The sequence below is a fragment of the Nicotiana tabacum genome, chromosome 22 (assembly GCF_000715075.1).
Source record: "Nicotiana tabacum cultivar K326 chromosome 22, ASM71507v2, whole genome shotgun sequence".
In the NCBI taxonomy this organism is placed as follows: domain Eukaryota; kingdom Viridiplantae; phylum Streptophyta; class Magnoliopsida; order Solanales; family Solanaceae; genus Nicotiana; species Nicotiana tabacum.
The window spans coordinates 99,845,383-99,910,325 of record NC_134101.1 but is presented as its reverse complement, the minus strand read 5'-3'; the positions used below and the strand labels follow the sequence as shown (position 1 = coordinate 99,910,325).

General features: G+C 40.0%; 2 protein-coding genes across 8 annotated transcripts; one reads left to right on the top strand and one right to left on the bottom strand.

The window, feature by feature from the left end:
• Window positions 1–18,407: 18,407 nt before the first annotated feature.
• On the bottom strand, window positions 18,408–26,999 carry LOC107761593 (DEAD-box ATP-dependent RNA helicase 40-like). 2 transcript variants are annotated; one of them, XM_016579829.2, is made up of 8 exons: window positions 26,856–26,999; window positions 24,767–25,980; window positions 24,189–24,419; window positions 22,334–22,402; window positions 21,515–21,784; window positions 21,085–21,435; window positions 20,143–20,420; window positions 18,408–19,969 (listed from the first exon to the last, which is right to left on the bottom strand). In XM_016579829.2, exons 2-8 carry the CDS (start codon window positions 25,967–25,969, stop codon window positions 18,931–18,933), a joined length of 3,441 nt encoding a protein of 1,146 aa, XP_016435315.1. In that variant the 5' UTR covers window positions 25,970–25,980; window positions 26,856–26,999; the 3' UTR covers window positions 18,408–18,930. The 2 variants fall into 2 exon arrangements, with proteins under 2 accessions (XP_016435315.1, XP_016435316.1); XM_016579830.2 differs by having other exon boundaries at window positions 24,767–25,976; window positions 26,856–26,981.
• A 22,884-nt stretch (window positions 27,000–49,883) lies between these two features.
• LOC142176634 (uncharacterized) lies at window positions 49,884–62,828 on the top strand. Of its 6 annotated transcripts, none has more exons than XM_075244693.1 (10): window positions 49,950–50,098; window positions 50,663–51,069; window positions 52,543–53,103; window positions 53,884–54,189; window positions 54,936–55,135; window positions 55,266–55,616; window positions 55,727–55,927; window positions 57,698–57,768; window positions 61,808–61,947; window positions 62,139–62,828. In XM_075244693.1, the coding sequence occupies exons 3-10, from the start codon at window positions 53,028–53,030 to the stop codon at window positions 62,468–62,470; spliced, it is 1,677 nt and encodes a 558-aa protein (XP_075100794.1). In that variant the 5' UTR covers window positions 49,950–50,098; window positions 50,663–51,069; window positions 52,543–53,027; the 3' UTR covers window positions 62,471–62,828. The 6 variants fall into 6 exon arrangements, with proteins under 6 accessions (XP_075100798.1, XP_075100794.1, XP_075100796.1 ...); XM_075244696.1 differs by lacking the exon at window positions 50,663–51,069 and having other exon boundaries at window positions 49,955–50,098; window positions 52,543–52,582; window positions 52,932–53,103; XM_075244695.1 differs by lacking the exon at window positions 50,663–51,069 and having other exon boundaries at window positions 49,951–50,098.
• Window positions 62,829–64,943: the final 2,115 nt, after the last annotated feature.

The following is a 64,943-nucleotide window of genomic DNA, read 5'->3' as shown; positions in this document are numbered from 1 at the left end:
TGGGCTATGGCGTTTTGTCATCCTTTTTTGCCTCTTCACTTTCCTCTTCTTCATATTTCCACTTTCCTTTTCTTCATCTTCTCCCTTGGAGATACCATCTTGGGGGGCCGAGATGAGATCCCCGAGGAGGTGGCGGTCGAAGACACTGCCGCGAGGATGCATACCCGAGGGGATGGCGCTCCAAGATACTGCCGCCGAGGATGAACCCTCAAGAATAGATTAGACTCTAGGCTTTTCTTGCATATGTACCTTTTTTGCTTCTTTGTTTCTGTGTAAGGACCCCTCGTGAGCTTTTGTAATCATATGTAAGGACCCCTCGTGGGCTTTTGTAATCGAATGTTTATGAATGAAAAATGTTTCTTTAATTTGTCTCTGGTGCGTACTATTTTCCCTTTATCTATGCTTGTGTAGAATCTGAGTGCATGACCTCATCAGTTGGTGCAAGTATCGAGCTCAGGTTGGACTGATAAACTCGGGTCGTCGGGACCCTGACTCTGAGTTGAATGAGAGTAGGGCTTCGAACCCCCAAATCGAGACTTAGCCTCTAGACCCTTTAATAATCTTCGAGGGGGATATGCTCAGAAACTCAAGAATGGAGACTTCCTTTAGGCTTTCGAGAAAAATCCCCAAGTGGGGGTTTGCTCGGGCCGTCTAGAGACTTGTCTTGAACTTAGTGTAGATAGCCTTAAGGCGTTGTAGATAGATCCTGGCTGAGGTACTGCCAGGGTTTAGATGGTACCCTGAGGCCAAGCCCATACGAGTTGAGTTTTAAGTGCTTATTTTCTCTTTGAGAGGAGCCTTCGAAACCGGGTACCATCTCGAGTCTTGTAATGACATCGATGGCTCCTTGGAGAGATCCTTGACATCGGGTCCCATCTCGGTACTGGCGATGATGCCAAAGGCTTCCTGGAGCCTAACTTCTTTTTGATAGAGGTCCTTTGTCACAACCCAAACCGATGGGCCGGGACGGGCACCCGGTACCTTACTCAACCGAGTATCAATGTAGCGTATCTTTCATATCATTCTATCATAGGTAAATGAACTAGAGTAAAGCATGATGGAATACAAACTTATACATATGAAGTACGGGCTTATAAGACCAAAATAATCACTCGTGTACTGAACATAGGTCGACAATGTCATACAATCTTTTACGTACATGACATCTGTCTACAAGCCTCTAAGAATACATAATTTTCATAAAGGTCGGGATAGAGTCCCGCCACACCAAACAATACACGTCTAAATCATACTAACCAAACAAGCAACTCCAAAGCAAATGGAGTGCACCAACATCTTCCGCTGAGCTGATAGCCTACTTGGAGGGCTCTCGTACTGTCTATCGAGACCTGCGGGCATGAAACGCAGCATCCCCAAGCAAAAGGGATGTCAGTATGAATAATGTACCGAGTATGTAAGGCACATAAATAAGTACATAACAGACATGGAAGAAATAAAGACTAAATGACTCAACTTGTAAGTTTGGATAACTCTGTAAATCATGAAATACTTATAGTTTCATTCATATGCGTATGAATGTCATGTCGTGCATAGGTACATGTGTTCATAGCATCATCAAGACTCTAAGGGTATCCCATCATATCATCTCAGCCACTGTGGGCAAATCATCAACGTATACCAGTTGATCAGGTGGTGGTGCGTATATAATATCGTAACCTTTTCCCATATCCCATATACATATATATACATATATACGCGTATACAACATCATCTGATCATGGGTCAATGTACATGTATAAATGAATGCGATGCATGAGAAGTATGTCAATAAAATCTCTCGGAACGTCATAAGACCATTATACCTCTGATTAATATCATGAAACAACTTTATCAACATACATATTTTCTGAGACCCATGAACATGCGATAGAATAATACGACATATGGGAATTCAAGAACATAGGCACCTCTAATACTTCTATGAATAGAGACATTTATTGAAGTTGTGCATTTATTCGTTTCGTTTGTATCGTATGGATCATGTCAAAAGGAAAGGAGGGATAGCCTTAACATACTTGTATGATCTCTTCCTTATTACTCAACCAAGCTCAACACAACTTCTTGCATCTACAACAAGTGAAATGATATTATCGTTAGCATATAATGTCGTACCATCAGATTTGGTTAGTCGCATGACTTAAGGAAAATCGGGCAGCAGCTCCCCTATTTTTAATACATTCCAAAGACCACTAATGGTCATTAACAACCCAACAACAACAACTATAACCAACACTAGCAACAACAACAATGTAATCCTATATGAGTTTTTCCGATTATCTTAACAATCATATTGAGCGGCAAGCTCGTTTCTTTTACTCATAACAAGATATAAATTGAATCCAACTCTTATTACATAAATTGGTTTACAACCTTCAGAGAATCATACTTATATGTACCATATTATTTCTAGTTTAAAACCTCCACAAAATGCCTTCCAAAACAGCCCCATACGTCTAGCACCTTAATTTTTATCGTCAATCACTTGTTTTTCATATTTTCTTCTTCAATAAACTTAATTAACACCTAGGAAAGCTTAACAAAAGAAGCCACAACATTATTAAATTATTTCTCATAATTGTCAGCCACCACAAACCATATTTTTAACCGCAAAACTGTCCAACCAAAAAGACAATCGTATCCCAGGTTCCTTCAAGTGCATCTTATGATTTTTCACTCAAACAACACAAACAACACAATATTAACCTTAGGCACAATCAAGAAGATGTTATACATACCTTGGACAGAAGCTACAACTCAAAACCCCATCTCAACTTAGCTCACAACAGCCATCAATCACATCACAATATCATAGAAGTATTCTCTTGTAGTCTTTAACACCTTTGATGAGGATTTGTGTTGATTTCTCTTGAGTTTAGTTCTTGGAACCTTGGACAAGTTCTTGGAGAGTTTGAGGGTGTTTTGAAATAATTGATCTCTAGATATTGACGAAATATAATGGATAAAGACAACTTATAAGCCCACCACCTCAATTCTCCAAGCAGGTGGGTAAGCTGCCTGTTTGGCAACTTGAGCAGTGCCACTTCGGGCAGTTGTATCTCTCTACTCCGATATCGTATTGACAAACTATTTGCAGAGTTGGAAACTAGACACATAGGGTTTTAATTCCATATAAATATCTCCATTTAACTCTCAATATAGTAGAAGAAAACTGTGTCGCAACTTGGCCTATAAACCTGTCAGTTTCTCCGGAGTACGGCAACGTGACTTGGTGACCCTAGTTTAAAAATCCATATTTCTCTACTCCGATATCGTATGAATAAATGGTTTGGACCATTGGAAACTAGCTTCCAAGACCTTCATTTTGGTATGATATATGTCCCAAAATGACACCATAAAGCATTCAAATTTAATTTCTCAAAACGGCTCGTTACAAGGCAAATCTTAACTCGATTTTTCCGTAACTTAAATCCAATTTTTCCCAAACTTTATATTTTATGTCCAAACATCATATATAGTCATATTATGACTTTGCAGTCATTAAATCATGATTAAAAAGTCTCATATTCATTATACGTCACTTTAGGACGCATAGGGTGTAACACCAAACTTGTCGACTTTCAACAAAACTTTTCTCTTTCAATTCGTTTAGTTTTTAAGCCTTCCAACCATCTTGGTACTTATTATTCATGATCTTAAATATTATTAACTTCCACATTAACATGAATAACTTACTTTATAAATTTTTCAAAGATGATTTCATTACTGAGCTTACATCAATTGACTTACGACGTACTCTTAAGTATGAAAACATGGAGTGTAACATCCTCGAGATCGGGTACCATCTCGAATGGCTTTTTGGAGCCTTTCTTCTTTTTGGTGGAGGTCCTCGAGATCGGGTACCATCTCAGGATTTATAGTGATATTAATGGCTTCTTGGAGCCTTTCTTCTTTTTGGTGGAGGTCTTCGAGATCGGGTACCATCTTAGGACTTGTTTGGTGCGGGGGTCTCCGACCCCAAAACGTCATACGGCGTTCGTCATATGGACGACATAGCTGCAAAGTGACCGAGGAAATCCCTGCCAACACATCTTTCCAAAGTGATTTAGATCAGCATTTTAATTGGCCTCTAAGGTAGGCGGATTGTCGTCGCCTTTTCCATATATAGGGCTACTTCCTCCCTTTTGGAGATTCCACCATTCTAAGAAGTTACCCTTTTTTCCTGCGTTAGGCCTTTCATTATTTCAATATTGATGCTCAGGCCTAAATTCTTGCTCCAGCTCCCTAATTTTGATGTAGTCATGACTGCTACACCGGGATCCGTTCAGCAAGGAGGAGAGAGTTCCGCCTTCGTTTCTCGCCTTGTTGTCTCGGGGCGTTTTACTTTTAGAGGGGACTTTTCGTCAGAAAAGTGCCCCGATGCTCAGGACCAACGGGAGCATACCTTGAAGTTTACTTCTTCGATAGGAGAGGGGCACCTTGAGTTGGTGAGGAAAGACTGTGGATGGAGGGGAAAAGGTAGTACTGCAGGTACCTTCCCCGGATGAGAGTATTACGGACCGTGTTGAGGGGTTTCTGAATGTGTTTACGTATCCTTTCACACTGGGCCCCCTTGATAGGGTTGTGCTTGACTTCTGTCGAAAGTATCAGGTTACCTTGGCCCAAATTCACCCGTCATTTTGGCGGATAGTGTTGATGGTGAGGTTCTTTGCGGAGAAGGCAGGGCTTGAATTTACGCTTAGCCATCTTATTAGTCTATACCGGCCCTTTCATTATCGAGGTCTTCTAACCTTACGATGTCGGTCGACCATGCCTTTTGTTTTTGATGATGAAGAAGATGGTGGTCGGGAGTGGATGAGTCGATTTGTCCGAGCACGAACAGTCAATATTATCCCCGTGGAGTTTATTCCATTCCCTGAGGAATGGAATTATACATGTAAGTGGCACACTCGTGCCTTCGTAGTTTTTCAATTATGGCGAAGGGGTGTTCCGTAAATGTGCCTTCTTTTCTTTTTCTACAGCGATTTTGTGGATGCCGGGCGAGGTTCCCGATCTGCTAGATTGGGTTCGGAAGTTGGCGACCCACTCGACTTGCAACGAGCATAAGTGGCGAGCTTTATCTAAGGATAGGTGGGAGGCAAAATACCACGGTATATGTTGTGCGATCTGTTCCCTTCCCTTCTTTTAGTTGGAAAAGCACTTTCTCTTTCTGCGTACTAACCCTGTTATTGTAGGCATCAGAGAGCCTTCCGAGGCGAGGCTATGCCCCCCTTAGGGGGAAAAAGGATCACTAGTTTCTGGGCTAAAGAATGATAACATTAAGCAAGAGATACCTTTGCAGGGCGATGGTGCTCGAAGTAAGGCGAACCTAGGCTGAGGGTCCGGAGTGGAAGTATTGATTGAGCCTGTCGCGCCTGTGATTTCTGGTTTTGGATAGGTGGTTTATCCTCTGCTATCGTCTTCTTTTTTCGTTGGAGGTACTTCGAGGGATACTTGAAACCCGGGATCATATGCACCAAGCAACCGTGCCTCGGTGGGGGTCGACTCTTTCGGAGCTGAGGGAACTTGGTTAGCAGATATGCACTCGACCTTCAAGGAAGCACAGCGGCTTCACTCTGTGGTGTGTTTTGGCACAGGTCTTTCGAGTTTCATGCCTTCCCTTCCTTACTGAGTTTTCTTTTGCAGGCCCTCGACAAGCTTAAGTCCGAGCTGCTTCGCCATGAGGCCAGGCTGCGGAAAGCTATGGATTAGGAGAAATCCCTTAGGCTCCTTTGCGATGAAAGGGAATTCAAGTTGGCATGCTTACAGTATGAGGCGAGTCGGAGCTCGAATTACGAGAGCTACTTAAAAGAGCTGGCAGTTTTTGTTCCGAGCGAGTGTGCATTCCTCCTTCTAGCTCCTGAGGCTAATGTTTTGTTTATTTTAGTTGCAGAAGAAGGCGGAGGGCTTGGAGCACCTTCAGGACGAGATTGACCGAGCCAATCGCAAGTATGATGAGTTAAAGGCTTAGGTGAATGCTCAGGCTTCGACAGAGAAAGGTCTCTGGCTAAAGCTTCCTCTCTTGAGGCTCAACTTTGCTTATCTCATGATAATAGCTTGGTTCGAACAGATATGATTACGAAGCTCGATACTGAGCTCTTGAAGGTAAAGGTCGAGGTTGTGGATGCCCGAGCTGAAGCTGTAATGAGCCAAACTAAGGCTGACCAGAAAGTGGCGGTCTATTTGAAGGATGTTGCCGATGCTCAAGCTAAGCTGAGAAAGATCCTTGACTACGAAGATAGGATCAAAGAATATGCTTGGTGTAAGTCTCGGAGGAAAACCCTCGAGGAGATCTGTGCTATGGGATTTGACCTCTAGGAAGAGTTGACGCGGGCGAGGGCGGACAAGTGTGGTGCTCGGTTACTTTTATCCGACGTCGAGGATAGCGAAGATGAGACCGACGGGACATAGCCCCCAAGGGGGATGTAGATTTTGCTTTCCGATTTTGTATATGGCATTTTCAAAGCACGTTTGTAAATGGAGCTTGTATATTTCTGCATGTATGTGTAAAGAGGAAACCTCACGGTTTTGTTTCTCTTGCATTTCTTTTTGCCTTGATTTTATCCAGATGAACTGGTCTTTGAGTTGAGGGGAATCCTTAGATTCACGGTATGGCCTTGAGGCTCGTTGGGCTGGCTGTAGGCCTTTACGCGCTCGGTCGATACGACCTTTACGTATAAGCTGACGACAATGGCTCTTACGTTTTTACTCTTAGGCATATTTAGGTCAACTGTTTTGGGCTCAATCCTTGAGTCGGGCATTGACTCGAGCTCATTTGACCGTCAAGTTGTTGAATTTTAGGCTGACGACAGTGTCTCTTACGTTTTTGGTCGATGCGACCTTTTAGAGTAAGCCGGCGTTTGAGCTCTTACGCTTTTATTCTTAGGCATATTCAGTTAACTGTTTTGGGTTCAGTATCCGAATCGGGTTTTGACTCAAGCTCATTCGACCCTCAAGTTTTTGAATTGCAAGCTGGCCCTTATGCTCTTACGCTTTGGGTCGATACGACCTTTTATATATGTGGGCTGGCGACAGTGGCTCTTACGCCTTGGGTCGATGCGACCTCTAATATAGGCTTTAATTTTCCCTCGTTAAGGACTTTTTGAAATAATGTTTGCCCGACTCTTCAACGGTTTAATAAAAACCTTGATTGTGAGTCGTTATATGGCAATGATCTAGCACCTCGGGAGGTTTGGCTTGGAGGATGAGTATCTCGAAGCCAGTGTTTAGGAGCTTACGTTGTCGAAGCTCTTTTGCCTATGTCGAAGGTAGCTTGTTTAACCGGTTCTTTCCGAAGTATATTCGAAGTAATTAAAGGCCTGTAATTTTGTAGCGACGGTCGAGCGTCCCCGAGTCGTGTTAGTTTGGCTGGTACAGCCTTGTGACCAGAGACATTTTGTTTGGCTGGAGCCTTTAAGTCCCGAGTGAACTAGTTTCAGCATCTATATCAAGGGTATGCCTTTTTAGGGGTCTTACAAGTTCGATATATAGCAAAAACTTTAAGATCGGGTTTATGCCTTTAGTAAGGCCTTACAAGTTTTACATGCCTTTGAGGTCTTATAGTTTTGGATACTTGGTACAAGTATTGTTCATACCTTGCTTGAGGTCTTACAGATATTGTTGCCTTAAGTAGGTCTTACGAGATCGAGGCTGCCCGCATGTGGCCTTACGACCACGCATTTTAATAAGTCGATGGAGATGGCGATTGATGACAGTCCCCGAGTCATCGAGGGTTTCTTGTCTCGAGAGCCATTACTTGCAGACTCAGTATTGCCTCATTGAGGGCTTACAATTTTGGAGTTCCCGATCCGGAGGTCATGTCGTCTTGAGTTTTTGACTCCAGTCCCCGAGTGTTCGTGATGTTTTTGGCTCTGGAGCCTCTTTGTGATCTTGATGTTGCCTCATTGAGGGCTTATGAGTTAGGAGCTCCGACCCGGAGGTCGCATTGTTTTAAGTTGTTGATGCCAGTCCCCGAGTGTTCAGGGCGCCTTTCGGCTTTGGGGCCATTTTTTTGCAAAAATATCGAGCTTCCTTGAAATGCAAAATGCATTTGGGAAGTATTATTTGATTATTTGGTACAAATATATACGTTTTGTTGTTGCGGGCTCAGTTGTTCTATGCGGACACAGTTCGTTTGACTGTTTGGCCCGGTACATTACTTTCCTATTGAGCCCCTGTTTGGCGTATCTTGGCTTCTCCGAGTAGGTGACCTTCCTGGGAGATGGCCCCTAGTATTTGAGGCTGGTTGCAAACGAAGCCTTGAATACTTGTTGGATCTTCCTTAGGTAGCACATAGATGTTGCCTCGTTAAAACCCTTGCCGGTAAAATCCTTTTTGGAATAAAAACTCGGTCGAAGGAAAAGAGTGCAACGCATGCTTTTTGAAACCTAAGGCCTAAGAGTTGGAGAGTGCTTTGGCCGTTTCAATCGGATACCTGCACTCAGATCAGCGTTGAATATAATTGAAAGAGAGAGGATACAGTCATACCTTAGTGTAGAATATATCGGCGATGTTTCGGGCCCTGATATGTTTCAGTCGCCTGTGATGAGGATGCGGTACAGTCCCCTGCTTTGCTTAGTCGGGGATAGCCAGGAGTGCAGTTTGTTATTGCTATTTTACTGTTTGCTTATCCTTTGGCTCCTTCGAAGGTGGAGGTACCGGTGCCGAGGCCACATTGTGTACTATGAACATATCGTTCGCCGCACGTTTTCCCCGTAGACGGTCTTAATCCCATCCTTTGTGGGGAATTTCATCATTTGATGGAGGGTGGATGGTACTGCTCTCATGCAGTGTATCCACGGCCTTCCGAGTAAGGCGTTGTACCTCATATCTCCCTCGATGACATGGAATTTGGCATTTTGGGTTGTGCTGGCCACGTTGACTGGAAGGGTGATTTCCCCTTTTGTTGTTTCGTTCCCCATGTTGAATCCGTTGAGGACTCGAGAAGCGGGTATGATTTGGTCAAGCAGGCCGAGCTGCTCTACCACCCTCGACCTGATAATATTGGCCGAGCTGACTGGATCCACAAGTACACTTTTAATCTAAAATGTATTTACAAGAAAAGAGATTACTAGTGCGTCGTTGTGGGGCTGAGACAAGGTCTCGATGTCCTCATCACTGAATGTGAGGGAATCCTCGGGTATGTAATCCCGAGTTAGCTTTTCTCTGGTGATGGATATTTTTGTTCTTCTCATCACGGGCTCTTGTAGGGCATCGATGCCTCCCAAGATCATGTGGATGACATGTTGTGGCTTATTCATTTCGTTCTTCTTGGCCGCCTCTCTTTCCCGAAATTGGTTTTTGGCCCGATCGCTGAGGAATTCTCGGAGATGACCTTTACTGAGTAGTCTGGCTACTTCCTCTCGGAGCTGGTGGAAATCCTCAGTCCTGTGGTCGTGCGTGTTATGAAACTCACAAACTAAGTTATGATTTCTTTGCGAAGGATCTGATTGCATAGGCTTGGGCCACCTAGCGTCTCTGATTTTACTGATGGCGAACACGATGTCTGATACATCTAAGTTGAAGTTATACTCCGACAAGTGAGGTACCTCCATTAGCCCCATATTCCTATCGAATTCGGCTTTGTTGACGAATCCTCGAGGGTTTTTGCCTCGGTCCATCATTCGTTTATTGCAGGGTAAGTTACGCCTCGGGTCGTTTCTCCTGTCATCGGTGTATGGCTGGTACCTTTCCTTCTTTGGCTTTAGCTCCTTCGCCAGAAGCTTGCTTAGGTATACCGAGCCCGAGGGGGATCCTAGTTGGTCGTCCTCGGCCTTGATTTTTGATTGATATCGGTTGTGAACGTCTGACCAGGTCACGGCAGGATATTCGACCAGGTTCTATTTTAGTTGCTTTGAAGCCACCGAGCTTCTCTCATTCAAACCTTGAGTGAAGGCCTGTACTGCCCAATCGTCGGAGACTGGTGGTAATTCTATTCGCTCCATTTGAAAGCGAGATACGAACTCTCGCAGCATCTTGTTCTCCCTCTTCTTGATTTTGAAGACGTCAGACTTCCCTATTGCTACTTTGATGGCACCAGCATGTGCCTTTATGAAGGAATCTGCCAGCATGGCAAATGAGTCTATGGTGTTAGGAGCTAGGTTGTGATACCACATCATGGCCTCCTTAGAGAGTGTTTCCCCGAACTTCTTTAGTAAGACGGACTCGATCTCGTCGTCATTTATGACGTTGCCCTTCACTGCGCAAGTGTAAGAACTAACGTGCTCATTGGGGTCTGAGGTCCCGTTGTATTTTGAAAGGTCCGGCATTCTGAACTTATTTGGAATGGGTTTTGGATCCGCTTCCTCTGGTAACGGCCTTTGTATGAACTTCTTCGAATCCACACTTTTCTGGATCAGCGGTGCACCCGGAATTTTGTCGACCCTGGAGTTGTAGGTCTCGACCTTTTTCTCGTTGGCTTCTATCTTCTTCTCGCTCGATTTGATCCTCTTTGTGAAGTCCTCGAGCATCTTTACGATGGCGGGGTCCGCTACCGACCCTTTGTTGCTTGACCTCTCCGGTACCTGCTCGGTCGGGGGAGCCGTCCCCAACGCTACCGTGCTGGGAGTTTTCTGGTGACTTTGCAACTGAGCAATCGCTAGCTGTTGTGCTTACAACATTTCAAAAATAATGTGAAGGCTAACCTCCCGTTCTTCCCTAGCCGGGGTTTCCTGGGCTTCTTGTTGGTCTCCTTGGTGCACGCTCTTGTTAGTGTGGGAGCATACGTCGATGTGTTGAGCATCGTGTGGGATCGTGTCCACAAAAATCGGTTCTGGTGCGTTCTCAGGGTTTCGTGGTGGTACACCAGCACCTGGAATGTCTACACCATTTTCTCCATGGTTCTCAAGATTGTTATTCACTGAATCGAACATTTTGACCTGAAATCAAAGATCTTGGGCAAGAAAAAATGTGAAAGATAACTTGCGTTATGTAGTTAAACCAGCAAGAAAATAATCACTATTATTTTTAGCCCCACGGTGGGTGCCAAACTGTTTACCGTGAAAATGGTAATAACAATTAAATTTGATTAAGTGGTTCTAAAAATACGTGATCTATTTTTATGCTAGTTGGTAGGCAGTTGATGCTACGTGAAAGACTTAGAAACGAGATAAGAGCTTAAAATGAGATGTTAACCAAACCGAATCGCTGACAATTGGGGCCTCGAGCTTTCCTATTCGAGGGTCTCGGGGTCGAGTCTGAAGCTCGGTTGGGAGCTATCGAAGGTGGTCGATGGAGATTAACAGTTATAAATAAATTAAAGACGGCTCTTTATGGCCAGTAACAAGCAATAAATGAGATAATGAGACCAAGAGAATGTGTTAGAGAGCAAAAAAATGTTCTAGTGTATTTAGTATTGAGCAACAGACGTTTACAAAATGATAAGGATCCCCTTTATATATGAGGGGGAATCCCAACATAGTATAAGTGCATTTATTACAAAGATATGGAGATAGGACACCTAGTTAATTCCATGATATAGGCTCAAACTAGCCTGACAGATTTTGTTGGCTCTAGCTTCACGCCTTGGGAACTCCCCATTTTCTTCCCGTTACCGTCGGTCTCATACTGTCCCGAGGTCGAGCGTCGATGGACCTCGAGGGATGAAACTCAACCATGATTTCGAGCCTTCAAGGTGTCATAATGATGGAAAATTGGACCCTTCGATTTTACCGTATACAGGGATTAAGATGCATGTCACAGCATGTTATGTTGGCTTATATTAGCGCTTGGGCAGGATCTTCCCCTCCAGAGTCTGACATACCAGTAGTTAGTGCAAGTATCATTGAGTGTTGAGTGTGAATGTCGAGTGCGAGTATTGAGTGATTGAGAGTGATGAGGGATCGAGAGTGTTGAGCAATTGAGCGTGCTGAGTGATATTGTGTACTCTGAGAGTATAAGTACATGAGTTCATTACTGTGTTGCATTACATCGTCCATGCATTAAAGATTTGTAGGAATTATCTCTATGATGTGTCTTGTGAGGTATTTATGGATCATCGAAGTCTACAACACTTGTTCAAGCAAAAGGATCTAAATTTGAGGCATAGAGATTGTTGGAGCTGTTAAAAGACTATGATATTACCATTTTGTACCATCCCGGGAAGGTCAATGTGGTAGTCGATGCCTTGAGTAGAAAAGTGGTGAGTATGGATAGCCTTGCATATATTCATGTTGGTGAGAGACTGTTTGCATCAGATGTTCAGGCCTTAGCCAATTCGTTTGTGAGGTTAGATGTTTCGGAGCCTAGTCGGGCTCTAGCTTGCGTAGTTTCTCGATCTTCTCTATATGATCACATCAGAGAGCGTCAATATGACAACCCTTATTTGCTTGTCCTTAAGGAAACAGTTCAGCATGGTGATGCTAAGGAGGTTTTTATTGGGGATGCTAGGGTGTTGCGGATGCAAGGTCGGATTTGTATCCTCAATGTGGATGGGTTACGTGAGTTAATTCTTGAGGAAGCCCATAGTTTGCGGTATTCCATTCATCCGGTTGCCGCAAATATGTATCAGGACTTTAGGCAGCACTATTGGTAGAGGAGAATGAAGAAAGGTATAGTGGAGTTTGTAGCTCGGTGCTTGAATTATCAGCATGTAAAGTACGAGCATCAGAGGCTGGTCAGTTTTCTTCAGAGGCTTGAGTCTTGAGTTGAAATGGGAGCGTATCACCATGGACTTCATAGTTTGGCTTCAACGGACTTTGAAGAAATTTGATGCTATTTGGGTGATTGTGGACCGGTTGACTAAGTCAGCGCATTTCATTCCAGTTGGGACTATCTATTCTTCGGAGTGGTTGGCCAAGATCTATATTCGTGAGATTGGTTGCCTTCACAGTGTGCCAATGTCCATTATTTCATATTGGGTCACACAGTTCACATTGCAGTATTGGAGAGCAGTGATGCGAGAGTTAGACACACGGGTTGAGTTGAGTACATCATTCTATTCTCAGACTGGCGGACAGTTCGAGCGCATCATTCAAAATATTGGAGGATATGCTATGTGCTTACGTCATGGATTCCTGGGGTTCTTGGGATCCGTTTATACCGCTTGCAGAGTTTGCCTACAACAACAGCTACCAAATGAGAATTTAGATAGCTCCGTTTGAGGCCTTGTATGGGAGGCGTTGTCGGTCTCAGGTTGGTTGGTTTGAGCCAGGTGAGGTTAGGCTATTGGGTGCTGACTTGGTTTAGGATATATACTATTGAAAAGGTTAAGTTGATTCCGGATCGGTTTCGCACGGCACAGTCTAGACAGAAGAGTTATGTCGATCGGAAGGTTCGTGATGTTGCCTATATGGTGGGAGAGTTAGGTGTTGCCCATAGTTTCCCCATGAAGGGTGTTATGAGGTTCAGAAAGAAGGGCAAGTTGAGCCCTCGGTATTATGGCCCTTTTGAGGTGGTTGAGAGGATTGGAGAGGTGGCTACAAGCTTGCACTACCTCCTAGTCTATCGAGTGTTCACCCAGTGTTTTCATGTTTCCATGCTTTGGAATATTTCGGTGGTCCGTCTCATGTTTTGAACTTCAACATGGTTCATTTAGATAGGGATTTGACTAACGATGTGGAGCTGGGGGATATTTTGGATCAGGAGTTTCAAAAGTTTACATCAAAGAATTTAGCTTTAGTGAAAGTATAGTGGAGAGGTCAGTCAGTCAAGGCAGCTACTTGGGAGACCGAGCGGGAGATGCGGAGCAGCTATCCACACCTATTTGAGGCTCCAATTATAATTCTAGACCCATTCGAGGACGAACGTGTCAAGCCCCGAGCCTGGGGGCGAGACCGGCACCCGGTGCCTTACATATCCTTGCGTACCACTTACGATTGAGAGGCTCTGAACATGTAATGCCATACTCTGGCCATGGGCCACATTACAAGATAATGTGCGAAGCAAAGTATACCCTCCCAGTAGCCTCGTAAGCAAAGTATACCCTCCTCGTAGTTGCATCGGCTGGTCTACCCTCATCGTAATCCTGCCACCACTGATATGCTGCTCCTAACAGATGGAATGTAGTAAAAGCAACTTCGCTCATCTGCATAATACCCATGGTGCAAAAAGTACGGTGGCATTTCTCTAGAAAACCCTGTGCATCCTCTATTGATACTTCTTGAATCTCTCAAGTCTAAGCTGCTCCTCCTCAGATGTCACTGCCCTAACCTTGGGCTAAACCGGAACAACAAGTTGTGTTGGCATAACCTTTGGGACCTGATCAACATGGACCCGTTGCTCTAGGGTACGGGCTGCGGAAGTCTGGCTCATCCCCCATCCTGAGATGTAGATGGTGTGAGGGGAATCAATCCCCCTAGAGCGCTGAACATGCTCATAAACTGTGATAAGGTCTCCCAAAGTGTAGGGGTGAGAGCAGGCACCTCGGGTACCTATCCCCCAACCGGAGATACTAGTGGCTCCTCAGTCGCCGCTCAGGCAGGTGCTCTAGCTGCACCATGCGCCCCTCCTCAGCCTCAGCCCCGGACCCGAACCCGATCTCTTGCAGCTCTAGCAGGGGGTGCGATGTCTGATCGAGGTATCTAGCAGTGTGTCTCCTCACCATCTATGTGATTGTCATATTCACATTTCACAATTTCAATCACAATCTTTCCTTATATCACCGTGGGAGCCTTATATTTAGTTTTTAAAAATCATTTTCCAGAAATGCCTGCCCATATTTTAGCCCACCTTATCTCATTGTGTGGCTTCAAGTAGTTCCCCCCCACTAGCAAACACGTGTATCAATCCACCTTATCTCACCCGTATCAACCCTTAGCCTTATACCACCACATGTGTATCAATATCACAACACAATCACAACTCGCACCACAAGTGCCCATATGCCACAACTTGCAAAAAGAATCAACAATAACAATGTTTCCACAACAAATAGCCCATGGCTTAACTAGAATATGTACAAGAATCTCAATGATAACAAAATGAATTACGAATTGCTCAACAAGAAAGATATCACAACAATTAACAACTTCACCTCAATTTGATAACGACTTTTACACTTCAACACCAATAACTCAACAAGAAGATATTCCACGAAATAATAACTTCAAATAAAAGTAATTCAACAATATAAGAAGTGACAAGACAATAAGGAAGGTCATGACTTCAAGTAAAGCATATAAGAGCAAAATAACGAGTAAGAGGTAAAACAAGTGTTAACAATGTCAAATAAAGCATGTAAGGGTAGATTAACAATGAGGGATATAGCATGTTATGACAATTCAATTAAAGGCATGGAAATAGTCTAAATAACCTAAACCGATCAATTACCACATATAGTCGGTATACCCACTCGTCACCTTGTGTACATGATATTCACATAATACAAATAGCACAATCAATCTAAATCCTAAGGGGTAGTTCCCTCACACAAAGTTAGGCAAGATACTTACTTCAACTAGGCCAACTCAGCCCTTGAAAATAGCTTTTCCCTAAAATTTGCCTCCACACGGCTCAAATCTAACAAAATTTAACTTAATAACATCAAACAATTCAAGAGAATATAATTACAATGGATAAAGTTATGATCTTTATATATTTCTCAAAAGGTCAACACCGGGCTCGCCCGGTCAAAACCCGGGTCGAAGGGTAGATTTTGACTACTCATAACCCGACAAGTCCATATATGTACTTTGTTTTCAAATCCGAGTACAAATCGACTCTCAAAACTTAATTCTTCACTATTCAAAAACTTGACAAATTTTTTCTAATTTTCCTCTTTGATTCTCATAATTTTGATGTTAAATCTAAGGTATAATCATGGAATATAGATGGAATTTGATTAAAATTGTTTACTCAATATTTGTAGATGAAAATTCTCTCTCCAAATGGCCTCCTACCGAGTCTAGGGTTCTAAAATATGATAAATGAGACTAAATCCCGACTTTCCAGCCCTTATGTCCAGCTGCAGATATTGCATTTGTGACATAGGGTTCACATTTCCAATCTCTCACAATTGCGAATCAGGGATCGCATTTGCAAACCCTGATAGCCTCAACAGAAGTCGTAATTGCGACAAAGGCTTCGCAATTGCGAAGCTGGCTATCATCGCAAAAGCGACCAAGTGGTCGCAAATGCAACCCCAACTCAGAATTGTTGACTTTGCAAATGCAAAGGGGAAGGTCGCAATTGCGACATCAGACCACCCTCTATACACTTCGCAATTTCAAGGTTGGTGCTCGCAATTGGAACATCATAGCACCAGTACACTAGCAATTACAGTTCCAGTCCAAAATATTTTGAATCACGCCCAACTCATCCGAGCCCTCGGGGCTCCAAATCCAAACATCCATACGAGTTTAAAAATATCATACGAACTCGCTAGCGTGATCAAAACGCAAAAATAACATCTAGAACTACGAGTCGAATGCCAAAACGCATGAATTTTAAAGTAAAGTTCAAGAACTTCTAGAATTGCAACGAAGCGTTCGAATCCTATCAAATCAACTCCAATTGGTACCAAATTTTTCCAAAAAAATCTAAATATCGGACGTATTCTAAGTCCCAAAATCAAATTCTGAACTCGATAGCTAAAAGTCAACCTACGGTCAAACTTCTAAACCTCAAATTGTCAATTTTTGGCAAAACAACACAAATCAACCTACGAACTTCCGAATTTGATTCCGGATAAACGCCCAAGTCCAAAATTACAATACGAAACTATTGGAGCCATCAAAATACCACTTCGGAGTCGTTTTCACAACCGTCAAAGTTTAGTTAATATTTTCAACTTAGGCTTCTAAGCCAAGAACCAAAGGGACTAAATCAACCTAAAATATTTCTGGAATAAAATCAATCAACCTCGTAAGTAAACGCGTAGGAAAGTAGACTTATAGAGCTTTCATTTGATAGGTCTTCCACCACATAATTCTTTATATCATGAGAGTTGTGCTCATTTAAAGTCAGATCTTGTGCAAACTCATTTGAAACTTTAGTCCATCATATAGTTTTCCAACTTGATTTATTCTTAGGACTCTTATTAGACTATAAACCGTTTCTGATACACCTCGTACACATATTATCATGTTCAAGTAATATCTTTCATATCATCAAATCTCGTTCATATGCGAATGAATATAACACACATTGATCTTCTTAATGGCTTTTAAACACTTGAAAATTTTGCATGGTGTTACAATAATTTTATGGTAAAGATATTTTTATCTTGAAAAAATTATTTTTTTGCTTCTGCTTCTGCTTCTGCTTCTGCTTCTTGGAAGAAGCTAGAATTTGTAGCTTTTACCCAAAAGCAAAAAAACTGCTTTCGCTACTGTTCAAAAATACTTTTATATCTTGGCTAAACACCTCAAATTTGCAAAAAAAAAAATACTTTTTTGGACAAAAGCATTTTTGTCTTCTTAGAGTTTGGCCAGCATGCTCTAAATCTTTTAAAGTGCACGGAAATGACATTTGCATGACACGATATTCCAAAAACATGTTTAATGACATGTTTAATGCCTAGGGGTCATTTGGTTGCTGGTTGGAGTTATGCAGGTATTAGTAATATATGAATTAGTTCTGTAGGGATTAGTTATATAGGGATTAGTGATGCAGGGTTTAGTTACACGAGATTTTGTTATGCATGGTTTAATTATGAAGGGACTAGTTATATAAGGTTTTGTAACTTATGTATTGTATCATTTGATTGTCTAATCCATTTATTACTAATATATTTTACCTTGCATAAATAATGCATAGATTTGTAGTATAACTCATCCATATATTACTTATACCCCCAATAGAAAAAGCAACCAAACAGAATATTAGTTATGCTTGCTTAAGTACAAAGTAACTAGAAGCTACCAAATATGCTGTCAAAAAAAAAAAAAAAAAAAAAAAAAAAAAAAAACCTTACCAAATATGGTATTAGTTATGTTACTCCTAATACATGAGTAACTTACCATAACCAGCTACCAAACAACCCCTAAAGGGGTAGTATAGCAATGGTGTATAATAATGAAGCAAAAGAAAAGACTAGCTTAAGTAAAGCCAGCCATCAAAGCTCCCAAAATACAGAAAACGAACTCCATTTTGGATGACGTTTATTTAATAAATCAATTATCAGCGTCTTGCCGAACTAATATACCAAAAACTGGAAGTCTTTAATTGGACTGATGCTCCAACTTAGAATTGTAGATAGCTCCTCAAAATGTTTGATTTTGGGACCTTTCTCGGGAAGATGTGGCCTAGGAGATAATATCCATAGGCCCAATCAGTAACCCAACTTGATTACCAAAGAAAATTAAAATTTATCGAACAAATTGCACTTGTTCTTAGATTGCACTTGTATTAGGGAATAACAAATTTTAAATACAACCTTAAACCTATTCGATGGACCATCATCAAGCAGAAGAGGTAATAAAAAATGCAAAACATCATTACACAGCTACAAGTTCCAAATAGTTTCCGATTTCAAAATGATAACTCAATTGAGTTGATATCAGGTATAAGCAATTGTGATGACAATAAAGATGATCAACAAAACCATACGCGAATTCCACCCCCATCCCCTCCAAAAGAAAAAATTAACGATGGGATAAGGTCCTCAACGAAAAGATTGGAGAAGAGAGTAGGTAACAGTTTGAAAGAGGGCAATATATCAAAACCAGACCAAAGAGAAGCATGGATGTCTCCGTCCATGATGAACGTTCCTCCAGGGAAACCGCCTGAAAATTACTGGACATACAAGGCGCAGTTAAGTCCATCGCACTTGCAAATGGCTGCAGCAGCAATATCCATTTCACTCAAACTCGACATAGTATCTACCGTCATCTTTCAAGAATAAATACATAGAACCATCATTCAGATTACTCCGCAGCACCTCCAAAGGTTGTAGAAATGCACTGATAGCAACCAACTGGAGCTACCAATTCAAGGGTTCTGCTCTATGGGCTCAACTCCTGTAAAGCCATTTCCTCATGCTCCTGGAGACATGGGCGACATACCAGATTCTGGAGCTACCTCTGTATTCGGTTTAAATTCCACTGGTGCAGCTCCAGAAAATCCATCAATTGGTGCACCTACAGGCAATGGAGGCATCCCAGATGGAGCAGCCTGAACATTTGACATCCCTGGATCTGGTTCCATCTGATCGAATTTAGATTGGCGTGGTCTCCTTTGATATCTATCGTGACTACGGCTGCGGCTGCGACTATGCCTAGGGCTATAACTGCGGCTCCGGCTGTAACTCCTGCTATAGCTCCTGCTTCTGCTGCGACTCCTGCTTCTGCTGCGACTCCTACTTCGGCTACCCCATGTTCGCACCCTCTCCGGACTAGGGCTGTAACTTCTTGCTCGACTCCGACTCGGCATGTCTCTTCTATTGTCAAAATGCCCACGCCCTCGGCCTCTGTCACGTCCTCGCATATCCGAGCTATCATACCGAGAATTCCTGTCCCAACCACCCCTGCCACCACGGCCACCAAAATAGCTGTCCCTCATCCCACCACGGCCACCAAAGTGACCATCTCTCCCACCACGGCCACCAAAGTTGCTCTCCCTTCCACCACGGCCACCAAAGTTGCTCTCCCTTCCACCACGGCCACCAAACCCACCATCACTCATCCCACCAGGACTACCAAACCCACCATCCCTCATCCCACCACGGCCACCAAACCCACCATCCCTCATCCCACCACGGCCACCAAACGCACCATCCCTCATCCCACCACGGCCACCAGAATCCCAGCGTGTGCGGCTACCATCACCCTCAACAAGATCAAATCGGTTCATTCCACCTCTATCCCTGCCACCAGCACGTAAAGCCATCTCTCTTACATTCGGAGGCACGTGCTGGTTTGCGCCTTCCAGAACTTTAACCAGATCTGGAGCATATTTCCAGTCCTGATCAGATAAAAAGGTGTATGAAATACCAGTTGCACCAGCCCTACCAGTTCTTCCAATTCGATGAACATAATCCTCAATCCCAGTCGGAAAATCATAGTTGATCACCACTCTGCACCATAGTGAGAACTTAAAATGATATAAATGGTTTACGATACTACAATTTCAAATAAAAGGCAGACACAGAGCATAATATTTAGCAGCACTCATTAACAGAAAATGGTTTCCACATCCCGATAACATGTCCAAACTCTAAGAACATCAAATGAAAAAGGGGGTTCTCACCTTATATCGGGTATGTCCAGTCCTCTAGCAGCAACATCAGTTGCTACTAAAATTGGGGTCTTACCAGAGCGAAATTGATTGAGAACCCAGTCCCTCTCACCCTGGGACTTGTCTCCATGAATAGCTGCGGCTCCAAAGCTTCGGCCAATGCTGCGTGCAAGTTGGTCGCACAACTTTTTTGTGGAACAGAATATAATAGCTTTAGAACCCCTTTCTTGGGATCTAAGAATCTGCTCCAACCGTCTCTGCTTCTCCATTTGCGGGACTACTTCAACGTACTGCACAAGTATTTCACATTGTAAAAAGGGGGAAAGATAAAAAGAGAAGTAGCTGATGAAATACCCCAGACAAAGAAGGAAAAAGAATGAAACTGCAGCATTTAACACAAGGGGAACACTTGTTTGACAACACATAACAGCACCCACTACAGTAGATGTCATAACCTTCCACTGGCAGGCAATCGTGCTTTTCACAGAATTTTTCGTTACTCATGTCAGCATTCTCACTTCTCCCTATAAAGCAAGCAACAATTAGATGGATAAATTGGTGTTTGCATCTAGAGTCCTTCTATCAATGTTTCAAAATTGATAACCATCTGGAAGGGAATCATGTTATTAGAAACCAAGAAACAGACACAGACGCTTAAACAGCATAAGAAAGAGAATAATATATTAGGTAATAATGAAAATACAGTGTCACCACCTGTTTATCATATCTGCAATTTATAAATCGAAAGATCAAAGATCAAGGGAGCAACATTTATAACCAGAAAAAGATCATTTTTCAGTAGACCACGGCAACCCAAAGCCAGTTACTAATTGTTGGAGAAGTTTGCTGGAAACAAATAAAGGGCAATTAAGTGTTGATGCTACAGAAGCTGGTTGCTTCACATGGATATTCCAGGCAGCGTACATGAGTGTGAAAATAACTGCTCCAAATTACCTGTGTGATAGACTTGTTTGCTGCAAGCTGATCAACATTCCCGATATTAACCTGAACAGGATTTCGAAGAAGATCGCCAGCTATTTTTCGCACTTCTTTGGGCCAGGTTGCTGTGTACATAAGTGTTTGTCTTTGTGGGGGTATCTCATTTACAATCTTGCGGATCTGAGGTTCAAAACCCATGTCAAGCATTCGATCAGCCTCATCTAGCACGAGAAGAGAAACCTGCCTAAAGTCAATTCTTTTCATTTCAAGGATGTCATTAAGCCGACCAGGAGTTGCAACAACAATGTCTGCTCCGCGCTCTAGTTCTTTTAACTGGTGAACCTTCGGTGCACCTCCATACAAGCACTGAAATAAAAGAGTTGATCGATATCTTCTCAAGAAAGTAACAGAGCAAAAATGACAAACTTATCATATATCAACTCACTGTGCAAGAAACCCTTGAAGCTCGGCCAAATTTAAGCGCTTCATCTTGTATTTGTGTTGCAAGCTCTCGTGTTGGAGCTAAAACCAGTACCGTTGGGCCATTTTGAGGATTGTTGCGGCGTCGCTTAAGGTGGACAAATGCAGGAATCAGATAGCCCAATGTTTTGCCAGAACCTGTCTTGGCAATGGCTACTATATCCCTATTTTGCAATGCAATGGGCCATGTTTGTGCCTGAATGGGAGTGGGCGAAGTGAATCCCGCAACATGAATCTGGAAAAGATGACACATAATGAATATCTAGAGAACAAATGGTAAAAACATCAACACACAGTTAATAACTTCAAGCAGAATACTGAAGCAAGTAGCATGAAAACTAATTTAATCTTTAAAAAAGAAAAGGGCAAAGATAGAAAAATGAAGGAAAATCCTAAAGAAACACATGGGATGCAGTTGCTTACTGAAGCAACTCCAGGCAACAAAAGGGAGCAACTAAAACAGAAGACCCGGAGCAATAAGCTAGAAACCCAGTCATCTATTGGAATTTGTCTGAAGGGCCAACTACCCTTCAAGAGCTACGCAAGAGAGGCTCCAATTTCCATTTTGCAGCCTCAAAAACTCAGAACAGTTGTTGCCAAATTATGAGGATAACATTACAGCGTACGACATGTGCTCCTCCTGTGGAGCAGATATCGCACCTGCGACAAGCAACAATTGATAAGCTTGTGGCATGTTCTTAAAATAAAAATCAAAATGGGACAAAGCAGATCCTACAATCCTTCGAATAACCAACAACTGATCAAGATTGAGAAGAACACTTACCTCTCTGAGTATTTCTGGAGGGAAGCCAGTATCTTCAAAGGTCATGAATGGAGCGGGGACATCACCACCCTAGGCAATTAAGTTAACATCAGGACCAACTTTTTTCAGAATAACCAATGATACCCCTGGATAGCAAATGAAACACAGACAAGTGTACTCAAGATTATCTAAACCACAAAGCTTATACCAATGATCGACAGCAAGAAAATAACACCAAATGCAAACAATTCTATGATTAACTTCAACTAGAACTCAGAATACCAGAAGCAAGGTAGTCAACATAAGGCCCCCAAAAATTACAACTTGTAATACGACATTTTAGAACTTTAATTGTAGATATACCACTGGCATCCGCTAACATACAACCCCAAAAAAAGAAAGATGAAAAAATTTACACATCCACAAATATGGAGAGGAATTCGAACCCCTAAAGACCAATAGCCTAGTTGTTCACAGAACAACTCGTTAAAAGATGGTGGAAGAGCTTCAGCAGAAGACAGGAAGAGAAAAAGACATGACTAGATTCAAAATAACTTCTCATATTCAATGATTTAAAGGAGCCAAGCAATGGGTAAAAATAGAACAGGTATATATCTCCTTCTCCAGTTACTTTAAGAAAGTCTCAGAATGGTTTGTCAAGGCTGCTCCCTCTTCTTGCTTTTCTTGTGCCAGGGAGGCAACCACATTTTTCGTTATGATGTTTTAAGTTGCTCCGGAACTGAAAATTTAAGTATAAAATTTACCCTATCAAAACAAAGGTCTCGACTCTTGACAAAGTCAAGCCTCTTTACACTTGCTTCTGCATTTCTGTTGTAAACTAAAAATAAGTATCGGACTTGGATGAGACCCTGTATATTATTTATTAGTATTTGCGTACTTAACTGCAAACTTGCTACTGAGAAGTTCAAGAAAGATTCAGTAAGTCATGCTCATCAATTAACATACTTCTACATATTATGGATTATGAAGATACCACGCGAGAACAATATCAAATGTTACACTAGTATCTATTTATTTTCTTTAAAGAGTATTGATCATAAGTCATAACCAAACAATAAACAGAAGAATTAGAAAGACCACGGAAAAGATTTTAGTGAAACAAATCCACTCACTCAAGGCCAAAAAGAAGGAAACAGTTAACTTAACAGCATCTTTAACTGCTTTTTTAAAACATGAAAGTAGGAGATTAGATGAGCTAAGGCAGGAAAAATGTCATCACAGCAAACAATTTCCCTACCAGTCAGATGGCCCTCAGCATAAATTTTGGTTGTGCTTCGACAAAACACAACCAGCACATGATAGAAATTTTCCCAGGGATATCTATTAAAGCATATACTCATTTTGGTTGTGCTTCGCCAAAACACAACCAGCACATGAATTGTTTGAAATTTTCCAGAGCTATCTATTAAAGCATGTACTCAAAAAATAAAGCATAATGGAACCCCACCTCCCCCCCCCCCCACACACTTTTCTCTCAGATAGTTGAGTTCAACCCCATGGCCGACCTATTTTGGGGAGGTTGTCAATTTGGGGATTATACACATAATGCTTCTTTGAATTGTTTACTTTAAAATTTCAATCCATATGTAAGAAACAGCAGTGTTCACTTATTCCTCTATTGACTATCTTACCCGATATAATGCTAGTTTTTCTCCACAAATATATGACAAGTACTTGGATTTTAAATGATAACATTGTGCAAAGGTGATAATTTAGAATAATGCAGAAAGAACACAAAATCTCTCAACTCTCAAGAGCCCAAAAGAAGCCAGACTGACTGATAAACATGAACAGGATTCCATCCCTTTACTTGAAGGAAAAATTGGATCAGAGCAACAGATGATGGGATACATACTGTCGCAGTCACTTCATGCTTCTGAAGGTAAACCTCAACGGACGATGGATGAATAGCTCCAGGAGGTCCAGTGAGTGCTGCAGGTGGCCTCATGAGGTTAGGATTTGGAAATGGGGGGCCACCAGCTGCTTGACCATAGATATTTTGCATTGGAGGGCCACCTGTACTATTGAACCCACTAGGAAGAACCGGTGCTGGATTTTGAAGCAGAGGATCACCCATTCTCGTTTCCTAATGAACAATTGCAGCAACAAATGTTTACATTCATTGTCTCATTGGTTAGAGAAATTTTACAAGCGATGCAAATGTCATACAAAAACATGCACAAGGGGAACTATTATCAGTACAATATATTAAACTGCCAAGCAATATAACATATGAAGCACAAAACTTTCCTTTTTAAAATAAGCATGAAATACAATAACTATATCATGAAAACTGCGATTCTAGCAACAGGTCATATGAAGTTACTAACAAAAGACAAAATTATTCGGGCAAAGAAAGTCGCAATATATGCATGGACATGGAAAATCACATCTAAATAAAAAAAAGTAACGGATGATACGGAAATAACATACATGCTGATTTCTTGCTATAGGTATAGCTGCAAGCTTGGGTTGCTGAAGCGGAGGCCTAATTCGACCATCCATGTTACTGGTGTAATAATACTCATTTCCTCCTCTTCCAAATGAGTTTTCCTCATAACCCTTTGATCCAACTGGAGGCGTATCCAGCTCCTGGCCGTGTACCATACCTGAGCCCATTTCACCGGGAAATAGTGGACCAGGTGGCTTGTGACCTGAATCATTGGCATTTTGCTGCCACTGCCCCAAAGATGATGGTTGTTGAATATTTACAGAAGTCCCACCAAACGGCAAAGCTTGAGCAGGCTGAGCAGACATCTGAGGTCTGATAACAGAACCAATCCCCACAGGCAGATTCTGAGCAGAGGATGCACCAGTTTGCTGAACTTGTTGTGGCGAAAACCCAACTTGTCTCCCATGGGGGAAATCAACATCTTCTCTTTGCTGAAATCCCATTTTATGCTCTTGTTGATGGGAGAGCTGTTGATTCTGGGGAACATGCTGATTCTGCTGTGGAATTTGCTGTCCTTGTGGAGGCAAGTTCTGTGGATACGTAATATGCTGTGGTGTCTGGTGATGAGAAAATTGATAACCATGTGGTTGTCCCATCTGTACACCTGGGAATGCTTGTGTTTGGGAGCCAAGTTGTTGTGGCATTATTTGTTGCATCATTGGTTGAGAAACATGTGGGCCTGGCTGGTTAGGAGTTTGTCCCATTTGAGATGGCATCTGATGACCAGGCTGCTGGATCATTTGGGGTCGAAACTGCAGCGTAAAGGGTACCTGTTGCATGGCAGGACCCGCTGCTGATCCTTGTTGCTGCCCTATTGAAACACCTTGTGATCCATGTGGTACCTGTTGTGTTACTTGTGAATGTTGGGACATCTGTGTCATTTGTTGGCCTTGTTGAGTACACGCCTGCTGGCTTTGTTGGCCATGAGCATCATTTTGTTGCACTGTACTAGCTCCTGGTATAGGAGCCAACTTAGGTGTAGCAGCTTCCGGCGGTTGACCAGGCGGCAGTGGAGGGGGTAAAGCTGATGGCTTCTCATATTGAGTAACATTAGTTTCTGGATTCCAGTAGTACAATAACCCAGTACTGCCATCAATTAAGCCCTTCCAAGGTTGCGGTAAAGTTGGATCATCGGGTGCATAACGAGGTCCTAAGGAAGCCGCAGCTGCCTCAGCAGTTGCCATACTTAAGCTACCTAACGCAATCCATGATAAAACGTCATATATGACTTCACCAGATACAATAACAAGCAAAAGGTACTGTAGTACAGACTAAACGTGAATATGCGCTAACAAGAATACTACTATCAAGTAAATCAGATAATATTAAACAGATATTCCCAATGAAAACAATCCAAACACCAGATTAGTATTTCACAAAGCATAAAAAGCCCAAACGGTAGCTTTATGTCTGTCGAGTTGACAGTACAAACTTAGCAGTGGTACAATATTTCTAGCATTATCAACCCCATATCTGCTGTGAATGGTGAACTTGTAATATTAACACCTTGACTACCAAGATATTAAACCATGAATCTATTTCTTTAGCTTCAACATCCACGAGTAAATAAACGGAATGATTGGTCATTAATCAACTTTTATGCGCCATCCCCCCCCCCCCTCCTTATATTCCAGCAACTCAGAAACAAAAACAAATACAACAATAGCAAACGATGCAAACTCATCACCAGACAGACACCAAAATAAATAAATAAGTAGATAAATAAATATATAAAAAGAAAATTTTTGTATGAATTCCTGATATGATAAACTGTTGGAGCTAAACAGACCATGTAAACTTGATTGGAAGGTCAACATGAAAGAAACTAAATTAGCTGTATTCAGATACTCAAAACCTAAAAGCATATCCCAAACAAAGAACTTCAAGCAATACAAAACAAAAAAAAAACGATAACTTTTCCTTAGTAAACCACCAAAACTAGAAAATTCCAACTAATTCATGCATGTAATAGGACTCTCACTTCATCGAAGCAACAGAATAAAAAGAAACACGCAAACACAGACGCCATTAGTTGAAGAAGACAATAAAACTGATCTGCCGAAATCAAACCTTAAATCAGAAACCTTGACCGAAACTTGTTCAGCGCCGAGCTCCGGTTTCTGTGAAATGGAGCGGACAGGAGAGGATGGACGCTGAATTTGAAGTTTTAGGGTTCAGGTCTTTCAAGGAGAGAATAAGAATTGCCTGCTTGCTGGACCATTGTTTAAATATGGACCTTCCTCTATGTTGGCTTGGCTAGGAGTAGGACCACCTTTTGGGGGAGAAATTAAAAAATAGTCAGATTTATGACTAGTCGTTCAAAAATAACTCAGTTTCAAAAGTAATCGAAATTTAGCTATTTTTTATGTAAAAATAAATCTGAGCGAAAACACTATTCAAAACCCAAAAAATATGCCAGTATATTATACTGGAGTTCCAGCATAAGTATGCTTGAACTCCAGCATATTATACTGGAGTTTCAGGATAAGTATGCTGGAACTCCAGCATAATATGATTGAGTTCCAGCATAAGTACACTAGAACTCCAGCATAATATACTGGAGTTCCAGCAAGTATAATTGTCTAGTATAATATACTGGAGACTGGAGCAAGAGTCCTATTAAAAATGAAATATCCTTTTTCATCATTTTTCCTCCTTGCTAATGGAGAAAAAAAGGTAAAAAGTGGTTTGGAAACCTAAAAATGTGGTTTTATGAAATGAAAAAGAGTGTCCAACGAGTTAGTTTAGAAGTTGGTTTTTCAATTCTTTGTGTGATGAAAGAAGAAATTAACGAGAAAAAGAGAATGCATGCATGGCCATAGAATATAATTTGCTCTGTAATAAATATTATGACATGTATATTACTCATTACTCATGTGATTTTATTTTCATTCTCTTATAAAAGCAAAGAATTGGATAGTGCTAATTTTTGTTCGAGTAATAAATGTTGATTCTATTCTATGCACAATTGTCTCATATATTCTAACATAATAATCAAATTTATTACTAACTACGTGATTTTAAAGGTTAGATGTTGTATTCCCTCTAAAAACTTATATGGTCGGCTAGATGGTAGGTTTAGGAATTCCATTCACTCATGAGCAAATTTTTTGCTAAAATTTACGTATACACTTACAATAATAATATAAAAACTGAAATTAATTATTATTTACTCAATCCATAAAGAGAAAATTGAGGGGAAAAAAAAGTAGATTTTCATCGATTGATTTTGGCATCTTGATTTTTATTTGTCTAAAATTGTTGTTTTTATCTTTATGCTAAGTTTTTCTAATAAAAGATGCACTCATAAATTGGAATATAACTTGCTTTATTCGGGACATAATGACATGCATATTACTCGTATGATATTTCTCATGATCTCCTTGTAAATATGACGTACTTGTTCATGTTTAATTTGTAGTAGAGTAATAAATTTCGGTAGTATCATATATGTGTTATCTGACAAGATATAAAATTTATTGATGTTTATTATTTTTTAAAAACTTTAAAATTGTTATTTTAAAAAAGAATTTATGGTCTATCATACATCATAATCATGGGTATTTCTTTTGCTCATAAATAGTATTTTAGCTTGAACGCCTATGATAATGATAATGCTCACAGGGTCAAATGATTCGTCATATCCAAGCCATTGAAAAGGAAGTCGAAGAAAATGAGTGGAGTTCTCTCATTTACGTACCAAAATTACTATATTTGCTTTTAATATATATATATAATAAAACAAATAAGATATGTGCTTTACAAATTTATTTTAATTTCATATTTTCTGTAATAAATTTTATTTTTACACATAACAGACATGAAAAGAACACACAAAAGCTCTTTGCAATATCATTTTTTTCTAATTCAAAGTAAATGGCCCAATTGACCCATTTTCACAAAATACTAGTATGTTAACTAACATAATTCTAATTGGTTGCCTAGTTTGTGAAGTTAGAAAGAATATGAAAATAGAAAAGGGAAAACGGTCCAAATTTGCTCTTGAACTTTGCAAAATGATCTATATTTATCTCCTACGAATAGTTAGAGTCAACCATGCTCGTGTCGTCATAAAAGGGGCTCAATTTTGCCCATAAATTCACATAGCCGTTATTTATAGATTAATTAGTCTCTAACTAATATGCTTAGTATCAGAAAGACCCACATATCCAAACGTACATTCCTTTTGTTACGATAAAAATCAAAATATGGTGGATGTCTACTTTTACTCTCTGATTTTTCTCTCAAATGGTCAATGACATATTTTTTATGTTCAATGACATATTCCATGACATATTTTCTTCACTTTTCATGCCTATATAAAGGTCTTGTAATAGATCGGAAAATACACACAATTTAAGAAGAAAATCTCTTCCTTTCTCTCTATCTCTATTTCTTGTTCATGTTTTACTAAATTACTTTTATTTCATAACACGTTATCAGCACGAGTCTCTAACCAATTGTATATATATATTTACAAAAAATTTCCTACATCCAGAAAGATTACAATTAGAAGCCATACATATCATCACATGGTTAAATGTAAAGAGAAACTACATATGGTAAGTAATGAAATGTAAGAAGATATGATTATCTTATACTTGTCATTCCTTTAAAATCTCATATGCACACAACTTCATACTACACCTGTATTGCATAAGCACATATTAATATTACATCTTTTATATCACATGAATGAAATAAAATTTTCGAAGTTCTATATGTTAAAATCATAGTAGCAGTTAATTGTTGATATGATGCATGTCATGGTAACCAAGGATATTTTATATAAATTGTCTTATGCATATTTATGTGTTAATTATCTTCAATCTGTCCTGCCGCTTTTAATATTTTCTTTTACTTGGATGAATATTTTTTTCTTCCTTTTGAATTTTTACACTTGCATATAGTACCAAAAAAAAAAGGAATAAAAAAATAAAATAAAATTGATCATACTGATTAAAAGCATAAATCATCTTGAAGAAAACAAGAAATACTTCACATCTTTATCTTGGTTGATTAATTACTTCTTTGAAGTTTGGAAAACAAACCAGTTATTGAGAAAGTATACTTCATAATTTATGGTCGTATCATTTGAAAGCAAACAATGATTAGTATGACTACTAGAAGAGGTATTTTTGAGTATCCATGACCTACTTGATGTTTGTTACTGACTTACCATTTTTAAGTATTTTATATGAATGATGCACAAGCTACAACTGGTAAGTTGTTACCTATAATGTCACTTTTCAGGTAATATAAATGTTGAATTTATGTATTAGTACTATATATGTTTTGTTACTTATATGGTGTACTTTTGATAAATTTATTCACTAATTGCTTGGTTGAATTGAGTGAATGAAAGTCATGGTGTTAAATTAAATCCAATAGGTAGGGTATACCCCGAAAACAACAATATTTTTTAGAGAGACTCAATAATTATTAAGACAATGATTTTATGATCCTTTTAAACTCTAATAGAATTTAGAAGAAATATTCTGACTACAAACAATTGTATTTCATATAGATGCTACAAATAATTAATAAAGTTTTACGCTGATTTGAGATTTGTACACTTATTTAAGAAAGCAAATTTGATTTGCTAAGTTGCAAATTAGTTGTGTATAACTTTCTTGGCATGTGATTGAAATTAAGGTTTGAGAATGAATCTCAAAATTGTTTAGTCTATTATGCCATTAATTGAGGATAAGACATCGGGATCAAGTCATGATGCTCCATAATGATAAGAGTTGGGTTTGAGTCCCAATTTATTATGGCCTAACATGCCTTTATATTGGTAAGACATTGGGTTTGAGTCCCAATGTACCATATTGATGATATAATGATGACTAAAGAAAAATAATATATTTTTCATGAAAAGGCATAAAAATTGTCCCACTTGATTTGCTCCATTCTTGAAATGAATGTGATAATAGTGCATAATAAGTTTCAATGAAGACAAGTGGTTGAACAATGAACGTGGGCGTTCCAAATATCAAAATAATAATAATCATCACTATGATTATAAAAGGAGAACAATAAGGGTTCTCAAAATAGTCCTTCAAAATGTGAAGGCAATGCTTACCATCAAATTGGTATGAAAATAATAAAGCACGTCGCTGATTATGATCCATTCCTTGAAGAGAATGTGACTTGTGATAAGCATTGAGAATGCAAACTCATTCCTAAAGTTGAATGTGGCAATATGTGATAAAAGCAATGAATAAAGACAGGCAATTCATGATTGTATGAATACCACACAACTCACCTCTAAGGGGGGTTTGAGTAAAATAAAGAGAATAAATATCATTGTGTGGTTACATGAATATGTCATTGGTCGCGTACATGTGATATGCCAAATATTATTTTGTCATGCCTTATAAAAGTTATTAAAGGCAAAATTAAAGCCAGAAATGATTTTGCTTATGATGATTTTGACCATGACAATTTATTATGATATAATTTTCTCCGTGAAGGAGACATTTACCATATGAATGGTATGATTAAAGATCTTGTAGTACAAAAGTTGTTAAGAACTCCGGAAAAACTAATTTGTTACTACCCGGATGAATAAACTTATTCATGACATTGATATTGTAAAGTCTCAAAAGAAACTTTTTGAGTTTCAAATATATAAGTCAAAGTGATTGGCATATTGAGACTATAAATGAAAGGAAGATTGAATATCTTCATATTTCTATAATCATAACGGGTAAATATGAAAGGTTACCCGATCTTCTTTCTATTTGTACTACACAAATATAAGCATGATGCTGGAATCATATGTCACAAGTAAACTAGAGGTTTACTAAAACAAATATTAACTGGCATGACCGGTTGGCCATCTCGGTTCAATTATGATGCGAAAAATTAATTAAGAATTACATTAACATATATTGAAGAATAGAAGATTCTTCAAGAATTCTCTTGTGCTGCTTATTCTCATGATATACTAGTTAAAGGTTGGGATTGAATCCTTTGTTTTCTGGAAGGAATAAAAGGTGATATATATATATGGGCCCAGTCACCTGCCATGTGGACCGTTTACTATTATATGATTTTAATAGATGCGTCTATTTTATGGTCACATGTGCATTTGTTATCAACTTGCAGTTTGGTTTTTGCAAGATTGCTTGCTCAAATTATTAGAGCACAATTCCAGAATATAAATTATGATGATTTATCTTAATAATACTGGTTTAAATCCAAGTTGGTTTAGCAAAAATTGTATGCCTCCAATTATAGCTAAATCATTGGTTATGAGAACAAAACTTCCAAAAACAAATTTTGGTATGAGATTTATTATTAAATATACAGTAGCACTTGTACGCATCTAGCCAAGTTATAAAAATTTCTCCCTATCACAATCGCTTCAGGGTCAGGAACCAAATAATTTCTATATAGAAATATGGATGTGCTATATGATTTAATTATGCCACCAAAATGCACAAAGATGAGTTCCCAAAGATGATTGGGAAATGTGTTGGTGATCCCAACATTAGGGGGAGAAAATGGGCAGATGAGAAAGTGATACGTGAATTGAATTATTATGAATACATATAGATCCTCGTACAAGAAAATATAAACTTGAAGTTCAAGTGATAATTCATTTACAAATTATTGCCAGACGCATTTGCTGACCCAAAGCTAAATGTCATATTTCAGCTGCTAATGCTCCAAATAGAATAAAGTCCATGAGGGACAAAGTCTATGGCATGCATGAAGTGTAACAGACCAATCGGTTCCAAAGATAAAACTCCTTGAAGAAGGAGAGGGGCAAATATTCAAAATGGTCATAATAAGGAGGCAAGTGCCCTAGAAGAGCACCACGACATAACACTTCATAAGACCTCATGGGAGAGGCTCAGGTACCTGAAAATAATGAAATAAAGAGATCTCAATAAGTTATGTCTTTATTGGGTAATAATGGAACCGACATAAAATGATTGTCGACGATATTGTTAATATAATGTAGCGCTCAATATGATTAATATTGACGAGGATCTTGAGATCAAATCTGTCATGAAATTTGGACGGATAAAAGATTGGCCAAATAAAAAATACGCAATGAAATTGACTTCACTTGAAAAATGTGAAGTTGGACGGATAGTCCAACACCTGAAAGTATAAAGCCAATTGAGGTATAAATGTATTCTTGTGCGAAAGGTTCAAGTCGATAGACATAAAGACGACTTGTGGCACAAGAAAATTAGTAAATATCCTCACATTGATTATATGGAGACATGTTCTCTTATAGTGGATATAGTCACTTCAGGTTTTAATCTGGCAATATATGAAAAACTTGATATGCGTATAGTGGATATCATTGAAAGATTTAAATTGTCTTGGAGCATATTAAGGTTTCCAAGAAATTTATTAAATAAAGCTTCAAAAATCCTTATACGGATTGAAACAATCAGGGCACATGTGGTATAATCGCCCGAGAGAATACTTGTTGAAAGAAGGGTATAAGAATAATTCAATTTGTCCTTGTGTCCTTATAAAAGGATATGGATTTGAATTTGTTATAATCGCCATGTATGTTGATGATTCAAATATCATTAGAACTTTCGGAGAGCTTCCTAAAGCAGTAGACTATTTAAAGAATTTGAAATGAAAGATCTTGGAAAGACAAAATTTTGTCTTGGTCTACAAATTGAATATATGAAAGATGGAATTGTTGTCCTTCAATCAGCATACACTAAAAAGATTTTAAAGAGCTTTTATGTGGATAAAACACATCCATTAAGTACCCCGATGGTTGTGAGATTACTCGATATAAATAAAGATCCACTCTGACCTCATGAAAACAATGAGGAGTTTCTTGGTCCTAAAGTACCATATCTTAATGCAATTGGTGCGCTAATATATCTTACTAACACTACAAGGCATGACATAACTTTTTCAGTTAATGTCTTAGCAAGATATAACTCCGCTCAAGGAGAAATTGGAATGAAATCAAGCATATATTGCATTATCTAAGGAGAATTACCGGTGTGGGCTTATTTTATGGCATGATTGCAATACCGATCTTATTGGTTATGTCGATGTGGGGTATTTATCTGACATACACAAGGCTTGATCTCAAATATGTTATGTGTTTACATGTGTGGCACTGTCATATCTTGGCGATCGACTAAGTAATCAATCGTGGCTACTTCTTTTAATCATGCTGAGATAATTGCTATTCATGAAGCAAGTCGAGAATGTGTATGGTTGAGGTCTACTATACATCTTATTCGAGACAAATGTGGTTTGAAGTGTGATAAACTACCCAAAGTTTTGTATGAAGAAAATACAACATGCATAGCCCAATTAAAGGGAGGATTCATAAAGGAGTTAGGACAAAGCACATTTCACCTAAATTATTGTTCACACATGATCTTCAAAAGAATGGTGATATTAATGTGCAACGGATCCGTTCAAGTGATAATATGACTGATTTGTTCACCAAATATCTACCGCCATCAATCTTCAAGAAACTAGTGTACAAGATTGGGATACGAAGGCTCAACGATGTGAACTGATGATCTCATCAGGGGGAGTTAATACGCGTTGTACTCTTTTTCCCTTACAAGATTTTGTCCCATTGAGTTTTCCTTGCAAGGTTTTTAACGAGGCAACCAAAAGACGTATTTCTAAATATGTGTACTCTTTTTCCTTCATTAGGATTTTTTTTCCCATAGGTTTTTTTTTCTAATAAGGTTTTAACGAGGCACATTATTTATGGACATCCAAGGGGGAGTGTTATGATAAAAATCAAAATATGGTGGATGTCTACTCTTCCTCCCTGATCTTTCTCTCAAATGGTCAATGACATATTTTCTATGTTCAATGACATATTCCATGACATATTTTCTTCACTTTTCATGCCTATATAAAGGTCTTGTAATATATAGGAAAATACACACAATTTAAGAAGAAAATCTCTTCCTTTCTCTCTATCTCTATTTCTTGTTCATGTTTTACTAAATTACTTTTATTTCATAACACCTTTCTCATTTTTTGCCTTATTCTTAATATTTCTTCTCCATTCCACCTCCACCTACACCTCATGGACCACCACTAATGAAGCCGACACTGCTAACAACTCCTTCCTTCTATGGCCAAATATCACCTTCATCAAGCAAAAAAGATTATTAATACATCATATACACTCACCATAATGAAAATCATATTTTTCTTTATAAACAAATGAGTATTCATAAAACCATCAATTGGACCTCTAAACCTTCAACATTGAATGAAAATTCATCTCTCACCCGTAGTTTTTGCTAAAAGGTTGAAGCATTTCTTTTTAATTTATAGCAAATATGGAGGTATTTGGTTCTCAAATCAATAAAAATTTTAAAAAAATAGTTAAGCCTACGTCACTTCTACTTTCTTGGCCTTTCTTTGCTCGGTGGGACAAGAAGTGAAAAAAATTTCTTAATTAGTTTGTTTTCTTCTTATTTTATATTTTTTTCCTAGATGTTATTAATATGATTTGTAAATTAGTATAAGAAAATCAAGAATGGAGATGGGAACATGGTGAAAAAGAAAGAAAAGATGTACAACTTCTTTGGAGTCTCAATGGAGGTGGGTAAATGTATAGGTTTGTCGGTCATTTCATGTTCAAATTTTCATGAAGCTGTTATTGGTGTTGGGAATAGTTCTTGGGGTAAGCGCTATGTGGCCATAAATTTCACCTCTGCTAGTTTGTCTTCTAAATTTTTGTTTGCTATCTTAATTGGTAGTATTTCTATCGTGTAAGTAATGGTTCTCTTTTGATGAATGAAGGTGATTCTGAACATGGGAAAAGGAGATTAGATTATTGAGGTAGGTGTTGCAAGAGAAGGTAAATGAATTAGGTTAAAATTAAGATACATAATAGTTTATTTGAGTCTAATTAGTCTTTAATGAAGAGTTGTTTGAAAATAAGGGCAAATTTTGAGTCACTTTTGTAACGACTGTGGTAAGATTAACCTTAACTAATAACAAAGAAAAAATATAAATGTTTACCGTGAAAATGGTAATAACAATTAAATTTGATTATGGGATTCTAAAAATACGTGATCTATTTTTGTGCTAGTTTATTAAGCAGTTGATGCTATGTGTAAAGTTTAGAAACGGGATAAGAGCAAGGAGCGAAGTGATAACCAAACCGATAGGCCAATTATCGGAGCCTCGAGCTTGTCGATTCTGGGCCTCGAGGTCGACTCCGGAGCTTGGCAGGAAGCTATCGAGAGGGGTCGAAATATAACTAACAGTTGGGATAAAATTAACGAAGGCTCTTTATGGCCAATGATAAGCAATAAATGAAGAACAACTACGAAGATAATAAATGAAAGCAATAATATCAAGAGAGTATGTTAGAGAGCAAGTAGAATGTTCTTGTATATTTTGTGTAGAGCAACTGAAGCAACAACCACTTACAAGGTGACAAGGATCTCCTTTATATAGGAAGGGAATCCCATCATAGTACAACAAGCATTAATTACAAAGATACGGAGATGCGACAACTCGATGACGCCCTGATTCGGGTCTTAGACTAGTCCACTAGGCTTTGTCAGTCCTTGCCGTACGCCTAGGGAGCTTCCCATTCCTACCATCGACGAGGTCATCGTTATCCTGAGTTCGAGTGTCGACGACCCTCGAGGGAGGGTAATCGGTCCGTGGTCTCGAGCCTTCGAGGTGATCTTCCTAGATGCCTTAACAACGAGAAATTGGCCTCTCCGATTTCTCCGTATACAGATAGCCCCCGCGTTTATTAGAGAGGAGCGACAAGAAATGATTTTGACATCCGACTCTTCGGACTTCTCGCGATGATGTCATACTGATGACACAAGCCTTCGTGACTACCGAAATGTCCCATGGACTTGTCTTTTCAGCGTTATTCAATGCGCTGCCAATTCTCATTTTTCAAAGCGATAGTACCGCCGTTGATCCGATTTCTAATAACACATTGATTACACCTGTCGATCCATCTGCCAAGGGCATTGATGGCATTGTTGGCCATGCTATCACCCCCTATAAATGGGGCCTTCTGGTATTATCTTTTTATCCAAGTGCTTTTCAACATCTTATCATCTCTCTCTTCTCATTATCCTCCTCCATTGCTACCTACCATGTTTGGGTCCATGGCCTTTTGCCTGGGCTTTCCTTCGTTAAGCGAGATTATACTGTCTCATTGCTATTGTTGTTATTGTTATGGTTGTCACTGCTGTCGTCGTTGGCTCGAGATGATGAGATAAGGAGGCTGATCTCTTCTGTCTTGGGAAGGTATTTGGACTATACACCGCTGCTCACGAGGGTGCTCGGATTATACACCGTTGCTCACCTTCATACCCCAGTTCGGTGTGGCGCTTCGCCCCCGACCGGTAGCTTGCACGACTCAATATCCCAAGAAGTGGACTCAAAGTAATCGTGCAAGTAAGGCCGACGCTTGCCAAGTCTCTTACCGGTCCGAGGTTCTCTTGGCCGATGAGGGTCCTCTTCTTTTGACGGGCTATGGCATTTTTTCATCCCCCTGCTTCTCCACTTTCCTCCTCTTGATCTTCTCCATTGAAGACACTGCTTTGGATGAACGAGATGAGCCCCCCGAGGCGGTGGTGGTAGAAGATACTGCCGCTTAGGGCGCATACCCGAGAGGATGACGCTCTAGAATTGATTAGACTCTAGGCTTCTCTTGCATATGTACCTTCTTTGAGTTTTTTGCTTCTGTGTAAGGATTCCTCATAGGCTTTTGTAATCAGACGTTATGACCCTTCAAGGGCTTTTGTAATCAAATATTTATGAATATAAAAATGTTTCCTCAACTTTTGTCTTTGATGCTTGCTATATTCTTTTACATTTGTGGAGACTCTGAATGCATGACTCTACCGGTCGGTGCCAATATCGAGCCCAGATGTGAGTGTTTATTCCTGATCTTTGATTGATTAGTATGGCTTCTCATTGAGTCCTCCGTCGTTCCTTGGATCGAACCTGGATTGGGTCGATGAACTCGGGTCGTCGGGACCTTTACTTCAAATAGAATGAAAGTAACGCCTCGAGCCTTGAAACCATGATTTATTACTTAGGCTCCACGGTAACTTTTGAGGAGAAATTTGCTCGGAGGCCCGTGGACAGGGACTACCTTTGAACTTTCGAGGGCAGTCCCCGAGTGGAGGTTTGTTCAAATTCGGACCACCGAAAACTGCTTTGAACTTAGTGCAGACAATCTTAGGGCGTTGTAGATAGATCCGGGAAGAGTGTTTATCTGGGCTCAACAGTGCCTCGGGGCCAAGCCCATACGGGTGGAGTCTAAATGCTTATTTCCTTGGAGCCTGATTCCTTTTTGACAAAAGCCCCCAAGGTCGGGTACCACCTCGGGTCTTGTAATAATGTCATTGGCTTCCTGGAGCCTAACCTTCCCTTTGATGGAGGTCTTCGAGGACGAGTACCGCCTTGGGACTGGCAATGATGTTGTTGGCCTTTCAGAGCCTAGCTTCTTTTTTATGGAGGTCCTCGAGGTCTGGTACCACCTCAAGATTGGCGAAGGCGTTATTGTCTTACTGGAGCCTAACCTTGTTCTAATAGAGGTCCTCGAGGTTGGGTACCACCTCGGGACTGGCGATGATGACATCGGTTAGTGTTTTCAATCGGCTTTGAGACAGGTGGCTCGTCGCCGTTTCTTCCATGTATAAATAGGGTTGTTTCTTCTCTTTTGAAGATCCCATCATTTTTGTAGTTACCCTTCTTTTTCTGTGTCAAGTCTTCCATTACTTCAGTACTAACATACTTACAAAGATTCCTACTTTAGTTGTCTAATCTCACCATAGCCATGACTGCTACATCGGGGTCTGTCCGAAAAATAGGGGAGAGTTCCGCCCCCGACACTCAGCATCAACGAGAGTTTACCTTGAAGATTACTTCTTCGATAGGAGAGGAGCACCTTGAGTTAGTGAGAAAAGACTGCAGATAGGGGGAGAAAGTAGTGTTACAGACATTTTCCTCGGATGAAGGCATCACGGATCGTGCCGATGGATTTTCGAATGTGTACACGTATCCTTTCACATTAGGCCCCCTTAATAGGATTGTGCTCGATTTTTGTTTAAAGTATCGGGTTGTCTTGGCATTGATCCACCCATCGTTTTGGCGAACAGTGTTGATGATGAGATTTTTTCGCGGAGAAAGCAGGGCTTGAACTTACGGTCAGTCATCTGGTTAGGTTGTACCGACCCTTTCACCATCGAGGTCTGCTAACCTTGCGATGTCGATCGACCACGCCCTTTGTTGTCGATGATGAGGAAGATGGAGACCGAGAGTGGATGAGTCATTTCGTCCGAGTGCGGACTACTGACATTATCCCCATGGAGATTATGCCATTCCCTGAGGAGTGGAACTATACATGTAAGTGGAGCATGTTCTGCCTTCTCAGTTTCACCTATGGTGAAAATTATTTCGTAATCGTGCCCTCTTTTCTTTTTCTGCAGCGGTTTCATGGGCGCAGGGCGACGTTCCTGATTTGTCGGATTGGGTCTCAAAATTGGTAACCCACTCGACCTGTGATGAGCGCAAGTGGCGAGCTTTGTCCCGGGGCAGATGGGAAGCAAAACATCATGGTGAGTGGTGTACTATTCTTTCCTTTCTCTTCCTTCATTTGGAGAGGCATTTTCCCTTTATGCGTACTAATCTTGCCATCATAGGCATCGAAGAGCCGTTCGAGGTGAGACCGCACTCCTCTGGAGAGGGGAAAGGGTTGCCAGCTTCCGAGCTAAAGAACGACAACAATAAGCGAGAGATGCTTTTACAGGGCGATGGCGTTCAAAGCAAGGCAAAACAGGACCAGGGCTTCGGAGAGGAAGCATCGTCCGAGCTTGCAGCGTTCGCGGTTCCTGGTTCTGGAGAGAGGGTTTCTTCGTCGTTGTCGCCTTCTTTTTTCGTCGATAGTACTTTGGGAGATACTAGAAACCCGGGGTCGCATACACCGAGCGACCGTACTTCGACCAGGTGACCCTTTCAGGGCTGAAGGAACTGGATTGGTAGGTGTGAGCTCGGCCTTCGAGAAAGCCCGGCAGCTTCACTTTGTGGTGAGTTTTTTCATAGGCCTTTCGGGCTTCGTGCCTTCCCTTCCTTACTGGATTTTCTTTTGCAGGCCTTCGACAAGCTTAAGTCCGGGCTGCTTCGTCATGAAGCCAGGCTGCAGAAAGCTCTGGATGAGGAGAGATCCCTTAGGCTCCTTTGTGATAAAAAGGAGGTCGAGTTGGTATACTTGCGGTATGAAGTAGGTCGGAGCTTGAATTATGAGAGCTACTTGAAGGAGCAGGTAATTTTCTGTTCTGGGTGAGCGTGCATTCCGCCTTCTAGTTTCTGAGGCTAACACTTCATTTATTTTAGTTGCAAAAAAAGACGGAGGCCCTCGAGTGCCTCCGGGATGAAGTTGGTCGGGCCAGGCGTGAGCGTGATGAGCTAAAAGCTCGGGCGGAGGCTCAGGCTTTAGAGGGGAAGGATGCTCTGGCCAAAGTTCCTGCTTTTAAAGTTCAACTTCGCTTAGTTCATGATAACTCTTAGGTTCAGACAGAAATGGTTGCGAAGCTCGAGTCCAAGCTTTCGACGGTCAGGGCTGAGATCGTTGATGCCCGGGCAGAAGCTACAATGAGCCGAACTAAGGCCAACCAGGAGATGACGATCTATTCAAAGGATGCTGCCGATGCTCAAGTTGAGCTGAGAAGGATCCTCGACCGCGAAGAGAGGGTTGAAGAATACGCTCGCTGCAAATGTTGAAGAAAAACCCTCGAGGAGATCCGTGCTAGAGGTTTCGCCCTCTCGGAAGAGTTGGAGCGAGTGAGGGCGGACGAGCGTGACGCTCGGTTACTTTTGCCCGATGCTGAAGAAAGCAAAGATGAGACCGACAAGACGTAGCTCCCCCTGGGGGGGCATAGATTCTACCATCTGTATGTAGCATTTTCATAGCATGTTTGTATATGGAGAATCTTTTTTCGCATATATGTATAAAAGGAAACTTTGCGGCTTAATTTCTTTTGTATCCCTTCTTGTCTTGAATTTGGCCAGGTGAACTGGTCTTTGAGTTGGAAGGAATCCTCTAGAGTCGTGGTATGGCCCTGGGGCTTATTAAGCTAGCCCGTAGGCTCTTACGCGCTTGGTCAATGCGACTTTTTATATGGGCTGGCGGCAATGGCTCTTACTCATTGCTCTTAAGCATATTTAGTTAACTATTTTGGGTTTAGACTCTGAACTGGGTTACGACTCGAGCTCATTCGACCCTCAAGTTTTGTATTTGTGTGGGCTGACGACAAATGATCTTATGCCTTGGGTCGAACTGACCTTTTATGTGTGTGGCCCTGAGGCTCATTAGGCTGGCAACAATGGCTCTTACGTGTTTGGTCGATGCGACCTTTTATGTGGGCTTTATTTTTTCCTCGACAAGGATGAATAGTGTTTGCCTGACTCTTCGACGGCTTAATAAAAACCTCAATTGTGAGTCGTTATTTGGCGATGATCGAGCACCTCGGGAGGTTTTGGCTCGGAGGCTGAGTATCTCGAAGCCGATGTTTAGGAGCTGACATGGTCGAAGCTCTTTTTCCTATATCGAGGGTAGCCTATTTAACCGGTTCTTTTCGAAGTAAATTCAAAGTAATTTAAGGCCTATGATTTTGTAGCGACGGTCGGGCATCCCCGAGTCGCATTAGTTTGGCTGGTACAGCCTTGTGACCGGAGTCATTTGTGTTCGGCCGGAGCCTTTGAGTCCCGAGTGAGATAGTTTCGGCATCTATATCAAGGGTATGCCTTTTTAGGGGTCTTACAAGTTCGATATATAGCCGAAACTTTGAGATGGGGTTTACACCTTTAGTAAGGTCTTACAAATGTTACATGCCTTTGAGGTCTTACAGTTTTGGATACTTGGTATAAGTATTGTTCATGCCTTGCTTGAGGTCTTACAAATATTGTCGCTTGGTACAACTGTGGTTCATGCCTTGCTTGAGGTCTTACAAATATAGTTGCTCTTATGTAGGTCTTACGAGACCGAGTCTGCCCGTTCGGGGTCTTATGGCCTCGGGTTTTTAATGAATGGCGACCACAGTCCCCGAGTCATTGAGGGTACCTTGGCTCGAAAGCCGTTACTTGTAAACTTTGTTTTGCCTCATTGAGGGCTTATAATTTTGGAGATCCCGACCCTGAGGTCATGTGTTTTTTGAGATTTTGACGCCAGTCCCCGAGTATTCGGGTCACTTTCGGCCTTGGAGACATTTCGTGATTTTCATGTTGCCTCGTTGAGGGCTTATGAGCTTGGAGTCCCAACCCGGTGGTCGTTCAGGTGTTGAGTTGTCGACGCTAGTCCCCGAGTGTTCGGGATGTTTTCGGCGGAGAAGTCGCTTTTGCGGAGGTACCGAGCTTCTTTTGGAGTGTGAGATGCTTTGATAAAAGATATTCTTCAATTATTTGGTACAAGTGTACATTTTTTCGCCGTCGGGGGCCCGGCTATACGGACACGGTTCGTTCGACCATTTGGCCCGACACATCATTTTCCTATTGGGACCCCATTTGGCGTTTCTTGGCATTTCCAAGCGGATGGCCTTCCGGGGTGATGCCCCCAGTGTTCGAAGTTGATTGCAAAATAAGCCTCAAATACTTGTTGAGTCTTCCTTAGATAGCATGTGAAGGTTGCCTCATTAAAAACTTTACCGGCAAAACCCTTTTCGGGATAAAAACTCGATCGAAAGAAAAGAGTGCAACGAATGCTTTGAAACCTTAAGGTCTTCGGGTTGGGTTAGCGCTTTGACTGCCTTGGTGGGGCGCATGCATAAAGGTTAATTATTAAATATAAAATAAAAAGGGAGATGATTATACCTCAGTGGCGATGGTATTTTTGATCCTTGGTATTCGTTTGGAGGATGCGGTATGGTTCTTTATTCGGATACGGTCGAGGGCGTATCTCGTGGTTGCTGTCTTAAAAGATCGTGTGGATAACGTGTTGCAGCTCGTCTGCCTTGTTCCTTTTGGTTGTTTCCCTTTCTCGAGACCGATTATTAGCTCGGTCGCTGAGGAATTCCCGAAGATGGCCATTATCGAGTAACCGGGCCACTTTCTCCCGGAGTTGCCAGCAATCTTCGGTCCTTTGTCCGTGCGTGTTATGAAATTCACATACTAAATTATAGTTCCTCTGTGAAGGATCCGATTGTACAGGTCTGGGCCATCTGGCGTCTCTGATTTTGCTGATGGCAAACACGATGTCCGATACATCAACATTGAAGTTGTATTCTGATAAGCGAGGCGCCTCCGTTGGCCCTGCGTTCCTATCGAATCTGGCTCTATTGATGAGTCCCCAAGGATTCTGTCCTCGGTCTATCCTTTGATCGTTGTGTGGTGGGTTGCGCTGCCCCTATCTTCTATGTATGGTTGATATCTTTCTTTGTTTGGTTTTGGCTCCTTCTCCAAGAGCCTGCTTGGGTATACTGAGCACAAGGGGGCTCCCAGCTGGTCATCTTCGACCCTGATTTTTGACTGGTATCGGTTGTGGACGTCCGACCAGGTTATGGCAGGATATTCAACCAAATTCTCTTTCAGCTGGCTCGAAGCCACCGAGCTTCACTCGTTCAGATCTTGAGTGAAGTCCTGCACCGCCCAGTCGTTAGAGACCGATGGTAGTTCCATTCATTCCGTTTGAAAGCGAGATACGAATTCTCGCAGCATCTCGTTCTCCCTTTGCTTGATTTTGAAGACGTTAGATTTCCTCGTTGCTACTTTGATGGCATCGGCATGTGCTTTTATGAAGGAGTCGGCTAGCATGGCAAATAAGTCTATGGAGTTAGGAGCTAGGTTGTGATACCACATCATGACCCCCTTCGAGAGTGTTTCCCCGAACTTCTTCAATAGGACGGACTCGATCTTGTCGTCCCTTATGTTGTTGCCCTTTACTGCGCAACTGTAAGCAGTAACGTGCTCATTGGGGTCTAAGGTACCGTTGTATTTTGGGAGTTCTGGCATTCTGAACTTCTTTGGAATGGGTTTCGGGGCCGCTTCCTCTGGGAACGGCCTTTGTATGAACTTTTTCGAATCCACACCTTTCAGGACCGGGGGTGCGCCCAGAATTTGGTTGACCCTAGAGTTGTAGGTCTCGACCTTCTTGTCGTTGGCTTCTATCATTTTCTCGCCCGATTCGATCCTTCCGGTGAGGTCCTCGAGCATTTTTACAATGGCGGGATCAGTCATCGACCCGTTATTGCTCGATCTCTCCGGTACCTGTTCGGCTGGGGGAGTTATCCCCGGTGCGACCATGGTGGGAGTTTTCTAGTGACTCCTAAAACATTTCAAAAATAACATGAAGATTAATCTCATGCTCTTCCCTAGTCGGGGTTTTATGAGCTTCTTGTGGATCTCCCTGACGCACACTCCTGCCAGTATGCGAGCTTATATCGATGCATTGGGCGTCGCGTGAGACCGCATCCACGGGGATTGGTTCTGGGGCATTCCAGGTTTTTGTGGTGGCACACCAACACCTGGAACAGCCACGCCATTCTCTCCGTGGTCTTCGAGATTGTTGTTTTCGCCTCCATTCACTGAGTTAGACATTTTGACCTGAAATCGAAGATCTTGGACAAGAAAAAACGTGAAAGATAACTTACATTGTGTGACGAAACCAACAAGAAAATAATCACTATTATTTTTAGCCCCATGGTGGGCGCCAAACTATTTATCGTATAAATGATAATAACAATTAAATTTGTTTATGAGATTCTAAAAATACGTGATCTATTTTTACGCTAGTTTGTTAAGCAATTGATGCTATGTGTGAAGTTTAGAAACGGGATAAGAGCAAGGAGCGAAGTGATAATCAAACCGATAGGCCAATTATCGAAGCCTCGAGCTTGTCGATTCGGGGCCTTGAGGTCGACTTGGGAGCTCGGTAGGGAGCTATCGAGGGGGGTCGAAATATGACTAACAGTTGGGATAAAATTAATGGAGGCTCTTTATGGCCAATGATAAGCAATAAATGAAGAACAACTACGACGATAATAAATGAAAGCAATAATATCAAGAGAGTATGTTAGAGAGCAAGTAGAATGTTCTTGTATATTTCGTGTGGAGCAACTAAAGCAACAACGGCTTACAAGGTGACAAGGATCCCCTTTATATAGGAAGGGAATCCCATCATAGTATAAAAAGCATTAATTATAAAGATATGGAGATGTGACAATTAGATGACGCCCTGATTCGGGTCTTAGACTAGTCCACTAGGCTTTGTCAGTCCTAGCCGTACGCCTAGGGACCTTCCCATTCCTACCATCGCCGAGGTCGTCGTTATCCTGAGTTGGGGTGTCGACGACTCTCGAGGAAGGATACTCGGTCCGTGGTCTCGAGCCTTCGAGGTGATCTTCCGAGATGCCTTAACAACGAGAAATTGGCCTCTCCAATTTCGCCGTATACAATAAATAATTTTACAAAGTTCAAAAGTAAATTTTGACCTTTTCCCTAAAAAGCATTATAAAGTCTATGGAAAAAGATTACAATTTGTCATGTACTATACGCTATGGGATACTTTTATCCTCCATTAATAGTTGAGGTCATTTGTGTCCTTTCCATTGTAAGAGTGGCACGCATTTGCCTTACTTTCAACTTCAACAACTAGAATCTTATAAAAAAAAAAAAAAATCCAAAAATCCTTATGAGAAAGGGCAAAAGTATTCTATTTCATATAGTTAGGGGAAATTTTAGCCATTTTTAATTTTTTATGATAATTCTTATTTAAACTTTCACTCATTCACCTAGAACACAAAATACTCTTTCACGAAGATGTCATAACAGATACACAAGGACCTTAGTACGAGTATTGATCTCATGAAAAACCAGTGTGTCACCACTACCTCTTTCTACTATGTAAAGTCACCGACCATAACCACCTATTTCCACCATAGCACCACTATGAAATCATCTTCCTTCACTATTACTCCACCAACTGAAACCGTTTTCTTCCACCTCTTTTCAATCCAACATCTATAAACACACACAATACATACACGGAGCATACAAAAGCAAATCGATCTTCTTCACACGTACAACATCTTCTTCTTCACAAGAAAATATAAATATATGATACAACAAATCACCATGTGAGCTGCGGTAGCACCATAGTATGTCATACCTCACCTTCGTCAATAGTCACCAACATTTTCCATTTTTTCTATCTCCACCATAAATATCATAGATCTCCGCCATCATCATCTTCTTCCACTGAAAAAAGCTAGTCGCATCTTTTCATTAAAAGCACCATCGATTCCATAAACATAATTACTGTGAACCATTTAATCATTATGGTTTACCTATAAAACGGTACAGTTAAATTTTATAACGTAGTTTATAGATACGTGAATTAATTTGATCCAGAAATATGAAATAAATAAAAACAGAAATAAGATTACAAAATAAACTTAAAGAAAATGCAAGTCTGACTATGAACTTAGCCTCTCTGGTAAAAGAAGCAAGAACAATACTAGGAATAATGTCAAAAAATAGCGTTATAGAATGAGAGTTGATTTTAGCTTTTGTGTACTTAATGTTTTGTCCCCTACAATAGATACTAATTTTCTTATTTATAGCTATATTTTGGGAGACAACATCCCCAAATGAAGGTCCTCTTGAATGAGAATAAAACCGTCATTGATGGCTGCATAACGGTTGGCTATAAAATGCAGATATTCTCTATAACGGTTGTTCATTGAATGCTATCCAATATCAACTCTTCCAATCTTTATTATCGGTTACCCTGTCTTCGGAAATCACCCAACACCGGTCTCATGCTTGTAGCCGGTATCAACTTGTTTATTGTGAAAATGGTAATGACAATTAAATTTGATTATGAGATTCTAAAAATACGTGATCTATTTTTATGCTAGTTTGTTAAGCAGTTGATGCTATGTGTGAAATTTAGAAACGGGATAAGAGCAAGGAGCGAAGTGATAACCAAACCGATAGGTCAATTATCGGAGCCTCGAGCTTGTCAATTCGGGGCCTCAAGGTCGACTCTGGAGCTCGGCAGGGAGCTATCGACGGGGGTCAAAATATGACTAACAGTTGGGATAAAATTAACGGAGGCTCTTTATGGCCAATAATAAGCAATAAATGAAGAACAACTACGAAAATAATAAATAAAAGCAATAATATCAAGAGAGTATGTTAGAGAGCAAGTAGAATATTTTTGTATATTTCGTGTGGAGCAACTAAAGCAACAGGGACTTACAAAATGACAAGGATCCCCTTTATATAGGAGGGGAATCCCAACATAGTACAACATACATTAATGACAAAGAAGTGGAGATGAGACAGCTAGATGACACCCTGATGCGGGTTTAGAGTAGCTCGCTAGGCTCTGTCAGTCCTAGCTACGTGCCTTAAGAACTCCCTATTCATACCATAGCCGTGATCAACACTATCCCAGGGTCGGACGTCGACGAACCTCGAGAGAGGAAAACTCGACCATGACCTTGTAGCCTCGATACTTCGAGATGGTCTATTGAGGTGCCTCGATGATGAGAAATTGGACCCCCCCCGATTTCACCGTACACAGATAGTCCTCGCGTTTCTTAGAGAGGATTGATAAGAAACGATCTTGACATCCGACTCTTCGAACTTCTTGTGATGACATCATACTGATGATGCAAGCCTCCGTGATTACCGAAACATCCCGTCGTTTTGCTTCTCCAGGATCATTCAAAGCATTTCGGTTTCTCATTCTTCATAGACATAATGTTGCCGCTGATTCAGCTCCCAAGGACGTGCTAAATGCGCCTTTCGTTATGTCATTTGAAGGCGATAATAGCGTCATCGGTTACGCTGCCTCTCTTTCTATAAATGGGAGCTTCCTGGGACCAACTTTTCATCTAAGTATCTTCCCGCATCTATCCATTCTTCTCTTCTTACCATCCTTATTCATTGTTGTTCATCATGTTTGAGGCCCAAGGCCCTAAGGTTATACGGAACTTCTATCAGTTGTGCCACGACCTATCTCCTGGACCTTCTCTGGTCGAGTGAGATTACGTTGTTTTGTTGTTGTTGTTGTTGTTGATGTTGTTGTCGTCATTGGCTCGGGATTACAAAGCAGAGGGCCGACTTATTCTGACCTAGGGAAATATTTAGACTATGCACCGTTGCTCAAAAGGGAGCTCAGGCTATACACCGCTGCTCACCTCCCCCGATTACCCGGTGCGGCGCCTCACTCCCTTTGCTTTCCATGTAGTGAGGTGGTACTATCTACTAACTGTTACATCCCGCACCGGGGTAATGTCCCAAGAAGTGGCTTTACAATAGTAGCCTAGCAAAATCCATACTAGCCAGTTTTTCACCCTGCCACTTCTTCGTTCCTTCCTACCTCTTCCGTGTCACTTTGCTCTTCTCCATCACTTTCCTCTTCGTCGTCCCCCCTTTTGAAGATGCCATTCTGGAAGATCGAGATAAGACTCCCGAGGGGATTGTGCTTGGAAGATATTGTCTTTGAGGACGTACGCCTGAGGAGATGATATTCGAAGATGTTGTTGCCGAGGATGTACTTTTGAGAGTAGGCTAAGCTCTTAGGATTTTACTATATGTACACCTTCTTGCTTCTCTGTTTTTGTGTAAGGACCCCTTATGGGCTTTTGTAATCATATGTAAGGACCCCTTGTGGGCTTCTGTAATCGAACTTTTATGAATATGAAAATGTTTCATCAATTTTGTCTTTGACGCTTACTGTATACCCTTTATTTACGTTTACGGAGATTCTGAATGTATGACTCTACTGATCGGTGCCAATATCGAGCCCATATGTGAGTGTTTTTTCCTGATTTTTGATTGATTAGTGTGGCTTCCCATGGAGTCCTTCGACGTTCCTTGGATCTAGCCTGGATCGGGCCGATAAACTCTGGTCGTCGGGACCTTCACTTCGACTAGAATGAAAGTAATGCCTTGAGCCTTGAAACCGTGGTTTATCACTTAGGCTCCGCGGTAACTTTTGAGGAGAAATTTGCTTGGAGGCCCATGGACAGGGACTACCTTTGAACTTTTGAGGGCAGTCCCCGAGTAGAGGTTCATTCAAATCCGGACCACCGAGAAACTTGCTTCGAACTTAGTGCAGATAGCCTTAAGGCATTGTAGATAGATCCTGAAAGAGGGTTTGCTCGATCTCAAACGGTTCCCCAGGGCCAAGCCCATACGGGTGGGGCCTAGGTGGTTATTTACTTGGAGCTTAACTTTTTTTTGATGGAGGCCCTCGAGGTGAGGTACCACCTCGGGACTGGTGATGACGCTGTTGGCCTTTTAGAGCTTGACTTCTCGCCGTGGTTGGGTATCACCTCGGGACTAGCGAAGGTGCTTTTGGCTTTTTGGAGCCTAACTTCTCATTTTGACGGAGGTCCTCGAGGTCGGGTACCGTCTCGGGACTGGCGAAGGTGTTATTGGCTTTCTGGAGCCTAACCTTTTTCTGATGGAGATCCTCGAGGTCGGGTACCACCTTGGGACTGACGAAAGTGTTATTGGTTTCCTGGAGCTTAACCTTCCCTTAGATGGAGGTCTAGGCCAGGTATGTTACACCCCGTAAGTTTAACAACCTTTATATATTTATATATATATTTGATATGGTATTTTGAGTGGAATACTTCTGTAAAACAAATAGTTTGAAAAATATAATTTTATATAATTATTAATATTACTACTTTCGAATATGTTTTAAATTATAGACATAATATGAGAAATATTTATGAGATTTTCTTTCTTGTAAAGATATGAATTAATTTTTTTCGCAAGAAAAGAAGGTTATCTTTTTACCATTTTAAGAATTAAGCGTACGAAAATTTGTACTCTTTATATGAGATTAGGAAAATTAGAAGTTGAGAAAATATATGTATTTTTACATGAATATTTTAATGAAATAATAGTGTATGTATTGATTTTATATGGTACCGCATGACCATGATATTAAGATGTATAAAGTGTGTTAAAAGTGAGTAGCATTTTAAGTAATTTGAGGTAATTCTTAATTATGTAAATAATTGGCTAATTATTAATTAGTAGGAGATTAACTACTGCTTAGTAGGTAGATGTGGATGTTTGACGACATAATGAATCTAAATTGTAACACAGGTGTCAACAAGAATTACTCGTAATCTGCACTTGGAAACAAAGTAGTACTCCTATCATTTTTCGGACTTCCTTTGTTAATTACGGTAGGAGGTGACTACTTGAGCTTTTTCTTTTCTGTAAAAAGAAGACCTCCTCGAGCTTGTTTGTATCTCCATTTTGTCCTCATCAAAATCCAATCTTGGCTAAAATGGGTCTTTTTGTATCTTTAGCTAGCTGTCTATTTGGTAAAGTTTCTATCTTTATTGCTTTGCCCAATATAGAGTAAATCGTAAATTTAATTTGTTTGTAATAACTTCAAAAGTAGCTTTATTATCATGGGTTTTTGCTGATTCTTAGAATTAATTCCTATCTTAGGTCACAATCTTAGGGACCCTTTGGTTTCCTTTTTTCTTCTATAAAGTTATGTGCTTTTATAGTTATTGATGATTCACCCTAGTAAAGATTAGAGATTTTCTGCAGAATCTTCTTTTGCTCTAGATTTTGATTTGTTTAATAAATTTAAAATATTGGGGATTGTTCTTGTTGGCGATAAAGTTAAGCTATGGGAATATACATTTGTTTTGGGCTGAATAAGATTTGAATTCATATATATTAAGGGGAAGAGTGAGAGTGGTGTCAATTGCTTGGTAGAAACTGAGATATTGAGGTTGAATAAAATTTAATTGATTGGTAAAAATTGGGATATTGATTTGGTTGAGTGAGTGCAAGGTGGAAGCTCAGGGTTCTGACCTCACTGAGCTTGAAAATTGGGATTTCTATATCATTTTCATTTTCTTTTTTTGTGGTAGGAGAAACTGTTGGAGTTTCCACGGAGGAAGAAAATCAGAATACTATGAATCTTGATCCAAATTTGATACCTCTTGACAACCCAAATGATGACACAATTTGATACACCTTGACAAGCCGAATGATAACACTGAGCACGTGCCAATGCCATTTCCTATTGTGTCTACGAATTTGGTAGAATAGATAGATAGTCATGTTAGTAGGTTTAGGAAAGTTGTTAGACAAAGGAGGAAAAGATAGAGGTCTTGGAAATACGTCCGGTCCAGGGCGTACATGTACATATACGTTGGAATTTGGGGAATCCTTTATTGCGCGTTTCTGGGTTCAAATACTTATACTAGTGCATTTTATATCAATATGGCCTGAATTGAAGATTTTTCCAGAGGGATTGTCAAGAGAATCGGCTCAGGTATGTTAAGGCTATCTCTCCTTTCTTTTGGCACGATCCATACGATACAAACAAAACGAGAAAATGCACAACTTTCGTATATGACTCTATTCGTAAAAGTATTAGAGGTGCCTATGTTCTTGAATTCCCCTGTGTCCTATTATTTTATCATATGTTCATGGGTCTCAAAAAAATACGTAAATTTTGAATTGATATGAAAATTTCGGTACTAATTCAAAGGAGTTTGTTAGACCATCCACTTTAACCTTATCTTTGCTTAATAACTATGAAAATCATTGCAAAGTTTTCTGAATTGATATTTCGTCGTACTTGAATCTTTTATTAAGCACTGGGTTACGGTGACAGTGTTCCTGGAATTGTTGTTCGACTCCTTACATCTTCCAAGTCGTGTTATATTTGCTTCACAAATAATTCTATATCTGGTGTTATTGAAAGTTTTGCTTATGTTCAGTGTAACTTCTGTTTATCCATTCTTCTTGTAGTAATTGAGTGGAAGATAATTTGTCAGCAAAATGATGAGTTATTACGATTGAGTACTAACTAGTGTAGATTAAGAAAGTTATCATCAGAATAAGTTGCTCTAGTGGATTATGGCATAATTCAAATACACGGCTATTATAAATTGTGAATTGTTTGTATCAATACTTGTCTAAACATGCTTCACCAATTGATTAGCATGTAGTTTAGTAACCCAGGTTCAGTAAAATAAATAATTTTTCTCCTTAAATTAATGGGGCCTACTTCCCTTTAAACCTTGATTATTATTTTGGGAAAAGGGTGTCTATGTTATTTATTCCTGTAAAATAATATTAATCAGAGGCAGAATGGTCTTTTGACGTTCAGAGAAGTTTTATTAACATACTTCTCATACATTGCATTCATTCACATGTGCATTTACCCATGACTCAGATGGCGTTATATACGCGTATATAAGTATATATATGTATATGGAATATGAAAAAAGGTTATGGCGTTATATATGCACCACCACATGATTAGCTGGTATACGTTGATGATTTGTCCACAGTAGCCGAGATGATATGATGGGACGTCCTCAGAGGCGTGATGATGTTATGGCATTATATACGCGTATATATAAGTATATGTATATGTATATGGGGTATGGGAAAGGTTATGGCGTTATATACGCACCACCACCTGATCAGCTGGTATACGATGATGATTTTGCCCGCAGTGGCCGATATGATATGATGGGATGCCCTCAGAGGCTAATGATGTTATGAACATACAAACCTATGTATTACATGACATTTATACACATATGCATGATATTATAAATATTTCATGATTTACAGAGCTATTCAAATTTACAGGTTGAGTCATTTACTCTATATTTCTTCTATGTACTTAATTAATGTTGACTTACTGTTATGTTTCAGTTCTGCCTTACATACTCAGTACATTATTCGTACTGACGTCCTTTTGTTGAGGACACTACATTCATGCCTGCAGGTATAAATAATCAGATTGACGAACCCTTACAATAGACGAGGTATGCATTCAGCGAAGGATCGGTAAGACTCCACCTCATTCGGAGTGCAGCCGAGTCCATGAGTCATTGTGTTAGAGTTTTTCTACGGACTTATGTGTAGGCCGGTACCCTATCCCATTTGATGTTGAATAATCTTAGAGGCATTGTAGATAAATGTTCATTTTGTACAATATGTGAGAGGCCTTGCCGATGGATTTGATTCGGGCCCGCAATGCTATTTTTAAATTTCTCCCAATATTTGAATGTTAATGGATTTGATTCGGGCCCGCAACTTAGGTACTGAAATGTTCTGACCATATCACCCTTACTAACTAGTCGTAATTTCTTAATACCATTTTGACACTTTAAGCGTCTACACGGAATACGCCGCCACCGCCGCCGCATCGGAGCTCCATCGGCCACCGCCTTTTGACAAACCCGCTATGTTCCAAACTTTGGGGTTCATATGCATGAAGGTGTATATGTTCGTGTATCAAAAATGATGGCTTATAAATCCACGAAGCGTTTATTTAATAACACAGGTTCTGAAGTTTTTTCTTCGGCAATTTTTCCTTTTTGAGTGAAAAATATTTTCTGGAAAAATATTTATTATGATTTATAATGATATTAGCAAATTGGATAGTGATGAAACTTTGAGACTGAGTATTAAAGATTTATAATAATTCCATGTGTTAGTTGGAGCTAGTAATAGGAATTTAAGAGTTGAGATAATTGTAAAGAAAAATGTTTGTTGTCAGCAGCATAGTTTTGTCCTTCTAGCATAGAGTGTTAATCAATGTAGACAATCCAGCTAGTTTGAGATTGATAGCAGATATCATTGTAGAGTATCATCCATTTTGTTTAATAGAGTAGAATTGATGTAAATGATTCATATAGTGGAACGACCTTTACTAATTTGGAACCAATGGGTAGTTGATTAATTGATAAAGTATTCGCCCGTTCTTGTATGAGGGGTATTGAAGGGGAGAGCACGGTAAAGTTGTTTTAGTGTCACCTGGAGCTGGAGGTCACGGGTTCGAGCCGTGGAATGTGAAGCTTGCGTCACGGTAGGCTGCCTACATCACACTCCCTTGGGGTGTTACCCTTGAACCCTGTGTGAACAGAGATGTTACCCGGCTGCCCTTTCTTGTATGATGGGTATTCTATATATGAAACATTGATCTGAATCGGGAGTACTTGATGGGGGAAGTGGATTCATAGAAAGCAGATATGGTTTGTGTGCGTGCTAGATAAATAGACTACTGAAATTATAATGTTTTTACTTGTTAATATGGTACCTAATTTTAATTCTAATCTGGCAGATTTGAGGATTGTTATCTCAAGGAAACAGGTGTTCTGTCAGAAGTTTGTGTACAATATTCTTAGCCGGTGTCAGTCACATTGGTCCAATTCTGAGAAGGCGTCCTATAGTGGCTTCAAAGAGGGGAAGGTAAACTATCAAGTGACAGAGAAACCTGAAGAAAATAGCATAGGCCACGGTCCTCGGCAAAGTAGTTTCAACGTTGTCAATGATGATTTAAATAGTAATAAGTGGAAGTTAGAACTTGCTTGGCTCTCTAAAGCTCTTGAACCTGCTGTTCAACTATGTAGATCGGTTCTGCCAACAGGTATTTTTCGCTATGAATGCTCCAGTATTTTGGAACCTTCAGGAGTTTGATACTTGTTATCTTGTAGAAGGGTGACTCAATAAGCACATTGCTCTTGGCATGTCAAATGAGCATTAGACTGTACCTCAGTTTATTTGCGGCTGCCCATGTTTTAGTTTTGACTTTATACTCCTTAGTTTTCACTTTTAATTTGACTTCTAACCGCTAAATATAATATTCTTTAATATTATCAGACATTTTAAAGATTGGGGTGATAATTGGATTTGTACAATTGAAATAGCTGGCTTCAAATTCATGGCGTGGATCTACTAGTCACAATGTCTTGAAATTTAAATCTTATTTAAAGGTTTAGAAAACCATTTAAAAGAGTTATCCGTTCTTCAGTATATTGGTGATTTAGAGAGGGAAAGTAAAGGAAAAGGATTTTTAAGTTGTTACAATCAACTTGTTATTCCATCAAAGGACTTTAAAGGTTCAGGATTAATTGCAGACTTAGGAAATTCAAAATCAATCTCAGGTTTGGGGAGTCTATCCTTTTATATCCTACCAAAATTAGCTCTGGTTAGTGGCTACAGTTGCTGATTCTGTAAAAGGGTTTAAGTCTTTATAATCAACTTGTTATTCCACAAAAAGGAATTAAAAGGTACGGATAAATTTTGACTCCTGGGAAATTTAAAATCAATCTCAAGTTTGGGAGTCAATCCTTTTGTGTCCTACCAAAAGTTGATTCTGTATTTCCTTTGCAGGAAATGTAATCGGAGACAAACTTCCACCAACTAATAGGTCTCTTGCAGAGATATTTGCCAGCATTCAACGTAGTAAATTGGGACTCCAGGATTGGAGTCTAAGTGATCTTACCATAGGCTTATATCTCATATATCTCCAGCAGGCATCAACCAGTGCTGTTGAAGATGTTAAGGGTGAAGAAATATCATCTGAGCTGATAGTAATCACTAATTACCAGAACCTTTGTAGTAAAAGTGTTTGGTATTCTGTCTTGTTTTGCCTTTGTTAATGTCAATTTTCCTGTCTGTCATCAATTTAAAACTCTAATGAAGATGAGTCTTTGTGGTTAGGTACAAGATCTCATCTACCACCTCGAGCTGGCTAAGGGGTCTTATAAAGCCAACCCTGCTGCTATTGCTAGGAATACTATGCTTCGAGAAAGCAATGTTATCAAATTCATAAAAAGTTCCGATGTGTTGAGGCCTGGATATTACATGGGAATTGACCATCGGAAGAAACTTGTGATTCTTGTAATTCGTGGAACTCATACTGTGTATGATCTTATAACTGACATTATTTCTTCAAGTGATGAAGAAATCACATTTGAGGGTTACTCTACACACTTTGGAACTGCTGAGGCCGCTCGTTGGTTCCTTAATTACGAGCTGGACACCATAAGAAACTGCCTGAAGAAACACAAGGTGGACCTCTTATCATTTTGCAGTTTGTTTTCCTAGAAAGTTTCGGGTTTAGTTCCCATGTGTCTATAAATATAAAATATTCCCATTCAGTGAGACTTATTCATCTACAGGGATTTAGGTTAAGGCTGGTGGGTCATTCCCTTGGAGGTGCAACAGCTTCATTGCTTGCTATCATGCTCCGTCAAAGGTCATTCCAAGAGCTTGGGTTTAGCCCTGATATTGTATCAGCCATCGGATATGGTACTCCCCCATGTGTTTCTAAAGAACTTGCTGAAAATTGTTCTGAATATGTCACAACGGCAGTTATGCAGGTCAGTAACCTATAATCTGTTGGTTTTTGGATAAAGATATTTTTATAAGGGATAAGGTTCAAAATTTCCCCTTAACTAGACTAAATGGTCTAGATATGCCCTCCATAATAGTTGGGGTCAGTGATGTCCTTGCCATTATGGCTTTTAGTTTAACCTTTTTTGCAAACGGCCCTTCCTTAGAAACTAAGTAGAATTAAGCCATTGATTAATCTCATTAAAATAGGAGAAGGCCACATGTTCAACACGTGGCTAAAAAATAAAACCATCTTCCATTTTTCTAGCACTACCTTCGTCAAGTGACGCTGGAGTCAGCAGAAATCACCATCGTCATTTTCCATCTCTCCATTACCACTTTAAAAGAGCTCCAACCATTCACCTTTTTGAACCATTCTCTGCATTTTTGAGTCGGCTTTCTCCTCCCAAAAAAGCACTAAATTTAACCACCACCGCATTGGAATAAACCACACCCAGCCGCTGTCCTTCTCCATTAAAATCTACCGTGCTTCTACAACCACTAATCAGCCCACCATTAGCTACTCAGAAACTTGCAGCAACCACCTCCGACATCCAAGCCTTCATCCCTTCATCACTCCAACCAAACACTTCAATGAGTCACCACCAGTAGATGGGTCACCTCCAATTTCACATTTGGCATTTTTCAAGCTAAGCATTTCTCTATGCGGGTTAAATTAAGGGTCTGAAATTGATTCTTTATCACTAGTTTTGCTGTTCTTCTTCCAATTATCAAGAAGACAAGAGCCGAGTCATTGAATCTAGAATGAAGTACCTGAACACGCCCCCGTGACGTCCTCGCTATTTGTTGCCGTGAAGCGCGCACTGGATTGCTTCTTTGTGTTGGCATAGATTTTGACTAAGCCTCACCTGCAATGGGCAACCTCTATGCACCACGTGACGCTGCAGCTCTTCGGTTACCTTCGATGGCTAAAATTCTCTGAATACCGTATCTATTCAACAGAATTATACCGGTGGCAACATCACCAAGCCGATGCAGAGGGTAGGCATTACCATTTTCAAGCTCAGTACCGTGTCAAACTCGGCATTACCATTTTGAAGTTCTTCTATGTAATCATCTCCAATGACGACTGCCCCAAAGTCCGAATTTCAGCAGTCAATTCTGTCCAAAAAATCTGAATTCCTCTATTAGAAACCATAACTTGACTGAAAATCCAGCAAATTGTTTGCACCTTCAAGTTACCATCTTCTCTATCCCACCTTCAAGAAAACGGTCTTATATTAAAATGTAAGAAATAATTTTGGAAACATTTTCTTTTTGCGAAATTGAAGTGGAAGTATATACACATATATTACATACATACATACAAATAGGTTGTGCATATAGGCTTCAAGTTAGAGGGGAAAGGGAATAAGGATGACCGGCATGTGGGTTGGGTGAGGACGGAGGGGGTTGCCGAAAAGGGGGGAAATGGGGTAAGGGATCCGGTAAGAGGTGGGGGTGTTAAAAGGGTTGGATTAAACATGTGGCAATTGATAGTGCTAATTAGTCCGATTAGAGATAATTAGTCTCTAATTGTTTCTCATTAGTCAATAAGGGTAAATATGAGCCACTTTGTTAACGGCAAGACATTATTGACCCCAGCTATTTACTGAGGGAATATCTAGACCATTTCGTATCATTCAGGGGCACATTTGACCCTTCTCCTTTTTTCATAATAAATGTGACTATGGAGCAGAATCTGTAGAACCTATTGTTAACATTTGATTGATTCTTTTCATGTTTTACAAATGCAGGGTGATATAATTCCAAGGCTTAGTGTCACCTCTCTCACGAGACTTAGGAATGAAATTCTTCAAACTAACTGGTAAGCAAATGTATCGTTAAATGGTCCTAGGATCTTCTTAATCATTGCTTTGAAGATACATGAAGCTGCATCTTTAGGCCTCCGTTTGCATATTGCTGTGCTTCTTGCTTATCGCGCATTTTCTTTTCTATTTTTGTTCTCCTGCTTGTATAGAGATGGGTTGTCTCTTCCTTTAGCAACTGTCTGTCAATAGTTAAATCAAGGACCAACTATTTTCTTTGTACAATTCCTGACTCATACATTGACTGTTTTTTCAAGTGAATGATATAAAGACTACATCTACAACATTAGTGACAACATCAACAACACTAACCAAGTTGTCTTTTTCCTTTTGTTTTTCCCTTTAAGAAATTGCTGTGCATAAAAATTTAGATGGAATATCTATAGTTTCTTTCTACCATTCCTGATGCCTGGACTCTACTTTTTTTTTTTTTTTTTTTTTGGGTAAGGTAAGCTATGATGCCTGGATTATACTAGATCTCTAGCTTGAATGAGTGAGTCAATTTTGTAGGCTGTCACTGGCAAAAGTAGTTGGTTGATAGTTACATGAAATACCCAAATGATGAAATATTTTATAGTTTCCTGCTAAGTTCTCAGTTCTTTACAACTCAAAAAGGCAACTCTATTTCGTTCAGTCTGATTTGGTTAACTGGGGCAAGGATGATGCAATGTCCGCGAAAAGTTCATGGCTATATCAGGGCTTCTCTGCCTTATTGGTGTAAAGCTTTGTATTCGTCATAGTTTAGGATCGGCACCCAAGGTGTAAAGATATGATCAGTGAAGTTGGTGACACATGCTATGATCAATATCCAAACAAGATCTTGATGGGTCCCCGCGCCGGCACAATTTCTCCCCCCTTTGCCTGGTCGAGCTATTGCTCCGACTCGATATAGATAACATAGTCCATGCCCATACTTTAGTCAGCTCTCTCTCTCTCTCTCTCTCTCCTTTCAACACTCCTGGCAAAACTACGAAGTCAAGAAGAATTGATGGGCCTGACATTGTCTTCACTGCTTTCACTAGAAAAAAACACAATTATAGGAAACGCATGTCCATTTTTCGAGGTAACAAGAGCTATTATTGGGATGGAGATGAACTTATACAGGTGTTTCTGGTTGACTTTTGGAGCACCCGCTAGGTTTCTGTTAGTATAAAGGATCATTCTTAGAGAACCATGTTGTGTAGGTTCTCTACTTTTTTTTGTATAGAACTGCTTATATGAGCTGGTTTCCTACAACAATAAATTCGTTCCTTTATCAAAAAAATATGGACACTATTTTGATAAGTTCAAAAGATATAAGATTATTAGCTTATCTTAGCTCACCTTCTAGTAAAGAGAAACTGTCCATTTAAGAGGAGGTAAAATCTGCTGGGACGAAAGAAAAAGGAAATTGGGTCACTGTTGTCAAAAGCGAAAAGCTCTAAAAAGCGCTCCAGGTTGATTGGGGCTTTAAGCGCAACTAAAGTGTGGGCTTTTGTAAAAAAAGGCGCAACTAAGGAAAAAAAATAAAAATACATATATGTACTTCAAGAAGAAAGAAACAAATTCACTCCTATTGTTTGCTTCAACAGCCAATACACTTATTAGCTGATAATATTTGTTGTTTAGTACCGCTCAGTTCAAAATAAAACTCATGGGCATTGAGGCACGCACCTTAGTGGCTTGCCTACACTGAACCGCAGCTTAAGCGAGGCGAAGCGATCTCCTTAAGCTTTTCTGTGCTTCAGGGCTTAAGCGTGCCTTAAATGAGCCTTTGACAACAACTGATCATGACTATTGGAGTAAAAGGAACCTAGTTCATTCATGCTTTTATGTTTATAGGGTTTTTAATTGCTAGTTTGGCTAGATGATGTTCCTGTTTGTAGCATTAAGTCATCCTTTAGACATTGTTTACACTAAATAGATGAGAGAGCTTAGCCCTTTGGGCTATGGTTCAATAGTGAGCATGCAACGCCTGAATTGTGGTTAGGCGCACGTCACAAGTTTGAACCCTACCATTGACTGAAACTTGGTGTTTAAGTGGGATCAGGGTAGAGGGGTGGGCCAATATTCTCCTGAGTTCCAAACCTGTGAGCACAATTGGGATTGAGCTAGCTAACTCACAGGGGATTCTCAGTTATATGTCTACGCCCTAATTTAAAAGATCAAGTTGCAAGAAAGAGGACATTCCTATTTATTTGTTTTAGGTCTTTGACACGTCTCTCACATGCTGGACTTAAATCTTTTTCCTGGTCCCCAAGCACGTCAACCATATTTGTTGACGGGTGACGCTGAGACTTGAACCAAGGACTTTTATCCACTTTGATGCCATGTTGAATTGTTTGAACTAAACAACAACAACAAAAAACCCAGTGTAATCCCACAAGTGGGGTCTGGGGAAGGTAGTATGTATGCAGACCTTACCCCTACCTTCAAGAAGGCAGAGAGGTCGTTTCTGAAAGGCCCTCGGCTTAGGAAAGATAAAAGGAAGGGCAGCAACAATCACACTATATATAAAACCGAAGCAAAAATACAAAGATACAATCCTTCTAAAAAAAATTCAAAGATACAAAACTAAAACTGAGTATTGTAATCAGAAGGCCGAAATGAAAGCAACGACAAGTAATCACATAAATCAAAGAATACAAAAGTACACAAATAACGCTAACTCATGTACTAAAGCTATTGTTACAGACAAGGACAACACTAAGCGACCTATTCTAACCGTTTACCTTTATTCTCGACCTCCACACCTTCCTATCCATGGTCATGTCTTGCCTAATCACCTCTCCCCAATACTTCTTCGTCCTTCCTCTACCTCTCCTTAGGCCCTCCAGGGTCAACCTCTCACACCTCCTCACTACTGGTGCATCTGCGTCTCTCCTCTTCACATGTCCGAACCATTTAAGTTTCGCCTCCCTCATCTTGTCCTTCACAGGGGACACGCCCACCTTATCCCGAATAACTTTATTTCTAATTCTATCGAGCCTGGTATGCCCGCACATCCATCTCAATATCCTCATTTCAGTCACTTTCATCTTTTGGATATGAGAGTTCTTGACTGACCAACACTCAGCCCCATATAACATAGTCGATTTGACCACCGCTCTATAAAACTTACCTTTAAGTTTAGGTGGCACATTCTTATCACACAAAACACCTGAAGCGAGCCTCCATTTCATCCATCCCGCCCCAATACGATGTGTAACATCCTCGTCGATCTCCCTATTCCCTTGTATAACCGACCAAGGTGTTTGAACTAACTGATCTGAAAATTCAAGTTATCAGAGGAGATGTTTTTATTTGTTTATTTCAGGTTTTCAACATTTAAAAGTAATTTATGTTTTTTTTAATGTTAAGTTTTCAACATTAAAATTTATGCCAATGCATTAGTGCCTTATCTTTTTGGAGGTGTGGGGGGCTAGAAGAGAAAGGTGTGGGCCATTTGCATGTAGTAGTCTATTTTCTCTTTTCCCTCTCTTTTCTCTCTTTTTACAAGCTCAGATTTGCTAAAAGGATTTGTAATATCCACTCTGGAGCTTTTACCTTTATTATTTTAGATATTTGTTGACCCATGGTGACTTGAATTCATCCAAGTCAACTGGGACTTTAATTTACAGAATATTGGTTTTAGTTAAAGGGGCAAAATATAGTTATTTGGCATAAGAAAATTAATTATACATAGTCAAATTAAGGGTAAAGGGTAGCTCTACTGGTTTCTTTTAGCAAGGGGGTTGCAAACCTATTTTAGCAGCACAAGGAAGGGTAATCCATAAGTTCTACACGCAGGGTGATAATGTGACTTTATCTCTTAAACAAGAATAAAAAGCACTACTTTGAGGAGACAGTTATGATGGTCGTATGTCAGAATCTTAAGTTTTATTTCTTTCTTTTTTTATGATAAGTTTTATTTCTTTTTCTTTTCCTCTTTCCTTATTTCCATCTTGTACTACCTTAGGGTTTGGGTGGTTTCATTGTTGGCAGTTAAGGAGGCGGGTGGAAGGTCTATAATGATAAGATCCATGCTAATCTTTGTCTTTCCTGTTATTTGTTGCACAGGGTGAGTGTTCTCCAGAAGGAAGACTGGAGAGGTGTCATAGATTTGTTCACAAATGCGAAGCAGGTTGTGTCTTCTGTGCAAGATGTTGCTTGGAAACTTGCTGATTATACTAAATTGCCAGGCAATGCAAAGTACTCTGGTATGGGAGAGACTTCGAATTGATCAAATGTTCCGTGACATTTGCATTTTTTGTTTTCATTTATTTACTTTTCTGGGTCTGGAATAAAAGAGTGTGTGTGTGTGTGGGGGGGGGGGGGGGTGGTTGGTGTGTTGTGTCTGTTTTCAATTATGTTACTTACATATCCTTTCAATTCTCCTCTACGTATTCAGCTAATTCTGGAGTCCAGCCTTCTCCTATTACCTCCAAGCCATCGGGCAATGCAACTTCTCTTGTAAGACGGGAAGAGGCTGGTAGCAAAGTAGCTGATGAGTTGTTTGTGCCGGGAAGTCTCTATTATCTAAAGAGGAATGCAGATGCTAGAATCAATGGAAACAGTGGCGAATATTTCACTCTTTTGAAGAGACACCCAGGTGAACATTTTCAGAGGATACTTCTATCAAGCAACATTATTTCTGATCACAAGTGTGAAGGTTATTATTATGCCTTAAGAGACGTTCTAAAAGGTTTGCCAGGTTCTCCTGATGAAGCTATTTTCCGATGAATACCTATTTAAACCTGTAACATTGTGTAAACTATAGTTTTTTGGTACTTTAATAATCCTCAGAAATGTCCCAAGTTCCCTGATTTGGTAAAGGGAATTTTGGTACCTCTCAATAAATTTGATCCCCAAATTTATTCATTAGTCTTTTTATTCTCTTTGTACCCTCTAGTGCTTGCTCAAATCTTTGAGTCGTGTCCTAGGAAAATTCAGTTATTTCAATTGACTCAGTTAATTGTTGCACTCTTGCAACTCGTTGGGTTGTGTGTTTTCATCGTATTCTATTGTATTATTGCTTTTAATACAACGGATGTGTGTTTTCATTGTATTCTATTGTATTGTTATTTTATATATTATATATAACATTTGCTTTCATTGTTTCTTTATATTTATTGTAGGGAAAAGTACAGAAATAGCTAATTTAAATACAAACTTACCAACCTCTAGCCCAAAATTAGACACTTACCAAAAGTAGCCCAAAATTAGATATACACGTAAGGAAGGATTCTTCTATCCGAGAATCACGCTAAAGATCTTCCTTGCATTCTCTACCTCGGTAAATCACGACATTCTCTCTCAAAAAATTCTCAAAAGGAGCTCCAAATTTTACTCAAAATCGATCAATTTTACTATATACCTTTGCAATTTCTGTGTAGATACAGCTTTTGCAATTTCTGTGTAGAAGGAACTACGAACTGCAATCAAAATCAATCAAGGAATTAGTGAGTTTTGACCTAATTTCAGTTACACCAAATATAAGTTTTGAAGATTTTGTAGACGTGATTTCGAAACAACTTATGATAGATACTTCATTGAATGATATTGAAATCAAATACATTATCCAAAATAGTTCTTTGCCAATAGTGATACACAATAGTATGAGTGTATGTGTATATCTTGAGCTGCAAAAAAGCTCAGAATTTACAATGTATCCCCTTTGTATAACATCGAGTGAAAAGGATATGGACATGATCTGCTACAATTCCAATTATGCTGTGATTTCCTCAGAATGTGCACAAAGCTCAGTTGTAGAGGAGAGATACAATGGCGATACAATTAAGATGATCGAGTTTGGGGATGGAGAAGACTGGAATGATACAGAATCTGATGAAAATACAATAATAACTGACCATCAACACATAGATGTAGAAGAAGGTCAAATTTATAAAGACAAGGCAACGATAATCGAAGTCATGAGGCACTTGGCAGTAAAGGAAAAATTTCAGTTTAAGGTGCATAGATCAAGTGAAAGCATGTATCAAAATATTTATTGTATAATTATGTATCTCAATGTATATCGTAGTTGATGTTAGAAGCATAATTATGCAGAAAATAAGTTGTTGCTTGTAAGTATGTGGCTGTCACCGTCTAGTATTGTATAGTCGTTGTATTTTTTCATCTAGTATTGTTGATGACAGTGTGTATCACTATATCATTGTATTTCATTTTGCTCTGTTTATTGATGGAAAAGTTTATATCCTTGTGTAGGTACTGCCTAGTATGCATCAACAACAACTGTGATTGGTATTTTAAGTCTTCGAGCCTGAAAAAAGCAAACGTTTTCAAGGTCAGAAATTTCAGCAAAGTGCACTCATGCCCTCTGAAAGACAGATCTTATGCACAACGTCAAGCTACTGATAAACTCATCGGCAGTCTTCTGATAGACAAGTATAAAGACCCAAAAATAATATACACTCCTAATGACATAATTGGAGACATGAACAAGCAGTATGGTCTTCAGATGACATATATGCAAGCATGGAGATCGAAAGAATATGCACTTCAAGTGCTGAGAGGGAACCCGAGCGAATCATATGAAAAGCTGTCAAGCTACTTTTATATGCTGGTTCTTACAAATCCTATGTCGGTGGTAAGTTTGAAAAAAACCCAGAGGAAGACTTGTTCATGTATGCTTTCGTTGCACTATATCCGTCTATAAAAGGATGGCAGTATTGCAAATCGGTTGTTGTTGTAGATGGAACCTTTCTTAAATCGGCATATAGAGGAACATTATTGATAGCATCAACACATTGGAAGTATGCTCTTTACATGTTTCTCAATATGGAGGCTAGGGTACGCCGCTTTGTGCAAGGCCTTAGCCCTTTGGTTGTCAAAGAGGCTGCTAAAGCTTCATTTAATTATGATATGAACTATGTGAATATGATGGTATTTTCTCAAGCAACATAAAGTCGGAAGCTGAAAAGCATGATAGAGCTAGCGTTATAAGTGGAGAAGTGAAGGGGATGTTTCTTTTTACCTGCCTTTATTTCTTTGAAGGAAAGGCACTATAAAGGAAAAAGTGATCTACACCGTCGTAGTCAGTTGCTCAGCCTTCAGGTAGTGCACCGCTAGCAGGGCCCAATCAGCAACAATGGGGTCATTTCAGGCCTAGTTAGGGCAACAAATAACCTTTTTTGTAGATTCCAATCCAACAGAGTGTGGGAAGATGCACTTAGGAGTCTTCCGCATAAGCCTT

Excerpts from the sequence above, each read along its gene's own strand:
- LOC107761593 (XM_016579829.2), bottom strand. The coding sequence starts at position 25,969 with ATGGCAACTGCTGAGGCAGCTGCGGCTTCCTTAGGACCTCGTTATGCA. Across the intron at positions 21,785-22,333 it reads CTCCAGAAATACTCAGAGAG|ATTCATGTTGCGGGATTCAC; the intron begins GTAAGTGTTCTT and ends CATCTTTTCCAG. Across the intron at positions 21,436-21,514 it reads CTTCAAGGGTTTCTTGCACA|TGCTTGTATGGAGGTGCACC; the intron begins GTGAGTTGATAT and ends CTTTTATTTCAG.
- LOC142176634 (XM_075244693.1), top strand. The coding sequence starts at position 53,028 with ATGCATGAAGGTGTATATGTTCGTGTATCAAAAATGATGGCTTATAAA. Across the intron at positions 54,190-54,935 it reads TAGATCGGTTCTGCCAACAG|GAAATGTAATCGGAGACAAA; the intron begins GTATTTTTCGCT and ends TTTCCTTTGCAG. Across the intron at positions 61,948-62,138 it reads AGGCAATGCAAAGTACTCTG|CTAATTCTGGAGTCCAGCCT; the intron begins GTATGGGAGAGA and ends CTACGTATTCAG.